General features: G+C 44.1%; 1 protein-coding gene across 1 annotated transcript; it reads left to right on the plus strand.

Moving 5' to 3' along the window:
* Window positions 1-30,075: 30,075 nt before the first annotated feature.
* Window positions 30,076-59,946, plus strand: LOC147979461 (uncharacterized). The gene is made up of 2 exons (XM_087515215.1): window positions 30,076-30,241; window positions 59,483-59,946. Exons 1-2 carry the CDS (start codon window positions 30,076-30,078, stop codon window positions 59,944-59,946), a joined length of 630 nt encoding a protein of 209 aa, XP_087371341.1.
* Window positions 59,947-69,591: the final 9,645 nt, after the last annotated feature.

The raw sequence follows: 69,591 nt of genomic DNA on the forward strand, positions 1-69,591 counted from the left end.
AGCAAGGCACACATCAGGTCTGGTACACAGCATTGCATACATGATAGAGCCTATGGCTGAAGCATAGGGAACATATTTCATTTTCTCTCTATCTTCTGCAGTGGTCGGGCATTGGGTCTGACTCAACTTCACACCTTGTAACACAGGCAAGAACCCTTTCTTTGCTTGATCCATTTTGAACTTCTTCAAAATCTTGTCAAGGTATGTGCTTTGTGAAAGTCCAATTAAGCGTCTTGATCTATCTCTATAGATCTTTATGCCTAATATGTAAGCAGCTTCACCGAGGTCTTTCATTGAAAAAATCTTATTCAAGTATCCCTTTATGCTATCCAGAAATTCTATATCATTTCCAATCAGCAATATGTCATCCACATATAATATCAGAAATGCTACAGAGCTCCCACTCACTTTCTTGTAAATACAGGCTTCTCCGAAAGTCTGTATAAAACCAAATGCTTTGATCACACTAGCAAAGCATTTATTCCAACTCCGAGAGGCTTGCACCAGTCCATAAATGGATCACTGGAGCTTGCACACTTTGTTAGATCCCTTTGGATCGACAAAACCTTCTGGTTGCATCATATACAACTCTTCTTGCAGAAATCCATTCAGGAATGCAGTTTTGACATCCATCTGCCAAATTTCATAATCATAAAATGCGGCAATTGCTAACATGATTCTGACAGACTTAAGCATCGCTACGGGTGAGAAGGTCTCATCGTAGTCAACCCCTTGAACTTGTCGAAAACCTTTTGCGACAAGTCGAGCTTTGTAGACAGTAACATTACCATCAGTGTCAGTCTTCTTCTTGAAGATCCATTTATTCTCAATTGCTTGCCGATCATCGGGCAAGTCAACCAAAGTCCATACTCTGTTCTCATACATGGATCCCATCTCATATTTCATGGCTTCAAGCCACTTTGCGGAATCTGGGCTCACCATCGCTTCTTCATAGTTCGTAGGTTCATCATGATCTAGTAGCATGATTTCCAGAACTGGATTACTGTACCACTCTGGTGCGGATCTTACTCTGGTTGATCTACGAGGTTCAGTAGTATCTTGTTCTGAAGTTTCATGATCATGATCATTAACTTCCTCACTTATTGGTGTAGGTGTCGCAGAAACAGTTTTCTGTGATGTACTACTTTCCAACAAGGGAGCAGGTACAGTTACCTCGTCAAGTTCTACTTTCCTCCCACTCACTTCTTTCGAGAGAAACTCCTTCTCTAGAAAGGATCCATTCTTAGCAACGAATGTCTTGCCTTCGGATCTGTGATAGAAGGTGTACCCAACAGTCTCCTTTGGGTATCCTATGAAGACACATTTCTCCGATTTGGGTTCGAGCTTATCAGGTTGAAGCTTTTTCACATAAGCATCGCAGCCCCAAACTTTAAGAAACGACAACTTTGGTTTCTTGCCAAACCACAGTTCATAAGGCGTCATCTCAACGGATTTTTATGGTGCCCTATTTAACGTGAATGCGGCCGTCTCTAGAGCGTATCCCCAAAACGATAGCGATAAATCAGTAAGAGACATCATAGATCGCACCATATCTAGTAAAGTACGATTATGACGTTCGGACACACCATTACGCTGTGGTGTTCCGGGTGGCGTGAGTTGCGAAACTATTCCACAATTTTTCAAATGTACACCAAACTCGTAACTCAAATATTCTCCTCCACGATCAGATCGTAGAAACTTTATTTTCTTGTTATGATGATTTTCAACTTCACTCTGAAATTCTTTGAACTTTTCAAATGTTTCAGACTTGTGTTTCATTAAGTAGATATACCCATATCTGCTTAAGTCATCTGTGAAGGTGAGAAAATAACGATATCCGCCACGAGCCTCAATATTCATCGGACCACATACATCGGTATGTATGATATCCAACAAATCTGTTTCTCTCTCCATAGTACCGGAGAACGGTGTTTTAGTCATCTTGCCCATGAGGCACGGTTCGCAAGTACCAAGTGATTCATAATCAAGTGGTTCCAAAAGTCCATCAGTATGGAGTTTCTTCATGCGCTTTATACCGATATGACCTAAACGACAGTGCCACAAATAAGTTGCACTTTCATTATCAACTCTGCATCTTTTGGCTTCAACATTATGAATATGTGTATCACTACTATCGAGATTCATCAAAAATAGACCACTCTTCAAAGGTGCATGACCATAAAAGATATTACTCATATAAATAGAACAACCATTATTCTCTGATTTAAATGAATAACCGTCTCGCATCAAACAAGATCCAGATATAATGTTCATGCTCAACGCTGGCACCAAATAACAATTATTTAGGTCTAATATTAATCCCGAAGGTAGATGTAGAGGTAGCGTGCCGACCGCGATCACATCGACTTTGGAACCGTTTCCCACGCGCATCGTCACCTCGTCCTTTGCCAGTGTCCGCTTATTCCGTAGTCCCTGTTTCAAGTTGCAAATATTAGCAACGGAACCAGTATCAAATACCCACGTGCTACTGTGAGCTCTAGTAAGGTACACATCAATAACATGTATATCACATATACCTTTGTTCACCTTGCCATCCTTCTTATCCGCCAAATACTTGGGGAAGTTCCGCTTCCAGTGACGAGTCTGCTTGCAGTAGAAGCACTCAGTTTCAGGCTTAGGTCCAGACTTGGGTTTCTTCTCCTGAGCAGCAACTTGCTTGCTGTTCTTCTTGAAGTTCCCCTTCTTCTTCCCTTTGCCCTTTTTCTTGAAACTAGCGGTCTTGTTAACCATCAACACTTGATGCTCCTTTTTGATTTCTACCTCCGCAGCTTTTAGCATTGCGGAGAGCTCGGGAATAGTCTTGTTCATCCCTTGCATATTATAGTTCATCACGAAGCTCTTGTAGCTTGGTGGCAGTGATTGTAGAATTCTGTCAATGACGCAATCATCTGGAAGATTAACTCCCATCTGAATCAAGTGATTGTTATACCCAGACATTTTGAGTATATGCTCACTGACAGAACTATTCTCCTCCATCTTGCAGCTATAGAACTTATTGGAGACTTCATATCTCTCAATTCGGGCATTTGCTTGAAATATTAACTTCAACTCCTGGAACATCTCATATGCTCCATGACGTTCAAAATGTCGTTGAAGTCTCGATTCTAAGCCGTAAAGTATGGCACACTGAACTATCGAGTAGTCATCAGCTTTGCTCTGCCAGACGTTCATAACATCTGGTGTTGCTCCAGCAGCAGGCCTGGCACCCAGCGGTGCTTCCAGGACGTAATTCTTCTGAGCAGCAATGAGGATAATCCTCAAGTTACGGACCCAGTCCGTGTAATTGCTACCATCGTCTTTCAACTTTGCTTTCTCAAGGAACGCATTAAAATTCAACGGAACAACAACACGAGCCATCTATCTACAATCAACATAAACAAGCAAGATACTATCAGGTACTAAGTTCATGATAAGTTTAAGTTCAGTTAATCAAATTACTTAAGAACTCCCACTTAGATAGACATCCCTCTAATCTTCTAAGTGATCACGTGATCCAAATCAACTAAACCATAACCGATCATCACGTGAGATGGAGTAGTTTTCAATGGTGAACATCGTTATGTTGATCATATCTACTATATGATTCATGCTCGACCTTTCGGTCTCCGTGTTCCGAGGCCATATCTGCATATGCTAGGCTTGTCAAGTTTAACCTGAGTATTCTGCGTGTGCAAAACTGGCTTGCACCCGTTGTAGATGGACGTAGAGCTTATCACACCCGATCATCACGTGGTGTCTGGGCACGACGAACTTTGGCAACGGTGCATACTTAGGGAGAACACTTCTTGATAATTTAGTGAGAGATCATCTTATAATTCTACCGTCAATCAAAGCAAGATAAGATGCATAAAAAGATAAACATTGCATGCAATCAATATAAGTGATATGATATGGCCATCATCATCTTGTGCTTGTGATCTCCATCTCCGAAGCACCGTCATGATCACCATCGTCACCGGCGTGACACCTTGATCTCCATCGTAGCATCGTTGTCGTCTCGCCAATCTTATGCTTCCACGACTATAACTACCGCTTAGTAATAAAGTAAAGCATTACATCGCGATTGCATTGCATACAATAAAGCGACAACCATATGGCTCTTGCTAGTTGCCGGTAACTCGGTTACAAAACATGATCATCTTATACAATAAAATTTAGCATCATGCCTTAACCATATCACATCACAACATGCCCTGCAAAAACAAGTTAGACGTCTTCTACTTTGTTGTTGCAAGTTTTACGTGGCTGCTACGGGCTTAAGCAAGAACCAATCTCACCTACGCATCAAAACCACAACGATAGTTTGTCAAATAGACTCCGTTTTAACCTTCGCAAGGACCGGGCGTAGCCATACTTGGTTCAACTAAAGTTGGAGAGACAGTCGCCCGCAAGCCACCTGTGTGCAAAGCACGTCGGGGGAACCGGTCTCGTGTAAGCGTACGCGTAATGTTGGTCCGGGTCGTCTCATCCAACAATACCGCCGAACCAAAGTATGACATGCTGGTAGGCAGTATGACTTATATCGCCCACAACTCACTTGTGTTCTACTCATGCAAATAACATCAAACCATAAAACCTAGGCTCGGATGCCACTGTTGGGGAACGTAGTAATTTCAAAAAAATTCCTACGCACACGCAAGATCATGGTGATGCATAGCAACGAGAGGGGAGAGTGTTGTCTACGTACCAACGCAGACCGACTGCGGAAGCGATCACACAACGTAGAGGAAGTAGTCGTACGTCTTCCCGATGCGACCGATCCAAGCACCGTTACTCCGGCACCTCTGAGTTCTTAGCACACGTACAGCTCGATGACGATTCCCGGGCTCCGATCCAGCAAAGCGCCGGGGAAGAGTTCCGTCAGCACGACGGCGTGGTGACGATCTTGATGTTCTACCGACGCAGGGCTTCGCCTAAGCACTACAACGATATGATTGAGGTGGATTATGGTGGCAGGGGGCACCGCACACAGCTAAGGAACGATCTCAAGGATCAACTTGTGTGTCTAGAGGTGCCCCCTGCCCCCGTATATAGAGGATCCAAGGGGGAGGGCTGGCCAGCCAAGGAGGAGGGCGCAGGAGGAGTCCTACTCCTACCGGGAGTAGGACTCCCCCCCCAAATCCTAGTTGGAATAGGAATCCTCAAGTGGGGGGAGAGAGAAGGGGGGCCGGCCACCTCTCCTAGTCCTAATAGGACTAGGGGAAGGGGGGAGGCGCGCAGCCACCTTGGGCTGCCCCTTTCACCTTTCCACTAAGGCCCACTAAGGCCCATATGGTTCCCGGGGGGTTCCGTAACCTCCCTGTACTCCGGTAAAATCCCGATTTCACCCGGAACACTTCCGATGTCCAAACATAGGCTTCCAATATATCAATCTTTATGTCTCGACCATTTTGAGACTCCTCGTCATGTCTGTGATCACATCCGGGACTCTGAACAACCTTCGGTACATCAAAATGCATATACTCATAATAACTGTCATCGTAACGTTAAGCGTGCGGACCCTACGGTTCGAGAACAATGTAGACATGACTGAGACACATCTCCGGTCAATAACCAATAGCGGGACCTGGATGCCCATATTGGCTCCTACATATTCTATGAAGATCTTTATCGGTCAGACCGCATAACAACAGACGTTGTTCCCTTTGTCATCGGTATGTTACTTGCCCGAGATTCAATCGTCGGTATCCAATACCTAGTTCAATCTCGTTACTGGCAAGTCTCTTTACTCGTTCTGTAATACATCATCCCGCAACTAACTCATCCGTTGCAATGCTTGCAAGGCTTTATGTGATGTGCATTACCGAGAGGGCCCAGAGATACCTCTCCGACAATCGGAGTGACAAATCCTAATCTCGAAATACGCCAACCCAACATCTACCTTTGGAGACACCTGTAGTACTCCTTTATAATCACCAAGTTACGTTGTGACGTTTGGTAGTACCCAAAGTGTTCCTCCGGCAAACGGGAGTTGCATAATCTCATAGTCATAGGAACATGTATAAGTTATGAAGAAAGCAATAGCAACATACTAAACGATCGGGTACTAAGCTAATGGAATGGGTCATGTCAATCAGATCATTCAACTAATGATGTGACCTTGTTAATCAAATAACAACACCTTGTTCATGGTTAGGAAGCATAACCATCTTTGATTAACGAGCTAGTCAAGTAGAGGCATACTAGTGACACTAAGTTTATCTATGTATTCACACATGTATTATGTTTCCGGTTAATACAATTCTAGGATGAATAATAAAACTTTATCATGATATAAGGAAATAAATAATAACTTTATTATTGCCTCTAGGGCATATTTCCTTCAATTTTTATTAGGTTCGTTCATTTAGATCTGTTAGTGAACGCTTTCGTTCGTTTGATTTTTCTTTTTAGTTTTATTTTCAGCCAGGGACCTATCCATGATTAGTTTTCTTATAGATTAATCCCTGATCTTTAAACCCTCACAACTTTTTGCTCGCTTATCCAAATCCAACGAAACCAACGCCAATTTCTTCGTTTTGTTACCCTCTGTTCAGATAACCAACTTAAACATGTTTTTGAAAATTTAAATCTTGTTTCAAGTAGATTTGAATTTGAATTTATTTTGGTCGTAGTTTGAGTTTCCTAGATCCGATTCGACTGATTCTATTTGCAAATCGAAGCTCTTCACTTGATCTTTATGTTTTGATCTTTTACTTGGGTTTTACCCTTGCATATTATGCTTGAGTGCTTATGTATGCTATTATTTGTTTACGGTAGAGTTTCCGGAGTGCGAGGCTTGCTACTACGAACGTCTAGGGTTTTCCGATCGTTAGCAAGGCAAGTAACACTTTGATCATATTCCTTTATTACCCAGTTTTATGCATTAGCCTCAACCCTAAAACATTGCATGAGTAGGATTGGTAACATGTGGGCGTGGTTAAGTAGTATGAGGTAGGAACCTATTGTCTTTTAAGTATCAACCTCGGGTATTATATGTTATGCTCATACTGCTTTGCTATGCTCGTAGACGTGGTTTCGGTATGTGAGATTCATGAAAGCTGCGATAGTAATATTAACAAAGGGAAACTAAAGGTGGCTACTTTAATACACATCTGGGTGGAATGGTTGTGGGCACCTGGAGAATCCAGTGTTGTCCTAGGAGATCCTGGGGTACCTGTGTGATCATCCATGCTAGAAACTTCCATGTGCAGCCACATGCTATTATGGGCTCTGGCATAGTTGAGTAAGTTGTGGGAATCCTTTCCATGATGGGCTAGCAGATGTAGGGGATTGTAGGTGTACCGGCCTATCTATCGGTTAAGGGGACCTCTTCGGAAAGACTGTGTCTCGATCATCTGTTTCTCAAACATCATGCAATGCGAGAAATTCAACGGAGGAGATCGAGTCTTGTGGGGAAAAGTGTGCAAACCTCTGCAGAGTGTACAAACTAACCATGATTAGCTGTGTCCCTGGTTATGGACATCTTGAGTATCTGGTACTTGAATTATTGATTTGATGTCATCACTTACTTAATGAAATTGTTGGGTTAATAATACTCTTTTGGGATTGAGTTGGGGTTACCTTGTCATTAATGACATAAATTTGGTAGTTAAATAAAATCTATTCCTTTTCTTGTAGGGAAAAATTAGCTTTATGCAAAAGATAAACTTAGAGCTTCCACCAGCCAAATATGCATGTAGTGATAGCTGTTATTTGTTCATTGCTCTATAGTGTTATCTTGCCAGCATATTCCATGTGCTTACCTACATGGCTGCAACGTATCATATTGCATAATTTTCAGGCGAAGAGTAAGGTGTGATAGGTCCTTGTCGTGCACTCAGTTTTGCTGTGGAGTTGGATGGACTCATTATTTCTTTGATGCTTCCGTAGTTATCTTATTTAGATAGCCTTCAGCCATATTATTGTAATAAGTAGTCTCTTTGAGACATTTCAATGTAATAAGTGTGTGATGAACTCTGCTATAATTCCTCAAGTACTGTGTGTGCTGGAAATACCGATCTAGGGATGACACTTAAGCACGGAGACTTCTATCCATTCGGGTCGGGTCTGTTGGAAATATGTCCTAGAGGCAATAATAAATTGGTTATTATTATATTTCCTTGTTCATGATAATCGTTTATTATCCATGCTAGAATTGTATTGATAGGAAACTCAGATACATGTGTGGATACATAGACAACACCATGTCCCTAGTAAGCCTCTAGTTGACTAGCTCGTTGATCAATAGATGGTTACGGTTTCCTGACCATGGACATTGGATGTCATTGATAACGGGATCAAATCATTAGGAGAATGATGTTATGGACAAGACCCGATCCTAAGCCTAGCACAAAGATCGTGTAGTTCATATGCTAAAGCTTTTCTAATATGTCAAGTATCATTTCCTTAGACCATGAGATTGTGCAACTCCCGGATACCGTAGGAGTGCTTTGGGTGTGCCAAACATCACAACGTAACTGGGTGGCTATAGAGGTACACTACAGGTATCTCCGAAAGTGTCTATTGGGTTGCCACGAATCGAGACTGGGATTTGTCACTTCGTGTATACGGAGAGGTATCTCTGGGCCCACTCGGTAGGACATCATCATAATGTGCACAATGTGATCAAGGAGTTGATCATGGGATGATGTGTTACGGAACGAGTAAAGAGACTTGCCGATAACGAGATTGAACAAGGTATCGGGATACCGACGATCGAATCTCGGGCAAGTATCGTACCGATAGACAAAGGGAATTGTATACGGGATTGATTAAGTCCTTGACATCGTGGTTCATCCGATGAGATCATCATGGAACATGTGGGAGCCAACATGGGTATCCAGATCCCGCTGTTGGTTATTGATCGGAGAGTTATCCGGTCATGTCTGCATGGTTCCCGAACCCGTAGGGTCTACACACTTAAGGTTCGATGACGCTAGGGTTATAGGGAATAGATATACGTGGTTACCGAATGTTGTTCGGAGTCCCGGATGAGATCCCGGACGTCACGAGGAGTTCCGGAATGGTTCGGAGGTAAATATTTATATATGGGAAGTCCTGTTTTGGTCGCCGAAAAAGTTTCGGGTTTTATCGGTAATGTACCGGGACCACCAGGAGGGTCCCAGTGGTCCACCAAGTGGGGCCACCAGCCCCGGAGGGCTCCATGGGCCATGTGTGGGAGGGGACCAGCCCCAGGTGGGCTGATGCGCCCCCCACCAAGGCCCAAGGCGCAAGGGAGAGTGGAAGGGGGCAAACCCTAGGCTCAGATGGGCCTAAGGCCCACCTAGTGGTGCGCCCCCTCTCTCCCCCCTTGGCCGCCCCCCCTAGATGGGATCTAGGGCTGGCCGCCACCCCTAGGGGTGGAAACCTAGGTGGGGGCGCAGCCCCTCCCCTCCCCCTATATATACTTGAGGTTTTGGGCTGCCAGAGACATGATTCAATCTCCTTCTTGGCGCAGCCCTACCCCTCTCCATCCTCGTCTCTTGCGGTGCTTGGCGAAGCCCTGCTGGAGTACCACGCTCCTCCACCACCACCACGCCGTCGTGCTGCTGCTGGATGGAGTCTTCCCCAACCTCTCCTTCTCCCCTTGCTGGATCAAGGCGTAGGAGACGTCACCGGGCTGTACGTGTGTTGAACACAGAGGTGTCGTCCGTTCGGCACTAGGATCATCGGTGATTTGGATCACGACGAGTACGACTCCATCAACCCCGTTCACTTGAACGCTTCCGCTTAGCAATCTACAAGGGTATGTAGATGCACTCTCCTTCCCCTCGTTGCTAGATTATTCCATAGATTGATCTTGGTGATGCGTAGAAAATTTTGAATTTCTGCTACGTTCCCCAACAGTGGCATCATGAGCTAGGTCTATGGGTAGTTACTATGCATGAGTAGAACACAAAGTAGTTGTGGGCGTCGATATTGTCAATTATCTTGCTGTTACTAGTCTTATCTTGATTCGGCGGCATCGTGGGATGAAGCGGCCCGCACCAACCTTACATGTACGCTTACGTGAGACCGGTTCCACCGACTGACATGCACTAGTTGCATAAGGTGGCTAGCGGGTGTCTGTCTCTCCCACTTTAGTCGGATCAGATTCGATGAAAAGGGTCCTTATGAAGGGTAAATAGAAATTGGCATATCACGTTGTGGTTTTCGCGTAGGTAAGAAACGTTCTTGCTAGAAACCTATAGCAGCCACGTAAAAACTTGCAACAACAATTAGAGGACGTCTAACTTGTTTTTGCAGCAAGTCTTTTGTGATGTGATATGGCCAAAGGATGTGATGAATGATATATGTGATGTATGAGATGATCATGTTCTTGTAATAGGAATCACGACTTGCATGTTGATGAGTATGACAACCGGCAGGAGCCATAGGAGTTGTCTTAATTTATTTATGACCTGCATGTCAACATAAACGTCATGTAATTACTTTACTGTATTGCTAAAGCGTTAGCCATAGTAGTAGAAGTAATAGATGACGAGACAACTTCAAGAAGACACGATGATGGAGATCATGGTGTCATGCCGGTGACAACGATGATCATGGAGCCCCGAAGATGGAGATCAAAAGGAGCAAAATGATATTGGCCATATCACGTCACTTTTTGATTGCATGTGATGTTTATCATGTTTTTGCATCTTATTTTCTTAGAATGACGGTAGTAAATAAGATGATCCCTCATTAAAATTTCAAGAAAGTGTTCCCCCTAACTTTGCACCGTTGCAAAGGTTCGTTGTTTCGAAGCACCACGTGATGATCGGGTGTGATAGATTCTAACGTTCGAATACAACGGGTGTTGAAGAGCCTAGCATGTACAGACATGGCCTCGGGACACATGCGAAACACTTAGGTTGACTTGACGAGCCTAGCATGTACAGACATGGCCTCGGAACACGGAAGACCGAAAGGTTGAACATGAGTCGTATAGAAGATACGATCAACATGAAGATGTTCACCGATGATGACTAGTCCGTCTCACGTGATGATTGGACATGGCCTAGTTGACTCGGATCATGTAATCACTTAGATGACTAGAGGGATGTCTATCTGAGTGGGAGTTCATAAGATGAACTTAATTATCCTGAACATAGTCAAAAGGTCTTCGCAAATTATGTCGTGGCTCGCGCTTCAGTTCTACTGTTTAGATATGTTCCTAGAGAAAATTTAGTTGAAAGTTGATAGTAGCAATTATGCGGACTAGGTCCGAAACTGAGGATTGTCCTCATTGCATCATAGAAGGCTTATGTCCTTAATGCACCGCTCAGTGTGCTGAACCTCGAACGTCATCTGTGGATGTTGCGAACATCTGACATACAAATTTTGATAACTACGTGATAGTTCAGTTAAACGGTTTAGAGTTGAGGCACCGAAGACGTTTTGAAACGTCGCGAAACATATGAGATGTTTCGAGGGATGAAATTGGGATTTCAGGCTCGTGCCCACGTCAAGAGGTATAAGACCTCCGACGATTTTCTTAGCCTGCAAACGAAGGGAGAAAAGCTCAATTGTGGAGCTTGTGCTCAGATTGTCTGAGTACAACAATCATTTGAATCGAGTGGGAGTTGATCTTCCAGATGAGATAGTGATGTTTCTCCAAAGTCATTACCACCAAGCTGCTAGAGCTTCGTGATGAACTATAACATATCAGGGACATATATGATGATCCTTGAGATATTCGCGATGTTTGACACCACAAAAGTAGAAATCAAGAAGGAGCATCAATTGTTGATGGTTGGTGAAACCACTAGTTTCAAGAAGGGCAAGGGCAAGGGCAAGAAGGGATACATCATGAAACGGCAATTTAGCTGCTGCTCTAGTGAAGAAACCCAAGGTTGAACCCAAACCCGAGACTAAGTGCTTCTGTAATAAGAGGAACAACCACTGAAGCAGAATTACCCTAGATACTTGGTAGATGAGAAGGCTGGCAAGGTCGACAGAAGTATATTGGATATACATTGTGTTAATGTGTACTTTACTAGTACTCCTAGTAGCACCATGGTATTAGATACCGGTTCGGTTGCTAAGTGTTAGTAAACTCGAAATAAAAGGCTGCGGAGTAAACGGAGACTAGCTAAAGGTGAGCTGGCGATATGTGTTGGAAGTTTTTCCAAGCTTGATGTGATCAAGCATCGCACGCTCCCTCTACCATCGAGATTGGTGTTTGCGTTGAGCATATACATGATTGGATTATGTCTATCGCAATACGGTTATTCATTTAAGGAGAATAATGGTTACTCTGTTTATTTGAATAATACCTTCAATGGTATTGCACCTAAAATGAATGGTTTATTGAATCTCGATCGTAGTGATACACATGTTCATGCCAAAATATATAAGATAGTAATGATAGTACCACCTACTTGTGGCACTGCCACGTAAGTCATATCGGTATAAAATGCAAGAAGAAGCTCCATGTTTATGGATCTTTGGGCTCACTCGTTTTTGAAAAGTTTGAGACATGCGAACCATGTCTATTGGTGTATATGCATGAAGAAAATCCATGCAAATGGACCGTTTGGACTCACTTGATTTTGAATCACTTGAGACATGCAAATCATACCACATGGGCAAGATGACTGAAAGCCTCGTTTTCAGTAAAATGGAACTAGAAAGCAACTTGTTGGAAGTAATACATTTTGATGTGTGCAGTCCAATGAGTGCTGAGGCGTGTAGTGGATATCGTTATGTTCTTACTTCACAGATGATTTGAGTAGATGTTGAGTACATTTACTTGATGAATCATGAGTCTGAATTATTGAAAGGTTCAAGTAATTTCAGGGTGAAGTTGAAAGATCGTCGTGACAAGAGGATAAAATATCTATGATATGATCATAGAAATGAATATCTGAATTACGAGTTTGGCACAGAATTAAGACATTGTGGAAATTGTTTCACAACTAATACAACCTGGAACACCATTGTGTGATGGTGTGTCCGAACATCATAACTGCACCCTATTGGATATGATGCATACCATGATGTCTCTTATCGAATTACCACGATAGTTTATGGGTTAGGCATTAGAGACAACCACATTCACTTTAAATAGGGCACCACGTAATTCCGATGAGATGACACCGTATGAACTATGGTTTAGAGAAACCTAAGCTGTCATTTCCTAAAAGTTTGGGGCTGCGACGCTTATGTGAAAAAGTTTCAGGCTGATAAGCTCGAACCCAAAGCGGATAAATGCATCTTCATAGGACACCCAAAACAACTGGGTATACCTCCTGTCTCAGATCCGAAAGCAATAAGGGATTGTTTCTAGAATCGGGTCCTTTCTCGAGGAAAAGTTTCTCTCGAAAGAATTGAGTGGGAGGATGGTGGAGACTTGATGAGGTTATTGAACCGTCTCTTCAACTAGTGTGTGGCAGGGCACAGGGAGTTGTTCCTGTGGCACCTACACCAATTGAAGTGGAAGCTTATGATAGTGATCATGAAACTTCAGATCAAGTCACTACCAAACCTCGTGGGATGACAAGGATGCATACTACTTCAGAGTGGTACGTAATCCTGTCTTGGAAGTCATGTTGCTAGACAACAATGAACCTACGAGCTATGGAGAAGCGATGGTGGGCCTGGATTCCAAAATGGCTCGAGGCCATATAATCCGAGAGAGGATCCATATATGAAAACAAAGTGTAGACTTTGGAAGAACTACTTGATGGTCATAAGGCTGTTAGGTACATATGGATCTTTAAAAGGAAGACGGCCAATGATGGTATGTATCACCATTAAGAAAGCTCGACTTGTTGTTAAGATGTTTTCCGACAAGTTCAAGGAGTTGACTACGATGAGACTTTCTCACTCGTAGTGATGCTAAGAGTCTGTTGGAATTATATTAGCAATTACTGCATTATTTATGAAATCTTGCAGATAGGATGTCAAAGCATTGTTTCCTCAACGATTTTCTTGAGGAAAGGTTGTATGTGATACAACCGGAAGTTTTTGTCAATCCTGAAAGATGCTAACAAGTATGCAAAGCTCCAGCAATCCTTCTAAGGACTTGAGCAAGCATCTCGGAGTTGGAATGTATGCTTTGATGAGATGATCAAAGATTTTGGGTGTATACAAAGTTTATGAGAAACTTGTATTTCCAAAGAAGTGAGTGGGAGCACTATAGAATTTCTGATGAATATATGTTGTTGACATATTGTTGATCAGAAATGACGTAGAATTTCTGGAAAGCATATAGGGTTATTTGGAAAGTGTTTTTCAATGGAAAGCCTGGATTAAGCTACTTGAACATTGAGCATCAAGATCTATAAGGATAGATCAAAACGCTTAATGGTACTTTCAAATGAGCACATACCTTGACATGATCTTGAAGGTGTTCAAGATGGATCAGTCAAAGAAGGAGTTCTTGCCTGAGTTGTAATGTATGAAGTTAAGACTTAAAGCTCGACCATGGCAGAAGAAGGAGGAAGGACGAAGGTCATCCCCTATGTTTTTGTCATAGGCTCTATACGGTGTGCCATGCTGAGTACCGCACCTGATGTGTGCCTTGCCACATATCTGGCAAGAGGGTACAAAGGTAATCTAGGAGTATATCACCAGATAGCGGTCTAAATTATCCTTAGAGGAATAAGGATATGTTTCTCGGTTCTGGAGGTGATAAAGAGTTTGACGTAAAGAGTTACGTCGATGCAAGCTTAACACCTATCCGGATAGCTCTGAGTAGAGATACCGGATATGTATAATGGAGCAACAATTTAGAATAGCTCCAAGTAGAACAATTATTTGAAATGGCTCCAAATGTAGCGTAGTAGTTGCATCTACAAGATGACATATAAATTTGCGAAGTACATACGGATCTGAATGTTGCAGACCCGTTGACTGAAACCTCTCTCACAAGCATAACATGATCAAATCCAGAACTCTTGGATGTTGGTCACATGGCGATGTGATCTGTGAGTGTTAATCACATGGCGATGTGAACTAGATTATTGACTCTAGTGCAAGTGGGAGACTGTTGGAAATATGCCCTAGAGGTAATAATAAATTGGTTATTATTATATTTCCTTGTTCATGATAATCGTTTATTATCCATGCTAGAATTTTATTGATAGGAAACTCAGATACATGTGTGGATACATAGACAACACCATGTCCCTAGTAAGCCTCTAGTTGACTAGCTCGTTGATTAATAGATGGTTACAGTTTCCTGACCATGGACATTGGACGTCATTGATAACGGGATCACATCATTAGGAGAATGATGTGATGGACAAGACCCAATCCTAAGCCTAGCACAAAGATCGTGTAGTTCATATGCTAAAGCTTTTCTAATGTCAAGTATCATTTCCTTAGACCATGAGATTGTGCAACTCCCGGATACCGTAGGAGTGCTTTGGGTGTGCCAAATGTCACAACGTAACTAGATGACTATAAAGGTACACTACAGGTATCTCCGAAAGTGTCTGTTGGGTTGTCACGAATCGAGACTGGGATTTGTCACTTCGTGTATACGGAGAGGTATCTCTGCGCCCACTCGGTAGGACATCATCATAATGTGCACAATGTGATCAAGGAGTTGATCACGGGATGATGTGTTACGGAACGAGTAAAGAGACTTGCCGATAACGAGATTGAACAAGGTATCAGGATACCGACGATCGAATCTCGGGCAAGTATCGTACCGATAGACAAAGGGAATTGTATACGGGATTGATTAAGTCCTTGACATCGTGGTTCATCCGATGAGATCATCGTGGAACATGTGGGAGCCAACATGGGTATCCAGATCCCGCTGTTGGTTATTGACCGGAGAGTTATCTCGGTCATGTCTGCATGGTTCCCGAACCCGTAGGGTCTACACACTTATGGTTCGATGACACTAGGGTTATAGGGAATAGATATACATGGTTACCGAATGTTGTTCGGAGTCCCGGATGAGATCCCGGATGTCACGAGGAGTTCCGGAATGGTCCGGAGGTAAAGATTTATATATGGGAAGTCCTGTTTTGGTCGCCGGAAAAGTTTCGGGTTTTATCGGTAATGTACCGGGACGACCGGGAGGGTCCCGGTGGTCCACCAAGTGGGGCCACCAGCCCCGGAGGGCTGCATGGGCCAAGTGTGGGAGGGGACCAGCCCCAGGTGGGCTGGTGCGCACCCCTACCAAGGCCCAAGGCGCAAGGGAGAGTGGAAGGGGGCAAACCTTACGCTCAGATGGGCCTAAGGCCCACCTAGTGGTGCGCCCCCCTCTCTCCCCCCTTGGCCGCCCCCCTAGATGGGATCTAGGGCTGGCCGCGACCCCTAGGGGTGGAAACCTAGGTGGGGGCGCAGCCCCTCCCCCCCCCCCCCCCGATATATACTTGAGGTTTTGGGCTGCCAAAGACACGATTCAATCTCCTTCTTGGCGCAGCCCTACCCCTCTCCCTCCTCGTCTCTTGCGGTGCTTGGCGAAGCCCTGCTGGAGTACCACGCTCCTCCACCACCACCACGCCGTCGTGCTGCTGCTGGATGGAGTCTTCCCCAACCTCTCCTTCTCCCCTTGCTGGATCAAGGCGTAGGAGACGTCACCGGGCTGTACGTGTGTTGAACACAGAGGTGCCGTCCGTTCGGCACTAGGATCATCGGTGATTTGGATCACGACGAGTACGACTCCATCAACCCCGTTCACTTGAACGCTTCCGCTTAGCAATCTACAAGGGTATGTAGATGCACTCTCCTTCCCCTTGTTGCTAGATTATTCCATAGATTGATCTTGGTGATGCGTAGAAAATTTTGAATTTCTGCTACGTTCCCCAACAGGGTCGCTACAAGATGGTATGAGAGCACACGTTGAATGTAGGACGCGACCACGAGGAAAAGCCACATGGTACTCTACTCTACATATTTCTAACTCTTGTCCATTTCTACTCTATAGATGGCGGACCCAAGGAACATGTTCACGCAACCGGATGACGACACCCCTTTCGGACGACACTTGAAGGAAGTCACCAGGTGTAATGCCCTCGATGCGGCTATATCTCCTACGTGTCGAAGCACGACTTAGAGGCATAACCGCATTGAAAGCAATGTCGCAAGTAAGGTAATCTTCACAACAACCCATGTAAATATATAAATGGGGAAAGGATACATAGTTGGCTTACACTCGCCATGTCACACAAATACATGAATAACATTACAATCATCCAATACACTCATGGTCCGACTATGGTACCAAAATAAAGATCAACCCCAACATGCGACACGGTCCCTGATCACCCCAACTAGGCACCACTACTGATCATCTGGGAAAGACACATAGTAACGACGAGAGTCTTCATCGAACTCCCACTTGAGCTCAAGCGCATCGTCTGGAACGGTATCATCGGTCCCTGCATCTGGTTTTGGAAGTAAACTGTGAGTCACGGGGACTCAGCAATCTCGCACCCTCGCGATCAAGACTATTTAAGCTTATAGGTAAGGCAAGGTAATATGTGGAGCTGCAGTAAGCGACTAGCATATATGGTGGCTAACCTGTTCGCAAAAGAGAGCGAGAAGAGAAGGCAAAAGCACGGTTGAACAACTATGATCAAGAAGTGATCCTAGAACAACCTACGTCAAGCATTACTCCAACACCGTGTTCACTTCCCGGACTCCGCCGAGAAGAGACCATCACGGTTACACACGCGGTTGATTCATTTTAATTAAGTTAAGTTTCATGTTATCTACAACCGGACTTTAACAAATTCCCATCTGCCCATAACCGTGGGCACGGCTTTCGAAAGTTCAAATCCCTGCAGGGGTGTCCCAACTTAGCCCATCACAAGCTCTCACGGTCAACGAAGGATATTTCTTCTCCCGAGACATTCCGATCAGACTCGGCATCTCAGTTTTACAAGACATCCTCGACAATGGTAAAACAAGTCTAGCAACACCGCCCGAATGTGCCGACAAATCCCGATAGGAGCTGCACATATCTCGTTCTCAGGGCACACTCAGATGAGACATCCTATGATTAAAACCAACCCTCAAGTTGCCCCAAGGTGGCCCCGCAGTCTACTTGGTCGGACCAACACTCAGAGGAGCACTGACCTAGGGGGGTTTAAATAAAGATGACCCTTGGGCTCCGGAAACCCAAGGGAAAAAGAGGCTAGGTGGAAAATGGTAAAGCCATGGTTGAGCATTGCTAGAGGAGTTTTATTCAAGGCGAACTGTCAAGGGGTTCCCATTATAACCCAACCGCGTAAGGAACGCAAAATCCGGGAACATAACACCGATATGACGGAAACTAGGGCGGCAAGAGTGGAACAAAACACTAGGCAAAAGGCCGAGCCTTCCAACCTTTACCAATTATATAGATGCATTAAGATAAACAAGATAATATTGTGATATCCCAACATTAAACAATGTTCCAACAAGGAACGATCTCCAATCTTCACCTGCAACTAGCAACGCTATAAGAGGGGCTGAGCAAAGCGGTAACATAGCCAAAACAACGGTTTGCTAGGACATGGTGGGTTAGAGGTTTGACATGGCAATATGGGAGGCATGGTATGCAAGTGGTAGGTATCGTAGCATAGGCGTTGCAAAAGATCGAGCATCTAGCAAGCAAAGATAGAAGTGATTTCGAGGGTATGGTCATCTTGCCTGCAAAGTTGTCAGAGTTGACTTGATCCTTGTAAGCAAACTCAACAGGCTCCTCATTCGCGAACTCGTCTCCCGGCTCTACCCAAACAAGAACAACAAGCAAATGGAACACAATCAACCACGTGCAATGCTCAAACAACATGATGCAAACATGGTATGATATGCGGGATGCGGTATGTGATGCATATGCAAGATTTGACAAGGAATGATTGAACCTGGTATCAACTTGAAAATCCAAGAGTACCACTAGAAAGGTGGGGTGATTTCGGTTGAAATCGATATAAAGATCACCGGAATCGGATGCAAGGTTTGGAAAAGGCAAGCAAAACAAATATGGCACCAGTCTGCGATAATCAGCAAGTAGCCATATAAATGCATCAAGATAATTATGCTACAGCACTCAAACATGACAACAAAATACATGGCAGGGATCCACTCATGATGCTTGAAAAAATATGAACAATGAGCTACGGCTAGTTCATCCATTAACAGGTTCAATCAATCATAGCAAAAGTGCAAACGATAACAGGTTTCAGACTTTGTGAAATTAACACAAGTCTGGATTTTTTCATCAGGAATCACACTTTAGAGCATGAAAACTACATGCTATAGGAACTTAACATGGCAAAGCAAGGCATTGCATGAAGATACTCAAAGCACTTAACAAACGTCCCTTAGTGACCTTGAGCCAAAAGGGATCAGAAAATACAATCGGAAGCATGTGAACATGGCAAAAACATAAATAGATCTCAGACTTTGTGAAAAACTTGAGCATGCAAATTAGTTAACGAGTAGGCATGTTTACGAGCTCGATGCACTCACTACAGAGCATTGCATGATAAACTAAGCATACACCCATCAAGAATACATGGCATAGAAGCTAGACATGGCAAGAACAACAACATAGCATGCACGGATCAATAGCAACATCCTTGGCAAAATCGCTAACAAGTCAACAATCTGCCAGGATTCACGATATAGCAAAAGTAGAGCTCGATTGACTCAAGTTAGGGTGCTCCATAAATGCAAAAAAATACATGTATAGATATAGCACCACAATGTTAGCAAATGATCTTTACTTATCATCCTCAAAAGAGGCACGAATCACTAGGAAACAACATGAACATATGGCATATCAACAAAATCAGGACAAGGACTTAGTGAAATTCTAAGTCCCTGAAATCAGCATTACCGATTACGCTACTTTGCAAGCTTGTGCTAGTCACCACAAATATCACAAAAATATATGGTAAGCACCTCTGTAAAGATGGCATGGCATATAACAAAACACATGTAGAGCTCAGGTCATATCATGCACACATTAATCATGGCAAAAATGACAAATAGCTATTTGATGAAACAGATCTGATAAATTCACCACATAGCCCTCTTCCGACAGCATTTCGGGCATCAAGATGAGCTCAAATGAAAATTACACACTGAGATGAAATGATATGATGAAGATTACACGTTGAGGCGAACATTTTGATATGCTACACGCGCAAATCGGAGCTACGGATGCAAAGATACGATATGATGAAGATTGCAAAAAAATAAGAGGAGAGGGGAAAGTCAACCCAGATCTACGGTTCAGACACTGTAGCAGCGGATCGGGCACTGTAGCAGATCGAACTTCGCCGAAGAAGGGGCAACGGTGGCTGGACTTGGGGATCGCCGGAGTTAGCTGTGGTGGCCGGAGACGCGGTGCACACGGTGGCCGGAGATGGTAGGGGTCGTCGGACTTGACGCGGACGTCGAGGGGCGGCGAGGGGGCGACCTGCAGCGTCGGCGGTGGTGGCGCGCGGCAAGCTCGAAGGCGACCGCGGCGGTCGGCAATGGTGGCGGCGGTGGTCGGCGCCGGGGCCTGCGATGGTCGGCGGCGCCGGCGTCGGGGAATGCCGCGGCGGAGAGACGATGCGGCGGCGGGCGCCGATGGGCCGGGGAGGGCCGGAGACGGGCCCCGCGGGCCGCGGTAGGTGCGGACGGCAATGTGGGGCTCAGGCGCCATGTGGCGCTTCAGGAGTGGACGCGGTGAGGGCGGAGATGTCCGGCCGAGCGGATCTCGTCCGGCGGCGTGAGGAGGGGATTTTTTCTAGGGTTAGGGTGGATTTTGCCCGAAATTTCGGAGGGGGAGTCCTATTTATACATAGAAGGAGCTAGGAGGCTCCAAATGGAGTGCGGTTTTCGGCCACGCGATCGTGATCGAACGCTCTAGACGATAGAAGGGGTTTAGGTGGGTTTTCGGCCAAATTGGAAGGGTGTTGGTCTGCAACACAAACGAAGCCTTCTCGGTCCCTCGGTTAACCGTTGGAGTATCGAACGAAGTCCAAATGGCACGAAACTTGACTGCCGGTCTACCGGTAGTAAACCAAGGCCGCATGTCAAGTCTCGGTCGAATCTGGAAATGTTTAACCCCCACACACGAAAAGAGGTAGAAAGGGGCACCGGAGGAGATAGGAGCGCCGGAATGCAAAGCAGACAACGGGGAAAATGCTCGAATGCATGAGACGAACACGTATGCAAATGCAATGCACATGATGACATGATATGAGATGCATGACAAAGGCAACAACACATGGAGACAAAAACCCAAACCCGAGGTAAATAAAATAACTTAGGGCCGGAAACGGCAAGAGTTGGGATACATATAAGGTAAAATACATCCGGGGTGTTACAACACTCCACCACTACGAAAGGATCTCATCCCGAGATCGAGGACTGGAAAAACGCTGGGTACTCAGAACGGAGGTGATCCTCGCGTTCCCAGGTGGCTTCACGGTCGGAATGATGTGACCACTTGACTTTGAGGAATTTGATTGACTTGTTGCGAGTCTTGCGCTCAGTTTCTTCAAGAATAGGAACTAGGTGCTCATGATAAGAAAGGTCTTCTTGGAGGTCAATGTCTTCGAAGTTGACGGTGCGGTCAGGGGTCTTGAAGCACTTGCGGATTTGAGAGACATGGAACACGTCGTGCACATTTGCAAAGTTGGAGGGAAGCTCGAGTTGATAGGCGAGATCGCCTCTCTTGCTGATGATCTTGAAAGGGCCCACGTATCTAGGGGCAAGCTTCCCTTTGATACCGAAGCGACGAGTACCTTTCATTGGAGAGACGCGGAGGTAAACATGGTCTCCGATCTCGAAAGCCAAATCACGATGCTTACTATCATAGTAGATCTTCTGGCGCAATTGCGCTGCTTTGAGGTTATCACAAATGACTTTGCACACCTCTTCTGCCTCTGTGATCAAGTCATTTCCGAGAAGTTGAAATTCACCAGTCTCTGACCAGTTAAGAGGAGTACGACACTTCCTGCCATAGAGAATTTCAAATGGGCCTTGCCCGAACTTGCTTGGAAGCTGTTGTTGTAGGAGAACTCAGCATATGGAAGACAATCTTCCCACTTCATACCAAAAGAGATAACGCAAGCCGTGAGCATATCTTCGAGAATCTGATTGACACGCTCGACTTGGCCGCTAGTTTGAGGATGAAAAGCTGTGCTGAAACGGATGTTGGTGCCCATGGCCTTCTGAAAAGAATCCCGAAACTTCGAGGTGAAGATGCTGCCACGATCTGAAGAAATCAACTGCGGAATGCCGTGCAGAGAGACAATCCGAGAGGTATAAAGCTCTGCCAATTGAGCTGCTGTGGTAGAATCTTTGATAGGCAGAAAATGATCCACTTTAGTGAGTTTGCCGATGACAACGAATATAGCATCATTGCCATGCTTGGACTTTGGAAATCCCGTCATGAAGTCCATCTCAATGTGGTCAAACTTCCATTCTGGAATGACAAGAGGTTGGAGGAGACCAGCTGGTCGTTGGTGTTCTGCCTTCACTTTTCTGCAGACATCACATTCATTCACGAACTGAGCAATCTCACGCTTCATTCGAGTCCACCAATACGCCTGCTTGAGGTCATGGTACATCTTTGTACTCCCAGGGTGGATGGAGAAGAGTGAATTGTGAGCCTCGTTCATAATGACTTTACGAAGGTCACCTTTAGGCACAACAATGCGATCCTCGAAGAAGAGAGTATCCTTGTCATCAAGGCGATAGCACTTGTACTTGGGTTGACTCTTGGCAATCCCAATCTTCACCTTCTTCACCATAGCATCAAGAAGTTGAGCCTCGCGAATCTGATATTCCAAAGTAGGAGAGACTTGAAGGTTGGCGAGGAAACCTTGAGGAACAACTTGCAGGTTGAGTTTGCGGAAAGCTTCACAAAGCTTGGGTTGGTAAGGCTTGAGAATCAGACTGTTGCAGTAAGCCTTCCTGCTCAATGCATCAGCAATTACATTGGCCTTGCCTGGAGTATATTCGATACTCGGATTATACTCTTGAATCATTTCGACCCAACGAGTCTACCTGCGGTTGAGATTAGGCTGAGTGAAGATGTACTTGAGACTCTTGTGGTCAGTGAAGATGTCCACTTTTCTTCCCAATAAGAGATGTCTCCAAGTCAAAAGAGCATGCACAACTGCCGCTAACTCAAGGTCGTGAGTGGGGTAGTTCTTCTCGTTGGGCTTCAACTGGCGAGAAGTATAGGCCATAACTTTCTTCTCTTGCATCAACACTGCACCAAGACCTTGAAGAGAGGCATCACAGAAGACCTCGAACGGTCTGGATTCATCAGGAGGAGTCAGAACTGGAGCAGTGACTAATTTCTCTTTCAAGGTGTTGAAAGTGATGTCACATTCAGGAGACCAATCGTACTTGACGTGCTTCTGGAGAAGGTTGGAAAGCGGCTTTGCGATCTTTGAAAAGTTCTCAACGAACCTTCGACAATAGCTTGCGAGCCCAAGGAAGCTGCAGAGTTGCTTTACGTTCTGAGGTGGTTCCCAATTCACAATTGCAGACACCTTCTTAGGATTCACCGCTATGCCCTTGGCAGAGATGATATGCCCAAGATAGAGAACCTCATTGAGCCAAAACTCGCACTTTGAGAACTTGGCGTAGAACTGATGTTCTCTGAGATTATCGAGCACCAAACGCAAGTGCTTGGCATGATCTTCCTTGTTCTTGGAAAAGACCAAAATGTCATCTAGGTAGACCAAGACGAAGTCATTTGTGTAGGGGTTGAAGATGAAGTTCATCATGCGAGAGAAAGTCGGAGGAGCGTTGACGAGGCCAAAAGACATGTCAGTGTATTCATATGAACCATAGCTTGTTCTGAAAGCCGTCTTGGGAATATCTTGCTCACGAATTCGAATCTGGTGATAGCCCATACGGAGATCAAGCTTGGAGAATACTTGAGCACCTTTGAGTTGTTCAAACAACTCGTTGATGTTGGGAAGTGGGTACTTGTTCTTTATAGTCTTCTTGTTCAATGGACGGTAGTCAACACAGAGTCGGTCCGTTCCATCCTTCTTCACAAAAAGAACTCCACAACCCCACGGAGAAGAATTAGGTCGGATGAGACCCATTCGCTCTTGAATATCGAGTTGCTTCTTCAGCTCCTTCAACTCTTCAGGTCCAAGCTTGTAAGGACGTTTGCAAACAGGTTCCGTGCCAGGCTCAAGATCGATGACAAATTCAACTGGCCGGTGCGGAGGCATTCCTGGAAGCTCTTCTGGAAAGACGTCTTGATATTCGCAAAGGACTGGAATTTGAGAGATGGCATCTAGTTCACCCTTCTCATTTAAAGAAAAAAGACGGATGGTATCATCACGAGCGGCAAAGACAATTACATCCTCAGACAAATGAGTCAATTGAATATGCCTGACTGCACAATCAAGATGAGTCTTGTGCTTAGAAAGCCAATCCATTCCGAGAATAAGATCAATATCTGAGTTACCAAGAACCACTGGAGAGGACAGAAACTTGTAGTTGCCCAACGTGATAGAGACATCGGGGGCAACCAAACTAGAAGTCAAAAGCTTGCCGGGAGAAACAACTTGCATGACTTTGGGCATAACCTCAGTATCAACATTGTGCTTCGATGCAAATGGGAATGACAAGAAAGAATGCGATGCACCAGTGTCAAAAATACTTCTGCAGGAACATCGTTAACAGGAAGGTTACCCATGATGACATCTGACGAGTCCTCTGCCTGAGCTGCATTCATCAAGTTGACCTTGACGTGCTTGGGGTTATGCTTGACCACAACTGTACTTGCCGATCTCACAGGAGGAGGGGGAGGGAGACGCCTCTGATTGAAGCATTTGTTGGCATAGTGACCCTTCTGTTGGCACTTGTTGCACGTGACCTCCGAGAGCGGACGGTGATACGGAGCACTTGATCTTGGAGCTTGAGACGAAGTCTTGTTCTGAAAGCCAGGGTTGGGTGGGTGGAAGATCCACTGCCACCTTTGCTCTTCTGCTGATAAGGCTGACGGAACGGAGGAGGAGGAAGCCAAAACTTTCGCTGCTTAGCCACTTGAGTTGAGGAAGAAGGAGTAGCATCTCTGATTCGCTTCTTGGAAGCATCGCACTTCAGTTGAGCAGTCTCTTGCTTCAATGCCATGTTGTAAAACTCATCGTACTTCTTGGGCTCAAAGAGGACGAGAGCTAGCTGGAGTTCTTCTCTAAGACCACCCCTGAACTGATATATCATGCTCTTCTCATCAGGGACGTCTTGCTTAGCAAAACGGGCGAGCTTCTGAAACATGATGTTGTACTGGTAAACAGACATAGTGCCTTGCTTCAGGTTGCGGAATTCCTCACGCTTTCTTTCAGCAACGCTCTGAGGAATATGATGAGCTTTGAAGTCTTGACGGAATTCATCCCAGGTAATCACACGGCCTCCTCTGGAATCTTTGTACTGCTGAAACCATTCTGCAGCTTGGTCTTTGAGTTGGAAGGAAGCGAACTTGACAAAGTCCTCAGGCCTGACGTTACTGCACTCGAAATGCTTGCATATGTCCACGAGCCAATCATCAGCATCTGTTGCCTCAACACAATTGCTGAAGGTCTTGGGATGGTTAGCAAGGAACTGGTTGAGTGTAGCAAACTGATTCTGATTGTTGCCATGACCCTGGTTCCCTTGGTTGCGCTCTTGAAGAAGTTGCATGATCAGCTGCGTGTTTGCATTGGTAGTGGCCATCACAGCTTGCCATGCCTCTGGAGGTGGAGGTGGTGGTGGCGGATCAGGATTCGGAGTCGTGCGTGTTGGAGGAGCCATCCTGAAGAGGTTGACATCCGTTAGCACATTGACATACAAATATTGAAGCTGAATCAAACGGGTTGAAATTGCAACATATAGTCTTCACATCCGAACAAAATGAACGAATGCATTCCAAATAAAATGGTCACATATCCATAAATTGAGAAGCCACTTAGAATTGAGGTAGAAGAAAAACAACAAGGTACGGAACAAGAACAAATACTTGGTGAGGATTACCCAATCCCAAACCAAATATCCACGGAAGAAGAACTAGAGCTACAAGAATTCCCACCTATGAAACTCCCGAACCTTTCCGGTTATGCAATCAGGTGTTGGGGATACAGGGGAAGCATAATATCTCACCCAAATCTAGCAAATCCTACATCCAGCTGTATCCATCCTTCAACACATAACCGAGAAACCTTCGGAAATCATCTACCTCAACCTTCGAAAAACATCCGTTATACGAGTTATGGCAATACTCCCGAACTCCCGCCCCAGTACTGGGTGGCGTCGAGGTTATCTCACCAACAACTGCATAAAAGAGATTTTTGATGCCGGCGAAACTCAGGTATTCTAGAATCTCAACAATAAAATTGTGACCACAACACCTCGGAGCTCAACTCCCCGGGACACTGCCACAACCCCTAAATGACAGGAGGCACCACGAACAATGTTCTCGTCACAAATCGATCAGAACGATTCCAAGATACCCGCGTGATCCTAAATTTTTTTAGTGAAATTTGAGAAGAGAAGAGCCAAAACTCTACGTCAGGATGCCTTACCAGAGCGATGAAGGGACTGGGGAGTAAAAAGAATTCCTAAACTCTCCGATATATATAATCCTAAATGACTCAAAACATTTTTCTAGACTCAACAATGCCAACGATTCGATCAAGCAGGGGGCCCCTAAGGTCGGGGAAAGCTCTGATTACCAACTTGTAACGCCCTCGATGCGGCTATATCTCCTACATGTCGAAGCACGACTTAGAGGCATAACCACATTGAAAGCAATGTCGCAAGTAAGATAATCTTCACAACAACCCATGTAAATATATAAAAGGGGAAAGGATACATAGTTGGCTTACACTCGCCACGTCACACAAATACATGAATAACATTACAATCATCCAATACACTCATGGTCCGACTACGGTACCAAAATAAAGATCAACCCCAACATGCGACACGGTCCCCGATCGCCCCAACTGGGCACCACTACTGATCATCTGGGAAAGACACATGGTAACGGCGAGAGTCTTCATCGAACTCCCACTTGAGCTCAAGCGCATCGTCTGGAACGGTATCATCGTCCCTGCATCTGGTTTTGGAAGTAAACTGTGAGTCACAGGGACTCAGCAATCTCGCACCCTCGCGATCAAGACTATTTAAGCTTATAGGTAAGGCAAGGTAATATGTGGAGCTACAGCAAGCGACTAGCATATATGGTGGCTAACCTGTTCGCAAAAGAGAGCGAGAAGAGAAGGCAAAAGCACGGTCGAACAACTATGATCAAGAAGTGATCCTAGAACAACCTACGTCAAGAATTACTCCAACACCGTGTTCACTTCCCGGACTCCGCCGAGAAGAGACCATCACGGTTACACACGCGGTTGATTCATTTTAATTAAGTTAAGTTTCATGTTATCTACAACCGGACATTAACAAATTCCCATCTGCCCATAACCACGGGCACGACTTTCAAAAGTTCAAATCCCTGCAGGGGTGTCCCAACTTAGCCCATCACAAGATCTTACGGTCAACGAAGGATATTCCTTCTCCTGAGACATTCCGATCAGACTCGGCATCTCGGTTTTACAAGACATCCTCGACAATGGTAAAACATGTCCAGCAACACTGCCCGAATGTGCCGACAAATCCCGATAGGAGCTTCACATATCTCGTTCTCAGGGCACACTCAGATGAGACATCTTACGAGTAAAACCAACCCTCAAGTTGCCCCGAGGTGACCCCGCAGTCTACTCGGTCGGACCAACACTCAGAGGAGCACTGGCCAGGGGGTTTAAATAAAGATGACCCTTGGGCTCCGGAAACCAAAGGGAAAAAGAGGCTAAGTGGCAAATGGTAAAACCAAGGTTGGGCATTGTTGGAGGATTTTTATTCAAGGTGAACTGTCAAGGGGTTTCCATTATGACCCAACCGCGTAAGGAACGCAAAATCCGGGAACATAACACCGATATGACGGAAACTAGGGCGGCAAGAGTGGAACAAAACACTAGGCAAAAGGCCGAGCCTTCCACCCTTTACCAAGTATATATATGCATTAAGATAAACAAGGTAATATCGTGATATCCCAACATTAAACAATATTCCAACAAGGAACGATCTCCAATCTTCACCTGCAACTAGCAACGCTATAAGAGGGGTTGAGCAAAGCGGTAACATAGCCAAAACAACGGTTTGCTAGGACATGGTGGGTTAGAGGTTTGACATGGCAATATGGGAGGCATGGTAAGCCAGTGGTAGGTATCGTAGCATAGGCATACCAAAAGAGCGACCATCTAGCAAGCAAAGATAGAAGTGATTTCGAGGGTATGGTCATCTTGCCTGCAAAGTTTTCAAAGTTGACTTGATCCTCGTAAGAAAACTCAACAGGCTCCTGGTTCGTGAACTCGTCTCCCGGCTCTACCCAAACAAGAACAATAAGCAAACGGAACACAATTAACCACGTGCAATGCTCAAACAAGATGATGCAAACATGGTATGATATGCGGGATGCGGTATGTGATGCATATGCAAGATTTGACAAGGAATGATTGAACCTGGCCTCAACCTAGAAATCTAAGAGTTCCACTGGAAAGGTGGGGTGATTTCGTTTGAAATCGATATAAAGATCTCCAGAATCGGATGCACGGTTTGGAAAAGGCAAGCAAAACAAATATGGCACCGGTCTGCGATAATCAGCAACTAGCCATCTAAATGCATCAAGATAATTATGCTAAAGCACTCAAACATGACAAAAAAATACATGGAAGGGATCCAATCATGATGATTGACAAAAGATGAACACTGAGCTACGGCTAGTTCATCCATTAAGAGGTCCAAACAATCATGGCAAAAGTGCAAACGATAACAGGTTTCAGACTTAGTGAAATTAACACAAGTCTGGAATTTATCATCAGGAAGCACACTTTAGAGCATGAAAACTACATGCTACAGGAAATTAACATGGCAAATCAAGGCATGGCATGAAGCTAGTCAAAGCACTTAACAAAAGTCCCTTAGTGACCTTGAGCCAAAAAGGATCAGAAAATACGATTGCAAGCATGTGAACATGGCAAAAACATAAACAGATCTCAGACTTAGTGAAAAACTGGAGCATGCAAATCAGTTAACGAGTAAGCATGTTCACGAGCTCGATGCACTCACTACAGAGCATGGCATGACAAACTAAGCATACAACCATCAAGAATACATGGCATAGAAGCTAGACATGTCAAGAACAACAACATAGCATGCACGAATCAATAGCAACATCCTCGGCAAAATCGCTAACAAGTCAACAATCTGCCAGGATTCACGATATAACAAAATTAGAGCTCGATTGACTCAAGCTAGGTTGCTCCAAAAATGCAAAAAAAAGACATGGATGGATAGAGCAGCATAATGTTAACAAATCATTCTTACTGATCATCCTCAAAAGAGGCACGAATCACTAGGAAACAACATGAACATATGGCATATCAACAAAATCAGGACAAGGACTTAGTGAAATTCTAAGTCCCTGAAATCAGCATTACCGATTACGCTACTTTGCAAGCTTGTGCTACTCACCACAAATATCACAAAAATACATGGTAAGCACCTCTGTAAAGATGGCATGGCATATAACAAAACACATGTAGAGCTCAAGATCATATCATGCACACATTAATCATGGCAAAAATGACAAATAGCTATTTGATGAAACAGATCTGACAAATTCACCACATAGCCCTCTTCCAACAGCATTTCGGGCATCAAGATGAGCTCAAATGAAAATGACGCAATGAGATGAAATGATGCACTCGTTGAGGCGGACATTTTGATATGCTACACGCGCAAATCGGAGCTATGGATGCGGAGATACGATATGATGAAGATTGCAAAAAAATAAGAGGAGAGGGGAAAGTCAACCTAGATCTAGGGTTCGGACACTGTAGCAGCGGATCGGGCACTGTAGCAAATCGAACTTCGCCGGAGAAGGGGCGACGGTGGCCGGACTTGGGGATCGCCGGAGTTAGCTGCGGTGGCCGGAGACGCGGTGCACGCGGTGGCCGGAGAAGGTAGGGCTCGTCGGACTTGACGCAGACGTCGAGGGGCGGCGAGGCGGCGACCTGCAGCGTCGACAGTGGTGGCGCGCGGCGAGCTTGAAGGCGGCCGCGGCGGTCGGCAATGGTGGCGGCGGTGTTCGGCGGCGGCGCCAGCGTCGGGAAGGCGGCGGCGGAGAGACGATGCGCTGATGGGCCGGGGAGGGCCGGAGACGGGCCCTGCGGGCCGCGGCGGGTGCGGACGGTGATGTGGGGCTCAGGCGCCACATGGCGCTTCAGGAGTGGACGCGGTGAGGGCGGATATGTCCGGCCGAGCGGATCTCGTCCGGCGGCGTGAGGAGGGGATTTTTTCTAGGGTTAGGGTGGATTTTGCCCGAAATTTCGGAGGGGGAGTCCTATTTATACATAGAAGGAGCTAGGAGGCTCCAAATGGAGTGCGGTTTTCGGCCACGCGATCGTGATCGAACGCTCTAGACGATAGAAGGGGTTTAGGTGGGTTTTGGGCCAAATTGGAAGGGTGTTGGGCTGCAACACAAACGAAGCCTTCTCGGTCCCACGGTTAGCCGTTGGATTATCGAACGAAGTCCAAATGGCACGAAACTTGACAGGCGGTCTACCGGTAGTAAACCAAGGCCACATGGCAAGTCTCGGTCCAATCCGGAAATGTTTAACCCCCACACACGAAAAGAGGTAGAAAGGGGCACCGGAGGAGATAGGAGCGCCGGAATGCAAAACGGACAACGGGGAAAATGCTCGGATGCATGAGACGAACATGTATGCAAATGCAATGCACGTGATGACATGATATGAGATGCATGACAAAGGCAACAACACACGGAGACAAAAACCCGAACCCGAGGTAAATAAAATAACTTAGGGCCGGAAACGGCAAGAGTTGGGATACATATAAGGTAAAATACATCCGGGGTGTTACACTAGGTACCTGAACATTGGCATACCAAGCTTCACCGGAACCTTCACCACCACTTTACCAGAAGAGGAGCGCTGGACGATTCAAGTTCATGTTCCAGGAAGAACTTTTGCACCAATTACCGAGCCCATCGATTTTTCCTCTGATGCACCAACCTGGAGTTTAGGAAAGAGCATGGCTGCCCACATCGCCATTGGACGCATAGGAGAGGTCTACAACAAGGATCTTAAGGACACCACCTACCAGATATGTGGACGTCGAGATGAGTAATGGGAGATGATTCACACCAGAATGGATAAATCCATTGCAGCTTAGATACAAGAGTTGAACTAGCACATTCGACGCTATGAGAACTAGATGTGCGCCAACATGATAGACACGAAGAAGGTGATGACCCGAAACATTTAGCTAGAAGAGGAACTCAAGGCTACATAGGATGGATATGAAGAGGAAATTGATGTACTACTAGAGCAGAATGAAGACCTGAAGAGGAAGCTAGGAATATTCATGGGGGATCCTCAACCTGGAGTGGACATTCGTTCAGAAGACTACATCATACTAGACGACCCCGACTCCGACCCCGACACTGATGATGATTACGAAGATGAAGCTGGAGCAGATATTATGGAGTCTTCCACCGATCAAAATTTCTAGTCGACCACCATATTACCATTAGAGTTCTTCCATGTATATAGTAATTCGTTCGTGAGATTTTGTAACGGTAGCTTAGATCTATTTTATGAATCTTGTTTGATATTGAATGGTGCGGAATGAATATGTTTGTCGCATGTGCATATGGGTAGTGAACTATCGCTTTAGACTTCAGTCTATTCTATTCTCACCCTCCAAACCTATTAGATGCCTCCGAGACATGACTCCACATTCTCCTTCCCACCGGAGCTCACTCAGTTGATCGAATAGAAGAATTCTTTGATGGAGCTACTTGTCTAGAACGAAGGCAACAACAACAACAACCCACCGCCACCACCCCCAGTTGACAACTTAGCCCGATTCTTAAGGTTGAACCCGCCGGTGTTCTCTGGTAGCACCGAGCCGATTGTTGCTGATGACTGGCTCCACAAGATTAGAAGGGAGCAGACCACCACAGGTTGCACAGATGCTGAGAAGGTGCGCTTTGCCGCACATCAACTAGATGGACCCGTAGCCTCATGGTGGGAGAACTACACTGCCACTTTCTCATGGCCAATGTGACTTGTGATTAATTTTAGCAGGCATTCCACACCGCACATGTCTCAGCTGGAGCTATGAGTATGAAGAAGCGTGAGTTCCGCAACTTACGCTAGGGAAATTGTACTATGGCGCAGTACGTGGATGAATTCAGCAAGTTAGCGTTTTATGCCCCAGATGATGTGGTCATAGATGCCGCGAAACAGGAGAAGTTTAGCGAGGGGCTGGATGACGGGCTGATGATGCGAAGCATCCTACGATCATCCCCATGTTCACTTCGACCACTCCCCATGACCCAAGGATACAAAAGATGAGACCTCAACTACACGCCATTGGACGCAAGGTGAACTCGTTCCTCTGCGAACCGTCACTTTCCACATGTGAGACATGGCTACTACCTCAAACATATGTGATGTGCATGACCAGGAACCAAGAGGGAGACCATGGACAAGATGGCGAGTACACCAAGCACGAGGAACAAGAGGAATAGCTGCAAGAAGAACTACAACCATCGGACGACCGCTCCAAACCGGACGTCCGGTCCTAAAGGCCACACCAGAACACCCGCGGCAACTGAAGTCTACAGCGGCCGGACGACCGCCAGACGCCGGACGTCCGACACTCGTCAGCCACCAGACGACTGACGCCAACTGGAAATCCAGTGCCACCTATCCCGAGCCAAAACGCTGGATGTCCGACAAGTACTGGACGACCAGACCCTTGCGAGCCACCGGATGTCCGGTACCCGTCGGACGACCGGCGCCTGTCTGTGTGCAGAGTATCGGGCCGAGGCCAATGTATCCCCCACTTACCCCTTCGTGGCCCTAGACTATATATACTCCTCCCACTCCTCCAATTAGGGTTAGCATTGGTTTAGCTCATACTTGAGATAGAGCTTTGCTCATCTATAAAGATCTACTCTTTGAGAGAGACCGCGACCCCTCTTCGGAGAAGATCCACGTTGGATTCAAGACCTCCTCACAAAGAAAACCCCCATCAAGACCTCCTTGCGGAGAAGAACCAGTTACCCTTTGTATCATCCCTTGTTGACTTTGGATTGTGTGATCTCTATGTGTACTTGGATCTAGCATATGTGTGATCATTTTTATTGGTTTGAGTGATTCTCTCGTGTTTCCCTTCGTGTTTACTCTTGGGTTTCCCCTCATGTTCTTCGTGTTCTTCGCGGGATCCGCTCCTTTCGTGAAATATCGGCCGTATAGGGTTCCACCCTACACCATCTTGGATTAGAGCAAGGTTGATCACGAATTTGGAGCCTCTACCTCTTCGTTTTCTAGCTTGATTTTATTGTGTTCTTCCCCAATTTCGAAAATTCCCACCAAAAATAGCCCTAATTTTTTTGTGATTTGTTGGTTTGATGATGTTTTGTTGATTTTGATCCATGAATTTGCTTGGTTTCAAGTGGATCTAGCATTTCCCCAAGTTTTCCCATCTTTCATCCTCAAAATCTGCTCAATTTTGACCCTAAAATCCCCAATTTCCGCCCAAAATCGCGTCCAGAATCTCGGATCTCGAGTTGACCCCGACCCACCGGACGACCGACGTTTTGACGGACGTCCGGAGCCCTTTGAGCCACCGGAATTCCGACACTCACCGGACGACCGGAACCCCTAACCCGAGCTAACATTAGCAGATTTCCGACCCGATCGGATGTCCGATGACCGGACATCCGTCCATTTCCGGACGTCCGCTACATGTAGATATCAACTTCGGCTCATTTTTGTTTCGGCCATAACTAATTCATCCGAACTCCTATTTTGACGTTCTTTAGCTCGTTTTGAAGCTCTTGACATCCCCCTTCCCAAAAAATACTACCAACATCATTTGACTCCATCAAATTTTTGGAACTTTGGCATCTTTGCGTAGGGCTTCCAGCACATCATCCGCTATACCACCACCGACTTCCGCACCCTAACCCATCTTGATCCCCATTGCTTATGTGGTTGTTTGAGTTGTGATTCGAGTCTCCTAAGGTGTTTCAGCTACTTCGGGACGGTTGCTTCTTCATAAACCACCACCACCACTTCTGCATAGGCTTGGCCTCCATACACTTCCGCCACCCCAACTTAACCCAATTTTGTTTGAGTTGTGAGTTGTGTCTCCTAAGGTGTTTCGGCTACTTAGGGACAGTGACCTTCAACTCCGACTCATGTAACCCAACACAACCTCCACTTCCGCAAAAGCACCTCTGCTTTCCCGCTACCACCATTTTGACATTTGCCTTTGAGATTTTGAGTTCATGGTTTTTCCGTTTCCTAAGGTGTTTCGGCTACTTTGGGACACGTCTCCATCATCTTGGTATCTACATCAAGAACACCACCACTCATCATCGCCAAGGACGGTAACCTGGACGACACCATTTATATTCCCCTTGCAATTGCATTGATAACCCCTAGCCCATTTTACGTCACTTGCCTGTCGATACTAGCCATTTGAATATTGCCAACAATGTTACTTGTGCACATTAGTGATCTACACCATCCATTGCATACATACCATATCATATTGGTATCATATCATCTCGTGTGCCTCAAGTTTGTTCCCGCATATACCCAATCGCTATCTTTGTTTGTGCATTCCGCAAAGTGGCCATACACAAAAAAGAATAAGCTTTTAAGCAAAAGAGAAAGAGCAAAGAAGCTTGTAAGCAAGAGCCATAGCATCATACCACATTGCATATAAGATTGTCATATCCGATCATCTTGGATCATCTTGAGAGAAACACCGGGAACCATACATACATAGCATACTTGGGATAGAAAGCTCATACATTTTGCATCTTATAGGTTGTGCACAAGTGTCGTATCCACCTATTGAGCAATAATGCTAGAGTCTCTCTTGAGTTGTGCAACACGAGCGTTTTCCGTGGATTCCACATTTTGTGCTCATTCCCGTGTTGCACGACCCCATTTATCTATCCGTCTGTGTGTTTCCGAGTGTCATTCATTGCTATTGGTCTACTTGTTACACTTGCGAATATGTGAATGTTTTTCAACATTATTGACTCTTGCTAATATTTTGCATCAAATTTTTGTGCCACTATCCTCACCGAGCTCCACCATAAGCCTTACTTGTGTAGGTGTGATAATTGATGAGATCGGTACCAATTGTTCTATTTCCTTGTTACATCATTGATCCATCTTCAACATCGGTCAAGGTACATTTGTATAGTTCTTCTCTTTCTCCCACTCATATTTGCTTGAGTCTTGTGATGGATAGGAAAGGCATTTCATCTCCGGTCTTCGGCAACAACGACGGCGTGAACAACTCCAACACCAACACTCCCCACTTCGGACTACAACGAGCAATGAAAGTCATTGACAACATCACCATCGACTTACGACATTCCGAAGCTAGGAGAAGGGACTACTTCGACAACAAGTTTTCCGCACAAAAGGAGGAGCAAGATGCAAGGATGGAGGAGATTCAGACTCTGTTGGCCAAACGTTATTCCCCTTCATCATCCTCAAGGCGACGGCGAGCAAGTCAATCATATTCGGAGCGCCCAAGCGATGTAAGCGCAACTCGTTCATGTCCACATCTCCATGGAGACCATCATCACATTCGTGATCCACATCGTCATGAAGGGCAAGTCACCTCCAAGCAACATGTGCATGACGACGACGAATGACATCTACTACGAGCTCAAGTGCGATAACGACACCATCATCATGAAGATGCTCGCCAAGCGCAAACGTATACGTCCCAACAAGCTCTACTTCACGCCAAGGCCAAGCCTCAAGAGCATAAGAGAAGACTGCAAGACGAGCACCACCAAGACAAAACTATGACTACCACCACCACTTCGGCATCTTCGCCAAGTGCTATCAAGGCATCTTCGGCTTTGGACATGCGACATCTTCGCCTACTTCCCATGAGTTCGCCTACATCGACATCTTCAACAACGAGGCGACCACCTACGAGCGAGGGCGACACTTCCATCTTCGGAAGCCCCTCAAGGAAGATGGCCGAGCATGGGAAATTCCCTTCGGTCATGGAGACGAGCTATGAGGCGCCACATCATATGGGCCTCCAACAACAAGACGGTGACAAGAAGGTCGAGCTAGGGCCATCCCCTTCGACTACGGCGATGAGCATGAACCTCTTCAACAACATGAAGATGGCGCCCATATTGGAGTCATACTCCGAGTCAAGCTATGAGACCGCACATGAGACATTATCTTTGGTCTTGGAGGAGAGTGATGTTTTTCCACATCCTACGACATTCATCTTTGGAGGCGTTATGTATGAGGAGGTTGAGCATGGGACTATCCCTTCAACCATGGTGGCAATAGGAGTTGAGCATGGAGACGTTTGCACCTACACCTCTCCGACACCCACATATGTGCCCCAATTCCCATGTGAGCAGAGCCACCACCACATGAGTGACATGAGTGACTCCACCATATGTGACATTGAGTGCATTTCCTATGAGAGGATGAGTGTGACCACCACTAGCCCCACACATGAGAGCATGACACACATCCTATGTGAGGTCGAGAGCCATTTGAGTGACTCCAGCAACCATACGAGTGAGAGCATCCAAGAGGGAGTGAGTGAGCCACAACACTTAGTGAGTGAGGTAGTTGACATGACACGTGAGGCCACTATGATTTCTAATGACTTACCCTCTACTCGAAGTGTATTTTCTTCTTTGGTGCTAGGTCTCTTACATGACGACATGCCTATCCTCGACGAGTCCGTACCTCCAACGACAACGATGGCCATGGTGAATGATGATGCACCCCACAAGGTTCCATCAAGATGAAGATGACCACGACTTGGTTTTCAACACCTCACGTACAACACACGAGCGGTGCTCCAAAGGTAACATAGGTGATGGTGCTTCTCTTGTCCCACTAGTGGACTATCTTGAAAATGATTGCTTGCATGATGATGATCACCTTATGGATTCATCGCATACTATGTCATGTTTCGATATGCCACCCATTTATGATGAATATGATGATGAGCATGTTGAATTTCCTAGTTGTGATGCTAAGCTCCATAGGATACCACGTGAAAATTCTATCGGTCACGTCATGTTTGATAATCCATTAAACTTGTCATATGCTATGAGTGAGATCTCCCATATTGCATCATTTCAATCTCAACATATTACCTATGCATGCCCCATTAAAATAAATCCCATTTTCACTTATGGCATAGATGACGAGATGATGGTCATTGGATTTTGTTTTTCTTGTGATGATATTGCTAAGCTTCCTTTACATGATTTGTGCACTTCATCTACTATTCCATGCCATGAACACATTGCTTCGGATATGCTTTGTTTTGTATGTTGTCAATATTCTCCATGTGATGTTTCCATTAATGCTCATGAGGGGACCCCCATAGTTTCCTCATACATATTAGGAGATTTTGATTTTGATGCATTCCATACTTTGCATGATTCCCATGATAGTGTACACCGTATGCATTCCATGAATAACAATTCTCTACATATTTCTTGTGATGCATTACACAATTTGAGTCTCCATTATGCTATGCATAATAAAAAACCTCTCATGATGGATGTCATGTTTCTGTATCACGCATCTCATTTATTTGAGCATGGGCTGTTTTGTGCTAACCAACACATGCACGTGCGCATCATGATGGATGATGTGTACATATACCATGCACACACTATTTTCCATTTTCCTTTGTTTTGTGTAGGTATTCACGTATACTTGTCAACATCTCAATCCCAAGATTTGACGAAACGAGATCTTGAGAGCAACGATGATTTGGGATCCCGTGGACTACCATTACCACCGTTCTATTCGCGCAAGAACTATGCGCATCTCTTCTACTTGGCTCTCACACGACTATGGGCTATATATCACTTGTTACTTTATGCCCATTATATCATGTTCACTTTGCATGTTATGCCTCTTTCCATGCCTTTACCATGCAATTGTAACCCTTGCTTGCACTTACATATGATTCACCACTCTCCTACTCCTCTATGTATTTGCATGCTCGGTGGAGATCCTTGTTACCATTACCATGTTTTCCTTGTGCCAGATGCTATTGATGCTTGTTGTGTTGGGAGAGTCATGATGTTCCATTGCTATTTACATAGGACTTCTTGCCAACACCATGGACCTACTTTGCTCATATCTTCCTTCCATGCTTGTGCTATGTCATGTGAATTATTCATGCACACTATTTCCACCCATGACATGCTTGCCATGATCCCTTCTAGTACGTTGCATCTTCACACTACTAGCATGCTTGACTTGATCACTATGATTGCTTGCTTTGTTGCATTACCCATGTTCCACTATTACTCGCTTTCTTGGGTTGATGACTTATATGTTCGTGCCTCTCACATGATACATCTTGTTCATTGTTGCTTGCCTCCAATTGTTGCATCTATGCTTATTGATCATGGAGACTTGGACATATTACTTGTGAGGCACGCTTGTTTGATTGAGCCTATTGTATTTGGTTATTCTCGCATCATATGCCTTCGTACTATGAAATGCTCCCTTGTCCTTTCTTATGATGAGCATGATGTATACACTTGTTGGGTATCTTACTACACGAATGATAGGTTTTGCAATTCCTCTAAAATCATTTGTTTCTCTGGGTGTTTGTCATGTTCTTTAGTTTTGAAGGATTCACAAGGTGGTACCATCACAAGACAACTTGGTCATGTGAAGGCGTGCATGATGCGCGACACCAACATTTTTGACATTCTCATAAAGGTGAACTCCTTCTCCTTGAGCCATCCTCAAATACGCATATTGGATGGGTCACTCTTTCATTGTTGTTTCCTTCTTGTTGTCTACATGATACATCTCATGAACGGAGGAGCGACATTGGAGATTGGCTCTATGGACCTTCAAATTGAGGAGCGCTCGGACTTATTGGATGCACCTTCGAACCTCCACTCATGCCACGACATCGACATTAGTACACCAACACCTCCTTATTTGTTGATTGTGCTCACACATGTCATGCTCGATGGACATATCATACACATGACAAATTTGCATCTTATGCATGGATTGACTCACATTATGATTGCCTTGTTGCATCTTGTATTACCATGTCATCCATGATATATGAGCTTGTGCACTTTCTTAGCAAATTTGTTGTGATCTTTCTTGATGGCATCTTCATACATCATGATCATATTGTCCACCATCAATTGGATGATAACGTAATCATATTGAGCATCCATTGCCATATTCATGCTATTGATAAACCGTCTCACTATGACATCATTTTGCACCATGGTTGCATTGATCATATTCACGACACATTTGTGTGCACGATGATTGCATTTGCTCCCATGAATGCTTTGCATACCATTCTAGATCATCTTGATAAGCTTCATGTGCTTTGTCACGAACAATCTTGCTTAACGGACTCATTCTTCTATGACGGACACTATGTGTGAGCTAACCATTGTATTTCCGAGTGTTGTTTGTGTTTTCTCTTCTTGCATCTATACCACTCCGGTGAAACCTTGCAGTACTTGGATTGCGCAATGTCTTCAACTCCGTCCAACTACAAGTCCGTCCACAACAACCGTTTCCATGGTGATGAGGATCACAATCCGAGGTCAGATCTTTCCCAAGGGGGAGGGGGGAGATGATGCGGAGCATCCTACGATCGTCCCCATGTTCACTTCGACCACTCCCCATGACCCAAGGATACATAAGATGACACCTCGACTACACGCCATTGGACGCAAGGTGAACTCGCTCCTCTCCGAACCGTCACTTTCCACATGTGAGACATGGATACTAACTCAAACATATGTGCTGTGCATGACCAGGAACCAAGAGGGAGACCATGGACAAGACGTCGAGTACACCAAGCATGAGGAACAAGAAGAAGAGCTGCAAGAAGAACTACAACCACCGGACGATCGCTCCAGACCGGACGTCCAGTCCCTGAAGGCCACACCAGAACACCCGTGGCTACTGAAGTCTACAGTGGCTGGACGAACGGAGACGCCGGACGTCCGACACTCGTCAGCCACCGGACGACCGACGCCAACCAGAAATTCGGTGTCACCTATCCCGAGCCAAAACGCGGGACGTCCGACAAGTACCGGACGACCGGACCCTTGCGAGCCACCGGACGTCCGGTACCCGTCGGACGACCGACGCCTGTTTGTGTGCAGAGTATCAGGCCGAGGCCCATGTATCCCCCGCTTACCCCTTTGTGGCCCTAGACTATATATACTCCAAAACCTCCTCCTAGTTAGGGTTAGCATTGGCTTAGCTCATACTTGAGATAGAGCTTTTCTCATATATACGGATCTACTCCTTGAGATAGACCGCGGCCCCTCTTCGGAGAAGATCCACATTGGATTCAAGACCTCCTCACGGAGAAGAATCCCATCAAGAGCTCCTTTTGGAGAAGAACCGGTTTCCCTTTGTATCGTCCCTTGTTAACTTTGGATCGTGTGATCTCTATGTTTACTTGGATCTAGCATATGTGTGATCGTTCTTGTTGGTTTGAGTGATTCTCTCGTGTTTCCCCTCGTGTTTACTCTCGTGTTTCCCCTCGTGTTCTTTGTATTCTTCACAGGATCCGCTCCTTTCGTGAAAGATTGGCCGTATAGGGTTCCACCCTAAATCGGCTGAATATGCAGTTGATGGTGGCAACATTCACCAACTATCAAGAGCTGGTAGACAGGGCCCTCATGATTGAAGGCAAGCATCAGCAGATAGAGAGCCACAAACGGAAGTATGGACAGGGGAAGTACAACTCTGGAGCTCATCAGAAGCCATGTTTTACCCCATACTCGGGAGGACACACCCATCATAACCATGGAGGCCTTTCTCATAATGGAGGAAGTTCACACAACCACAGTGGCCCCAAGAATGGAAATGGGAATGGAAGTAACATCAGTTAGAGCCGTTCCAACCCCGTGACAACCACCAAGAAGGAATCTGAGTCACGTTAGTTGTTTCAAGTACGGGAAGACTGGACACTATGCCAATGATTATTCTAAGGCAAAGAATGGTAATGGCAATGGAAGCTCGGGAAAGAAACCAAATCCTTTCACCAGAGGTCGGGTGAACCACGTCAACGTGGAGGAAGTTGAAGAGCAGCCTAACACAGTTATTGGTAAGTTTTTGATTAAGTCATTTACATCCATTGTCCTTTTTGACACGGGTGCATCGCATTCATACATATCAAGGGGATTTGTGGATAAGTTTAAGTTTCCCACTGTAGCCCTTAATACACCTATGTTAGTAAGCTCACCAGGAGCGGAGTATATGGCTAGCCAAGGATGTTTTCAGTTGCCATTGACCATAGGTAGGCATGTTTTCCCCTCCAACCTCATTATTCTTGAATCACAAGGATTGGATGTGATACTAGGCATGGATTGGCTATCGATGTATGGGGGAAACATCAATTGCGCTAGTAAGTCAATTCTTCTCACCACCCCAGAAGGGAAAAGTATGTGTCTAGGCATGAGCCAAGGAGGACTCATGTAAATTCACTCTCGGGAATTGTATAGGAGGAAGTGCCCGTTGTGAAGGATTATCCAGATGTATTCCCGGAGGAATTACCTGGCATGCCACCAGATCGAGACATAGAGTTTTTGATTGGGTTGTTGCCAGGCACCGGACCAATATCGAAGAGACCGTATTGGATGCCCGCAAATGGTCTGGAGGAAATTAAGAAGTAGATTAAGGAGTTATTGGAGAAAGGTTATATGCGACCAAGTTCATCACCGTGGGGAGCCCCAGTGCTTTTAGTTGAGAAGAAGGATGGATCTTTGAGAATGGTTGTTGATTATCATGCTATGAACGAGGTGACGATCAAGAACAAATACCCTCTACCGATGATCAATGATCTGTTTGACCAATTGCAGGGAGCTAAAGTATTCTCCAAGATCGATCTACGATCAGGATATCTCCAATTGAAGATCCAAGAACAATATATACCTAAGACAACTTTTACCACAAGGTATGGGCTATATGAGTACATGGTCATGTCTTTTGGTTTGACTAACGGCTCTGCCTACTTTATGAGTATGATGAATAAGGTGTTCATGGAGTTCTTGGATAAGTTTGTTGTGGTGTTCATTGATGATATATTGCTGTACTCGAGGAATTAAAAAGAACACAAGGAACATTTGCGATTGGTTCTCGAGAAGCTCATGGAACATCAGTTATATGTCAACTTCAGCAAATTTGAGTTTTGGTTGAAGGAAGCTAGATTTATCGGACATGTTATATAAGGAGAAGGTATAGTAGTAGACCCTTCCAAGGTTAAATCTGTCACCGAATGGTTGGCACCCACCTCAGTTGGAGAGATACGCAGTTTCCTTGGACTCATAGGACATTATCAGAGATTCATTGAGAATTTTTCCAAGATCGTGAAGCCTATGATAGAGTTATTGAAGAAGGACACCAAGTTTAAATGGACCAAGGAATGGGAGGCCAGTTTTCAGGAGTTGAAGAAACATTTAGTTACAGCCCCAGTGCTAATTCTTCTGGATATATGCAAGGATTTCCATGTATATTGCGATGCTTCTCGCCAGGGACTTGGAGCCGTACTTATGCAAGACGGAAGAGTTGTTTCATATGCCTCACGTTAGCTTCGACCTCATGAGTTGAATTATGCCACGCATGATTCAGAGTTAGTGGCCGTAGTGCATGCGCTCAAGACCTGGAGACATTTTCTCATTGGAAACCGTTGGGATGTATACACGGATCATAAGAGTTTGAAGTACATCTTCACCCAGAAGGAATTGAATCTCAGGCAGAGGTGATGGCTGGAGCTCATAAAAGATTATGACACGAAACTGCATTATCATCCAGGAAAGGCAAATGTTGTACCAGACGCCTTGAGCCGTAAGAGTTATGTTAATACTCCTGTAACCGGAGGATTACCTTAGGAGTTAGCCGATGATCTCAGAGAACTTCGCATGGAGATAGTTCCGAGAGGTTTTGTTGCATCGTTGGAAGTTTATTCCACGTTGTTGGCAAAGACTCTAGAATCTCAGAAGACTGATAAGGAGATTGCGGAGGTAAAGGAGAAGATGAGTAAAGGAAAGGCCAAAGGTTTTCATGAGGATGAACACGAAAATTTATGGTTTGAGGATCGTATCTATGTGCCCGATGACCCAGAGATCAGGAAGTTAATTCTTCAGGAGGCTCATGATTTGCTATACTCGATTCACCCAGGAAACACCAAGATGTATTTGGATTTGAAGGAATGTTTCTGGTGGACAGGTATAAAGAAGGATATTGCCAAGTATGTAGAAGTATGTGACGTATGTCAGAGAGTTAAGGTAGAGCATGAGAAGCTAGCAGGATTACTTCAGCCTTTGCTGATACCCGAATGGAAGTGGGATAAGCTTGGCATGGATTTCATCACTGGATTACCCAGGACACGTTCAGGATATGATTCCATCTGGGTAGTAGTGGATCGTTTGACCAAAGTGGCCCACTTTATCCCTATGAAAACCACTTATACGAGCACGAAGTTGGCCAAGATCTATATGACCAGGATCGTATGTCTGCATGGAGTTCCGAGGACCATCGTATCAGATAGAGGAACACAGTTTACCTCAAAGTTTTGGAATCAGTTACACTAGACTTTTGGTACCAGGCTAGAATTCAGTACAACCTTTCATCCGTAGACAGATGGACAGACCGAGAGAGTCAATTAGATTCTGGAGGACATGTTGAGAGCTTTTGCACTAGATTATGGATCTAGTTGGGATGATAATTTGCCTTACGCAGAGTTCTCGTACAACAACAACTGTCAAGCCAGTTTGAAGATGGCCCCTTTTGAAGCCTTGTATGGAAGGAGGTGCAGGACACCATTGATGTGGGATGAAGTAGGAGATCGACAATTGTTTGGACCAGACCTAATCAGAGAGTCTAAGCATAAGCTCAAGTTGATTCGTGATAGACTCAAAGTAGCTCAGTCCAGACAGAAGAGTTATGCTGATAGTAAACGCAAGGGGGTAACATACGAGGTAGGAGACAGAGCATATCTTCATGTGTCACCACTTCGAGGAGTCAAACAATTTGGAGTCAAAGGAAAGTTAGCACCAAGATTTGTAGGACCATACCGAGTTTTGGAACGTATGGGAGAAGTTGCCTACAAGTTGGAATTACTCGAAGGATTGTCATGAGTTCATGATGTGTTTCACGTTTCCCAGTTGAAGAAGTGCCATGTAGAGATGGCCGATATTCCTCTGAGAGATACAGTGCCCCTGGAAGAAATTCAGTTGGAGAGTGACCTGACTTATGAGGAGAAACCCATCAAGATTTTAGAGTTCGCCAAACGAGTCACACGCAGCAAGGTCATCAAGTTTTGCAAAGTTCAGTGGAGTCACCATACCGAGGAAGAAGCCACCTGGGAGCAAGAAGAAGACCTCCGGAAAGACCACCACACCTTTTTGCTAGCCAACCCGAATCACGAGGGTGAGATTCATCTTAAGGGGGGGGGGGTAGGTTTGTCACATCCCAATTTTCAATTTGGATGTTAATCATTAGGTCATCATATGGATCCATGATTTGTGCATTTTGAATTTATTTTATATGGAAGTTTTGATCCTAGAAACCTTAAGAAACTCAAGGACCAATCGAGAGAGTTGGAGGTTTTCACAAAAATCCATTTTTGAATTTTTCAAATTTGGTAATTGGATCAAAGTGGTTTTATTCAAATTTTTTTTCCAATTATTTCAATTTAAATAAATGAGAGAAGATAATATGACTTCTTCGAAAACAGCTGAGAAATAATGGAAATTTAATTTTGAATAAAATATATTTTATTTGATTTTTATTTGAAATTTTATTCGGTTAAATTAGGGAAAATATGCATTTTTAAAAATTGCATTTAGCCCAGAAAAATATTCACTTTCTCCTAAATATTAGGAGAGGACGGTGAAAATAACTTCTGCAATTTTAGGATTTTAATTTTTTTATTTGGATTTTTCTTCGCGGGAAATTTTTTAAAAAAGTTTTAGGACCGAACTGGGCCGAAGGCCCAGCCGGCCCGTCGCGCCGCCGCCTTTCCTGACCGTGTGGGAGCCGGACTTGCTGGATTCCATGACCGAGCCGTCGCTGCGTTCCCCGACCCCCTCCCCAAGTCGGACGCCGCCCCCCTCCTTATAAGCCGCCGCCCCGCCACCCCGTCCCCCTCATCAGCCGCCGCCGCTGCCCGCGCCGCAGCAGCAGCTCGCCGCCGCGCCGCCAAGCCGAGCCGCCGCCGACGCCGCTCGCGCCGCCGCCTCGCCTCGCTGCCCGCGATGCCGCCCCGCGCCACACCGCCGCGCCGCCCCGGATTCCCGATGCCACCGCCCGATCCATGCCGCCGCCAGTTTTTCTTCGCGAACCGGTATAACCACCGACAAAACTACAGCGGTTTTTTTAGTTTTCGGTTTTTCTTTTAGAAAAGTTTATTTTTATTAGGTTAGTTTAATTAGTGAATGTTCGTTCGTTTAGATTTGTTAGTGAACGCTTTCGTTCGCTAGTTTCTGTTAGCGAACGTTCGTTCATTAGATTTTTCTTTTAGTTTTATTTTCGGCCAAGGACCTATCTGCGATTAGTTTTCTTACAGACTAGTCCCCGATCTTTAAACCCTCACAACTTTTTGCTCGCTTATCCAAATCCAACGAAACTAATGCAAATTTCTTCATTACGTTACCCTCACATAACCAACTTAAACATGTTTTTGAAAACTTAAAGTCTAGTTTCAAGCATATTTGAATTTGAACTTCTTTTGGTCATAGTTTGAGTTTCGTAGCTCCGATTTGAGTGATTCTTTTTGCAAATCGAAGCTCTTCACTTGATCTTTCTATTTAGATCTTTTAATTGGGTTTTACCCTTGAATATTAAACTTGAGTGCTTATGTATGCTATTATTTGTTTACGATAGAGTTTTCGGAGTGCGAGGCTTGCTACTACGAATCTCTAGGGTTTTTCGACCGTGCAAGGCAAGTAACACTTTGATCATATTCCTTTATTACCCAGTTTTTATGCATTCGTCTCAACCATAAAACATTTCATGAGTAGTAATGGTAACATGTGGGTGTGGTTAAGTAGTTGATGAGGTAGGAACCTATTATCTTTTATCAACCCCGGGTATTATACGTTATGCTCATACTGCTTTGCTATGCTCGTAGATGTGGTTTGGGTATGTGAGATTCATGAAAGCTGCGAGAGTAATATTAACTAAGGGAAACTGAAGGTGTCTACTTTAATACACATCTGGGTAGAATGGTTGTGGGCACCCGGGGAATCCTGTGTTGTCCTAGGAGATCACGGGGTACCCGTGTGATCATCCTATGGAATGCCACCCAGGCTCAAAGGGATCATAAGATTGTTCATGCTAGAAACTTCTATATGCAGTCACATGCCATTATGGGCTCTGGCATAGTTGAGTAAGTTGTGGGAATCCTTTCCATGATCGGCTAGCAGATGTAGGGGATTGTAGGTGTACCGACCTATCTATTGGTTAAGGGGACCTCTTCGGAAAGACCATGTCTCGATCATCTGTTTCTCAAACATCATGTAGTGTGAGAAATTCAACGGAGGAGATCGAGTCTTGTGGGGAAAAGTGTGCAAACCTCTGTAGAGTGTACAAACTACTCATGATTAGCCGTGTCCCCGGTTATGGACATCTTGAGTATCTGGTACTTGAATTATTGATTTGATCTCATCACTTTACTTAAGGAAATTGTTGGGTTAATAATATTCTTTTGGGGTTGAGTTGGGGTTACCTTCTCATTAATGACATAAATTGGTAGTTAAATAAAATCTATTCCTTTTGTTGTAGGAAAAAATTAGCTTTATGCAAAAGTAAACCTAGAGCCTCCACCAGCCAAATATGCATGTAGTGATAGCTGTTATTTGTTCATTGCTCAATAGTGTTATCTTGCCAGCATATTCCATGTGCTGACCTACACGGCTGCAACGTATCATGTTGCAGAATTTTCAGACGAAGAGTAAGGTGCGATAGGTCCTTGTCGTGCACTCAATTTTGCCGTGGAGTTGGATGGACTCATTATTTCTTCGATGCTTCCACAATTATCTTATTTAGATGACCTTCAGCCATATTATTGTAATAAGTACTCTCTTTGAGACATTTCGATGTAATAAGTGTGTGATTGAACTCTGCTATAATTCCTCGAGTACTGTGTGTGTTAGCAATATCGATACAGGGATGACACTTAAGCACAGAGACTTCGATCCATTCGGGTTGGGTCACTACAATAAATTACTGTCGAGCAATTCATAGAAAAGCGCAAAGTATGACGATATCCAAGGCAATGATTATGTAATATAGGCATCACGTCCATGTCAAGTTGACAGACTCCTGTCTGCATCTACTACTATTACTCCACACATCGACTGCTATCTAGCATGCATCTAGAGTATTAAGTTCATAAAGAATGGAGTAATGCCTTAAGTAAGATGACATGATGTAGAGGAATAAACTCATGCAATATGATGTAAACGCCATCTTTTTATTTTCAATGGCAACAATTCAATATCTGTCTCGCTACCCCTAGTTTGTCACTAGGTGAAATCACGCAAGATTGAACCCAAAGCTAAGCACCTCTCCCATTGCAAGAAAAACCAATCTAGTTGGCCAAACCAAACCGATAATTCGAAGAGAAATACAAAGATACCAAATCATGCATAAAAGAATTCAGAGAAGATTCAAATAATATTCATAGATAAGCTAATCATAAATCCACAATTCATTGGATCTCGACAAACGCACAGCAAAAGAAGATTACATCAGATAGATCTCCAAGAACATCGAGGAGAACATGGTATTGAGAATCAAAGAGAGAGAAGAAGCCATCTAGGTACTAGCTATAGACTCGTAGGTCTGTGGTAAACTACTCACGCTTCATCGAAAGGGAAATAGGGTTGATGTAGATGCCCTCAGTGATCGAATCCCCCTCCAACATCATGCCGGAAAGGCCCCAAGATGGGATCTCACGGGAAGAGAAGGTTGGGGCGATGGAAAAATGTTTTCATGGATGCCTCTGGTGGTTTGGGAATATATGTGAATATATAGGAGGAAGAACTAGGTCAGGGAGGGTCATGAGGGGCCCACAAGCCATGGGGCGCCCCCTAGGGTGCACCCTCCACCGTTGCCGCTGCCTCACGGCTCTTCTGACTTGAACTCCAAGTCTCCAGGGTGTCTTCTGGTCCAAGAAAAATCATCGCAAAAGTTTTATTCCGTTTGGACTCTGTTTGGTATTCCTTTTCTGCGAAGCTTAAAAAGAAGGATAAAATAGAAACTGGCATTGGGCTCTAGGTTAATAAGTTAGTCCCAAAAATAATATAAATAGCATATTAATGCATATGAAACATCCAAAATAGATAATGTAATAGCATGGAACAAAAAAAAATTATAGGTACATTGAAGACGTATCAAGCATCCCCAACCTTAATTCCTGCTCGTCCTCTAGTAGGTAAATGATAAAAACAGAATTTTTGATGTGGAATGCTACCTAACATATTTATCCATGTGATTTTATTCATTGTGGCATGAACGTTCAAATCCGTAAGATTCAAAACAAAAGTTTAATATTGACATAAAAACAATAATACTTCAAGCATACTAACAAGGCAATTATATCTTCTCAAAATAACATGGCCAAAGAAAGCTATCCCTACAAAATCATATAGTCTGGCTATGCTCCATCTTCATCACACAAAATATCCAAATCATGCACAACCCAGATGACAAGCCAAGCAATTGTTTCATACTTTGGATCTTCTCAAACCTTTTCAACTTCCTCGCATTACATGAGCATGAGCCATGAAGATAGCACTATATGTGGAATAGAATATGGTGGTTGTGGAGAAAAAAAGGGGAGATAGTCTCACATCAAATTGGCTTATCAACGGGCTATGGAGATGCCCATCAATAGATATCAATGTGAGTGAGTAGGGATTGCCATGCAATGGATGCACTAGAGCTAAAAGTTTATGAAAGCTCAAAAGGAAACTAAGTGGGTGTGCATCCAACTTGCTTGCTCACGAAGACCTAGGGCAAGTGAGGAATCCCATCATTGGAATATACAAGCCAAGTTCTATAATGAAAAATTCCCACTAGTATATGAAAGTGACAACATAGGAGACTCCTGTTGGGTAACGTAGTAATTTCAAAATTTTCCTACGCACACGCAAGATCATGGTGATGCACAGCAACGAGAGGGGAGAGTGTTGTCTACGTACCCACGCAGACCGACTGCGGAAGCGATCACACAACGTAGAGGAAGTAGTCGTACGTCTTCCCGATCCGACCGATCCAAGCACCGTTACTCCGGCACCTCCGAGTTCTTAGCACACGTTCAGCTCGATGACGATCCCCGGGCTCCGATCCAGCAAAGCGTCGGGGAAGAGTTCCGTCAGCACGACGGCGTGGTGACGGTCTTGATGTTCTACCGACGCAGGGCTTCGCCTAAGCACTACAACGATATGATCGAGGTGGAATATGGTGGCAGGGGGCACCGCACACGGCTAAGGAACGATCTCAAGGATCAACTTGTGTGTCTAGAGGTGCCCCCTGCCTCCGTTTATAAAGGAGCCAAGGGGGAGGGCTGGCCAGCCAAGGAGGAGGGCGCAGGAGGAGTCCTACTCCTACCGGGAGTAGGACTCCCCCCCAATCCTAGTGCTAATAGGATTCCCCGAGGGGGAGAGAGAGAGGGGGGCCGGCCACCTCTCCTAGTCCTAATAGGACTAGGGGAGGGGGGAGGCGCGCAACCCACCTTGGGCTGCCCCTTTCACCTTTCCACTAAAGCCCATGAAGGCCCATATGGCTCCCGGGGGTTTCCGGTAACCTCCCGGTACTCCGGTAAAATCCCGATTTCACCCGGAACACTTCCGATATCCAAACATAGGCTTTCAATATATCAATCTTTATGTCTCGATCATTTTGAGACTCCTCGTCATGTCCGTGATCATATCCGGGACTCCGAACTACCTCCGGTACAACAAAATGCATAAACTCATAACAACTATCATCGTAACGTTAAGCGTGCGGACCCTACGGTTCGAGAACAATGTAGACATGACTGAGACACATCTCCGGTCAATAACCAATAGTGGGACCTGGATGCCCATATTGGCTCCTACATATTCTATGAAGATCTTTATCGGTCAGACCGCATAACAACATACGTTGTTCCCTTTGTCATCGGTATGTTACTTGCCCGAGATTCGATCGTCGGTATCCAATACCTAGTTCAATCTCGTTAACGGCAAGTCTCTTTACTCGTTCCTAATACATCATCTCACAACTAACATATTAGTTGCAGTGCTTGCAAGGCTTATGTGATGTGCATTACCGAGAGGGCCCAGAGATACCTCTCCGACAATCGGAGTGACAAATCCTAATCTCGAAATACGCCAACCCAACATCTACCTTTGGAGACACCTGTAGTACTCCTTTATAATCACCCAGTTACGTTGTGACATTTGGTAGCACCCAAAGTGTTCCTCCGGCAGACGGGAGTTGCATAATCTCATAGTTATAGGAACATGTATAAGTCATGAATAAAGCAATAGCAACATACTAAACGATCGGGTGCTAAGCTAATGGAATGGGTCATGTCAATCAGATCATTCAACTAGTGATGTGACCTTTTTAATCAAATAACAACTCTTTGTTCATGGTCAGGAAACATAACCATCTTTGATTAACGAGCTAGTCAAGTAGAGGCATACTAGTGACACTCTGTTTGTCTATGTATTCACACATGTATTATGTTTCCGGTTAATACAATTCTAGCATGAATAATAAACATTTATCATGATATAGGGAAATAAATAATAACTTTATTATTGCCTCTAGGGCATATTTCCTTCAGTCTCCCACTTGCACTAGAGTCAATAATCTAGATTACACAGTAATGATTCTTACACCCATGGAGTCTTGGTGCTGATCATGTTTTGCTCGTGGAAGAGGCTTAGTCAACGGGTCTGCAACATTCAGATCCGTATGTATCTTGCAAATCTCTATGTCTCCCACCTGGACTAGATCCTGGATGGAATTGAAGCGTCTCTTGATGTGTTTGGTCCTTTTGTGAAATCTGGATTCCTTTGCCAAGGCAATTGCACCAGTATTGTCACAAAAGATTTTCATTGGACCCGATGCACTAGGTATGACACCTAGATCGGATATGAACTCCTTCATCTAGACTCCTTCATTTGCTGCTTCCGAAGCAGCTATGTACTCCGCTTCACATGTAGATCCCGCTACGACGCTTTATTTCGAACTGCACCAACTGACAGCTCCACCGTTTAATGTAAACACGTATCCGGTTTGCGATTTAGAATCGTCCGGATCAGTGTCAAAGCTTGCATCAACGTAACCTTTTACGATGAGCTCTTTGTCACCTCCATATATGAGAAACATATCCTTGGTCCTTTTCAGGTATTTCAGGATGTTCTTGACCGCTGTCCAGTGATCCACTCCTGGATTACTTTGGTACCTCCCTGCCAGACTTATAGCAAGGCACACATCTGGTCTGGTACACAGCATTGCATACATGATAGAGCCTATGGCTGAAGCATAGGGAACATCTTTCATTTTCTCTCTATCTTCTGCAGTAGTCGGGCTTTGAGTCTTACTCAATCTCACACCTTGTAACACAGGCAAGAACCCTTTCTTTGCTTGATTCATTTTGAACCTTTTCAAAACTTTGTCAAGGTATGTGCTTTGTGAAAGTCCAATTAAGCGTCTCGATTTATCTCTATAGATCTTAATGCCCAATATGTAAGCAGCTTCACCGAGGTCTTTCATTGAAAAACTCTTATTCAAGTATCCCTTTATGCTATCCAGAAATTCTATATTATTTCCAATCAATAATATGTCATCCACATATAATATCAGAAATGCTACAGAGCTCCCACTCACTTTCTTGGAAATACAGGCTTCTCCAAAAGTCTGTATAAAACCAAATGCTTTGATCACACTATCAAAGCGTTTATTCCAACTCCGAGAGGCTTGCACCAGTCCATAAATGGATCGCTGGAGCTTGCACACTTTGTTAGTTCCCTTTGGATCAACAAAACCTTCTGGTTGCATCATATACAACTCTTCTTCCAGAAATCCATTCAGGAATGCAGTTTTGACATCCATCTGCCAAATTTCATAATCATAAAATGCGGCAATTGCTAACATGATTCTGACAGACTTAAGCATCGCTACGGGTGAGAAGGTCTCATCGTAGTCAACCCCTTGAACTTGTCGAAAACCTTTTGCGACAAGTCGAGCTTTGTAGACAGTAATATTACCATCAGCGTCAGTCTTCTTCTTGAAGATCCATTTATTCTCAATTGCTTGTCGATCATTGGGCAAGTCAACCAAAGTCCATACTTTGTTCTCATACATGGATCCCATCTCAGATTTCATGGCTTCAAGCCATTTTGCGGAATCTGGGCTCACCATCGCTTCTTCATAGTTCGTAGGTTCATCATGATCTAGTAGCATGACCTCCAGAACAGGATTACCGTACCACTCTGGTGCGGATCTCACTCTGGTTGATCTACGAGGTTCACTAGTATCTTGATCTAAAGTTTCATGATCATCATCATTAGCTTCCTCACTTATTGGTGTAGGTGTCGCAGAAACAGTTTTCTGTGATGTACTACTTTCCAATAAAGGAGTAGGTACAGTTACCTCGTCAAGTTCTACTTTCCTCCCACTCACTTCTTTCGAGAGAAACTCCTTCTCCAGAAAGTTTCCGAACTTAGCAACAAAAGTCTTGCCTTCGGATCTGTGATAGAAGGTGTATCCAATAGTTTCCTTTGAATATCCTATGAAGATACATTTCTCCGATTTGGGTTCGAGCTTATCAGGTTGAAGCTTTTTCACATAAGCATCGCAGCCCCAAACTTTCAAAAATGATAACTTTGGTTTCTTGCCAAACCACAGTTCATAAGGCGTCGTGTCAACGGATTTTGATGGTGCCCTATTTAACGTGAATGCGGCCGTCTCTAGAGCGTATCCCCAAAATGATAGCGGTAAATCAGTAAGAGACATCATAGATCGCACCATATCTAGTAAAGTACGATTACGACGTTCGGACACACCATTACGCTGTGGTGTTCCGGGTGGCGTGAGTTGCGAAACTATTCCACAATTTTTCAAATGTACACCAAACTCGTAACTCAAATATTCTCCTCCACGATCAGATCGTAGAAACTTTATTTTCTTGTTACGATGATTTTCCACTTCACTCTGAAATTCTTTGAACTTTTCAAATGTTTCAGACTTATGTTTCATTAAGTAGATATACCCATATCTACTTAAATCATCTGTGAAGGTGAGAAAATAACGATATCCGCCACGAGCCTCAATATTCATTGGACCACATACATCTGTATGTATGATTTCCAACAAATCTGTTGCTCTCTCCATAGTACCGGAGAATGGTGTTTTAGTCATCTTGCCCATGAGGCATGGTTCACAAGTACCAAGTGATTCATAATCAAGTGGTTCCAAAAGTCCGTCAACATGGAGTTTCTTCATGCGCTTTACACCGATATGACCTAAACTGTAGTGCCACAAATAAGTTGCACCATCATTATCAACTCTGCATCTTTTGGCTTCAACATTATGAATATGTGTATCATTACTCTCGAGATTCAATAAGAATAGACCAATCTTCAAGGGTGCGTGACCATAAAAGATATTACTCATATAAATAGAACAACCATTATTCTCTGATTTAAATGAATAACCGTCTCGCATCAAACAAGATCCAGATATAATGTTCATGCTCAACGCTAGCACCAAATAACAATTATTTAGGTCTAATATTAATCCCGAAGGTAGATGTAGAGGTAGCGTGCCGACCGCGATCACATCGACTTTGGAACCGTTTCCCACGCGCATCGTCACCTCGTCCTTAGCTAATCTTCGCTTAATCCGTAGTCCCTGTTTCGAGTTGCAAATATTAGCAACAAAACCGGTATCAAATACCCAGGTGCTACTGCGAGCATTAGTAAGGTACACATCAATAACATGTATATCACATATACCTTTGTTCACCTTGCCATCCTTCTTATCCGCCAAATACTTGGGGCAGTTCCGCTTCCAGTGTCCAGTCTGCTTGCAGTAGAAGCACTCAGTTTCAGGCTTAGGTCCAGATTTGGGTTTCTTCTCTTGAGTAGCAACTTGCTTGCCGTTCTTCTTGAAGTTCCCCTTCTTCTTCCCTTTGCCCTTTTTCTTGAAACTAGTGGTCTTGTTGACCATCAACACTTGATGCTCCTTCATGATTTCTACCTCCGCAGCTTTCAGCATTGCGAAGAGCTCGGGAATTGTCTTGTTCATCCCTTGCATATTATAGTTCATCACAAAGCTCTTGTAGCTTGGTGGCAGTGATTGGAGAATTCTGTCAATGACGCAATCATCTGGAAGATTAACTCCCAATTGAATCAAGTGATTATTATACCCAGACATTTTGAGTATATGCTCACTGTCAGAACTATTCTCCTCCATCTTACAGCTATAGAACTTATTGGAGACTTCATATCTCTCAATCCGGGCATTTGCTTGAAATATTAACTTCAACTCCTGGAACATCTCATATGCTCCATGACGTTCAAAATGTCGTTGAAGTCCCGATTCTAAGCCGTAAAGCATGGCACACTGAACTATCGAGTAGTCATCAGCTTTGCTCTGCCAGATGTTCATAACATCTGGCGTTGCTCCAGCAGCAGGCCTGGCACCCAGCGGTGCTTCCAGGACGTAATTCTTCTGTGCAGCAATGAGGATAATCCTCAAGTTACGGACCCAGTCCGTGTAATTGCTACCATCATCTTTCAACTTTGCTTTCTCAAGGAACGCATTAAAATTCAACGGAACAACAGCATGAGCCATCTATCTACAATCAACATAAACAAGCAAGATACTATCAGGTACTAAGTTCATGATAAATTTAAGTTCAATTAATCATATTACTTAAGAACTCCCACTTAGATAGACATCCCTCTAATCCTCTTAAGTGATTACGTGATCCAAATCAACTAAACCATGTCCGATCATCACGTGAGATGGAGTAGTTTCATCGGTGAACATCATTATGTTGATCATATCTACTATATGATTCACGCTCGACCTTTCGGTCTCCGTGTTCCGAGGCCATATCTATATATGCTTGGCTCGTCAAGTATAACCTGAGTATTCCGTGTCTGCAACTGTTTTGCACCCGTTGTATTTGAACGTAGAGCCTATCACACCCGATCATCACGTGGTGTCTCAGCACGAAGAACTTTCGCAACGGTGCATACTCAGGGAGAACACTTCTTGATAATTTAGTGAGAGATCATCTTATAATGCTACCGTCAATCAAAGCAATATAAGATGCATAAAAAAGATAAACATCACATGCAATCAATATAAGTGATATGATACGGCCATCATCATCTTGTGCTTGTGATCTCCATCTCCGAAGCACCGTTGTGATCACCATCGTCACCGGCGCGACACCTTGATCTCCATCGTAGCATCGTTGTCGTCTCGCCAATCTTATGCTTCCACGACTATCACTACCGCTTAGTAATAAAGTAAAGCATTACATCGCGATTGCATTGCATACAATAAAGCGACAACCATATGGCTCCTGCCAGTTGCCGATAACTCGGTTACAAAACATGATCATCTCATACAATAAAATCAGCATCATGCCTTGACCATATCACATCACAACATGCCCTACAAAAACAAGTTAGACGTCCTCTACTTTGTTGTTGCAAGTTTTACGTGGCTGCTACGGGCTTAAGCAAGAACCAATCTCACCTATGCATCAAAACCACAACGATAGTTTGTCAAATAGACTCCGTTTTAACCTTCGCAAGGACCGGGCGTAGCCATACTTGGTTCAACTAAAGTTGGAGAGACAGTCGCCCGCAAGCCACCTGTGTGCAAAGCACGTCGGGGGAACCGGTCTCGTGTAAGCGTACGCGTAATGTTGGTCCGGGTCGTCTCGTCCAACAATAATGCCGAACCAAAGTATGACATGCTGGTAGGCAGTATGACTTATATCGTCCACAACTCACTTGTGTTCTACCCGTGCAAATAACATCAAACCATAAAACCTAGGCTCTGATACCACTGTTGGGTAACATAGTAATTTCAAAATTTTCCTACGCACACGCAAGATCATGGTGATGCACATCAACGAGAGGGGAGAGTGTTGTCTACGTACCCACGCAGACCGACTGCGGAAGCGATCACACAACGTAGAGGAAGTAGTCGTACGTCTTCCCGATCCGACCGATCCAAGCACCGTTACTCCGGCACCTCCGAGTTCTTAGCACACGTTCAGCTCGATGACGATCCCCGGGCTCCGATCCAGCAAAGCGTCGGGGAAGAGTTCCGTCAGCACGACGGCATGGTGACGATCTTGATGTTCTACCGACGCAGGGCTTCGCCTAAGCACTACAACGATATGATCGAGGTGGAATATGGTGGCAGGGGGCACCGCACACGGCTAAGGAACGATCTCAAGGATCAACTTGTGTGTCTAGAGGTGCCCCCTGCCTCCGTATATAAAGGAGCCAAGGGGGAGGGCTGGCCGGCCAAGGAGGAGGGCGTAGGAGGAGTCCTACTCCTACCGGGAGTAGGACTCCCCCCCCCCAAATCCTAGTCCTAATAGGATTCCCCGAGGGGGAGAGAGAGAGAGGGGGGCCGACCACCTCTCCTAGTCCTAATAGGACTAGGGGAGGGGGGAGGCGAGCAGGCCACCTTGGGCTGCCCCTTTCACCTTTCCACTAAAGCCCATGAAGGCCCATATGGCTCCCGGGGGGTTCTGGTAACCTCCCGGTACTCCGGTAAAATCCCGATTTCACCCGGAACACTTCCGATATCCAAACATAGGCTTCCAATATATCAATATTTATGTCTCGATCATTTCGAGACTCCTCGTCATGTCCGTGATCATATCCGAGACTCCGAACTACCTTCGGTACAACAAAATGCATAAACTCATAACAACTGTCATCGTAACGTTAAGCGTGCGGACCCTACGGTTCGAGAACAATGTAGACATGACCGAGACACATCTACGGTCAATAACCAATAGTGGGACCTGGATGCCCATATTGGCTCCTACATATTCTATGAAGATCTTTATCGGTCAGACCGCATAACAACATACGTTGTTCCCTTTGTCATCGGTATGTTACTTGCCCGAGATTCGATCGTCGGTATCCAATACCTAGTTCAATCTCGTTAACGGCAAGTCTCTTTACTCGTTCCGTAATACATCATCTCACAACTAACATATTAGTTGCAATGCTTGCAAGGCTTATGTGATGTGCATTACCGAGAGGGCCCAGAGATACCTCTCCGACAATCGGAGTGACAAATCCTAATCTCGAAATACGCCAACCCAACATCTACCTTTGGAGACACCTGTAGTACTCCTTTATAATCACCCAGTTACGTTGTGACGTTTGGTAGCACCCAAAGTGTTCCTCCGGCAGACGGGAGTTGCATAATCTCATAGTTATAGGAACATGTATAAGTCATGAAGAAAGCAATAGCAACATACTAAACGATCGGGTGCTAAGCTAATGGAATGGGTCATGTCAATCAGATCATTCAACTAATGATGTGACCTTGTTAATCAAATAACAACTCTTTGTTCATGGTTAGGAAACATAACCATCTTTGATTAACGAGCTAGTCAAGTAGAGGCATACTAGTGACACTCTGTTTGTCTATGTATTCACACATGTATTATGTTTCCGATTAATACAATTCTAGCATGAATAATAAACATTTATCATGATATAAGGAAATAAATAATAACTTTATTATTGCCTCTAGGGCATATTTCCTTCAACTCTCTATCATGAAGATCATGGTCCTACTTTGAAGCAAAAGTGTGAAAAAGGGATAGTAACATTGCCCCTTCTCTCTTTTCTCTCATTTTCCCTTTTTCTATTTGGCGGGCTTCTTGGCCTCTTTTATTTTTTTGTAAAGTCTGGAGACTCATCCCAACTTGTGAGGGAATCATAGCTTCCTTGATCCTTTCCTCACATGGGACAATGCTCTAATAATGATGATCATCACACTTTTATTTACTTACAACTCAAGAATTAGAACTCCATACTTAGAACAAAATATGACTCTATATGAATGCCTCCGGCGATGTACCGGGATGTGCAATGACTCAAGAGCGACATGTATGAAAAAATTACGAAAGGTGGCTTTGCCACAAATACGATGTTAACTACATGATCATGCAAATCAATATGACAATGATGGTATGTGTCATTATAAAATGGAACCGTGGAAGTTGCATGGCAATATATCTCGGAATGGATATGGAAATGCTATAATAGGTAGGTATGGTGGCCGTTTTGAGGAAGATAATAGATGGGTGTATGGCACCGGTGAAAGTTGCGCGGTACGAGAGAGGCTAGCAATGGTGGAAAGGTGAGAGTGTGTATAATGCATGGACTCAACATTAGTCATAAAGAACTCACATACTTATTGCAAAAATTTATTATTCATTGAAACAAAGTACTACACGCATGCTCCTAGGGGGATAGATTGGTAGGAAAAGACCACCGCTCGTCCCCTACCGCCACTCATAAGGAAGACAATCAATAAATAAATCATGCTTCGACTTCATCACATAACGGTTCACCATACGTGCATGCTACAGGAATCACAAACTTTTAACACAAGTATTTCTCCAATTCACAATTACTCATTAGCATGACTCTAATATCACCATCTTTATATCTCAAAACAACCATAAGGAATCAAACTTCTCATAGTATTCAATGCACTTTATATGAAAGTTTTTATTATATCCCTCTTGGATGCCTATCATATTAGGACTAAATTCATAACCAAAGAAAATTACCACGCTGTATAGAGATACTCTCAAAATGATATAAGTGAAGCATGAGAGTTCAATAATTTCTTCAAAGTAACGCCACCGACGTGCTCTAAAGAGATATAAGTGAAGCACTAGAGCAAAATTGCCTAGCTCAAAAGATATAAGTGAAGCACATAGAGTATTCTAATAAATCACGATTCATGCGTGTCCCTCTCAAAATGTGTGTACAACAAGGATGATTGTGGCAAACTAAAAAGTAAAGACTCATATCAAGATACTCCAAGAAAAACACATACCATGTGGTGAATAAAAATATATCCTCAAGTAAAGTTACCGATAGATGAAGACGAAAGAGGGGATGCCATCCGGGGTGTTGAGCGTGACATATCTGTAATGATCTCCAATTGATCTTCCTATGATCTCTAGCCTTCTATAGCTTGACTCCTAGAGATATGGTAGGGTTAGTTGGCTTATCATGTACCGCTCCAAGGACAACCTCTCCAACACCAACTCCTTTGCCGCCCTGCCTTCACCTCCGACCATCTCAATGACCTCATCATCAAAGATTACGTGCCCATCATCCTCGACCTCGACTCACAGTCCAACAACTCCTGGCGCACCTACTTCGTGCTCCTGATTCGCCCCTCCCATCTCGTTGAGCACGTTGACGGGAGCGTTGACATCCGTGATATGAAGGACAATGATGAGTGGCTGGCCGTTGATGCTTGCATCATCAAGTGGATCTTCCTCACGGTCTCGCGGGGCATCTTCAACATGGTCAATACCCGTGACCCCTCGGCACACACCTTCTGGACATGGGTGTGCGACCTCTTCCTCGACAACCAAATCCAGCGTCGCGTCTTCCTCCAAGGCGAGTTCTTCATGCTGCAACAGAATGATCTCTCAATCGATGACTACTGTACGCGGCTGATGGTGCTTGCCGATGAGCTTCGTGATGTCGGGATGACCATTGACGACTCCGTCCTCGTCACCAATCTCCTTCATGGCCTGCACCCTAACCTCGGCTAGTCCGCCGCCAACCTCTCCCTCATCACGCCGACATACGCCAAGGCGGTCACCTACCGTCGGATGGAGGAGAAGCGCCTCCGCCACTCCGCGTGGCAGGCGACCCATACGACACTTCACGTCGGCCACACCGGTGGCTCCGGTGCGACTCCACCAGTTCTCCAGGCCCCTGCCCCGGTTCTGCCACCCGCACCCACACACGCGCCTACTAGCGGGCGGAAGCAGAAGTGTCGGGGGGTCGCGATGGCCGGGCTCGCTCCACCAACACCACACTGTGCCCCCTGCCAACTCTGCCGCGACGCCCACGCCGCCCAGGCTATCGGAGTATAACCCCTGGACAAGTGTGGTGCATGCATATTCCATGCCCATCCCGCGTCCTCCTGCTCCGGGTCTGCTTGGTCCCCGACCGGCACCTCACTAGGCACTTCTGACCGCGCCCGCCCCCGTCTCCTCGGCATATGGGGGTGCTCCAGCGTATGTTGGACCCTCGACATATGGCGCTCCCTACGGCGGCCCCTCTTCGTCCGGTGGTACTGCTGGCACGTGGGACCCCGCGCTCCTCGCCGCTCTACATGCCGCACCTTCCCCGAGCAACTATAATGGCGGTGGTGACTGGTACATGGACACCGGTGCTAGCTCTCACATGGCTTCAAATCCTGGTATCCTCTCCTGTGCCTCTCCCTACCCTTTCTTTTCTCGCACCGTCGTCGGTGATGGCACCACTCTTCCCATCACTCACCACGGTGCATCTTCCCTCCCTCTTTATTCTTCATCATTACCTCCTCATAATGTGCCTGTTTCTCCATCCTTAATCAAAAACTTATGATCTGTTTGTGCTCTTACTCGTGAACATCCAGTCACTATTGAGTTTGACGCTCTTGGTTTCTATGTTAAGGATGCCCACTCCCGGAAGGTTCTTGATACGTCTCCAACATATCTATAATTTTTGATTGCTCCATGCTATATTATCTACTGTTTTGGACTATATTGGGCTTTATTTTCCACTTTTATATTATTTTTGGGACTAACCTATTAACCGGAGGCCCAGCCCAGAATTGCTGTTTTTTTGCCTATTTCAGTGTTTCGAAGAAAAGTAATACAAAACGGAGTCCAAACGTAATAAAATCTTCGGGAGCGTGATTTTCTCACCAAACGTGATCCAGGAGACTTGGACCCTACTCCAAGGAACAAAAGAGGCGGTCACGAGGGTGGGGGCGCGCCCCCCTAGGGCGCACCCCTGCCTCGTGGGCCCCTCGGAGCTCCACCGACGTACTTCTTCCTCCTATATATATCCACGTACCCCCAAATGATCAGAACAGGAGCCAAAAACATAATTCAACCGCCACAACTTTCTGTATCCATGAGATCCCATCTTGGGGCCTGTTCCGAGCTCCGCCGGAAGAGGTTCGTCATCACGGAGGGCTTCTACATCATCATAGCCTCTCCGATGAAGTGTGAGTAGTTTACCTCAGACCTTCGGGTCCATAGTTAGTAGCTAGATGGCTTCTTCTCTCTCTTTGGATCTCAATACAAAGTTCTCCCCTGTCTTGTGGAGATCTATTCGATGTAATCTTCTTTTTGCAGTGTGTTTGTTGAGACCGATGAATTGTAGGTTTATGATCAAGTCTATCTACGAATAATATTTGAATCTTCTCTGAATTCTTTTATGTATGATTAGTTATCTTTGCAAGTCTCTTCGAATTATCCGTTTGGTTTGGCCAACTAGATTGGTAGTTCTTGCCATGGGAGAAGTGCTTAGCTTTGGGTTCGATCTTGTGGTGTCCTTTCCCAGTGACAGAAGGGGCAGCAAGGCACGTATTGCATCGTTGCCATCGAGGATAACAAGATGGGGTTTATTTCATATTGCATGATTTATCTCTCTACATCATGTCATCATGCTTAAAGCGTTACTCTGTTTTTAACTTAATACTCTAGATGCATGCTGGATAGCGGTCGATGAGTGGAGTAATAGTAGTAGATGCAGAATCGTTTTGGTCTACTTGTCACGGACGTGATGCCTATATACATGATCGTGCCTAGATATTCTCATAACTATGCTCAATTCTGTCAATTGCTCAACAGTAATTTGTTCACCCACCGTAGAATACTTATGCTCTTGAGAGAAGCCACTACTGAAACCTATGGCCCCCGGGTCTATTCTCATCATATTAATCTTCATCACTTTAATCTTGCTTTGATTTTTTACTTTGCCTTTTAATTTTACTTTGGATCTTTATACCAAAAATACCAAAAATATTATATCTATCAGATCTCACTCTCGTATGTGACCGTGAAGGGATTGACAACCCCTAATCGCGTTGGTTGCGAGTAGCTAGCATTTTGTGCAGGTACGAGGGACTTGAGCGTGGCCTCCTACTGGATTGATACCTTGGTTCACAAAAACTGAGGGAAATACTTACGCTACTCTTCTGCATCATCCCTTCCTCTTCGGGGAAAACCAACGCAAGCTCAAGACGTAGCAAGAAGGATTTCTGGCGCCGTTGCCGGGGAGTCTACGCAAAAAGTCAACATACCAAGTACCCATCACAATCCCTATCTCTCGCATTATATTATTTGCCATTTGTCTCTCGTTTTCCTCCCCCCCACTTCACCCTTGCCGTTTTATTCACCCTCCTCTCTCTGTCTCTATTCTCCCTCTCTATTTGCCTCTTTTGCCCGTTTGCTCTTGTTTGCTCGTGTGCTAGATTGCTTGTTTGTCGCGATGGCTCAAGATACTACCAAATTGTGTGACTTCACCAATACCAATAATAATGATTTCCTTAGCACTCCGATTGCTCCTCTTGCTAATACTGAATCTTGTGAAATCAATACTGATTTGTTGAATCTTGTTATGAAAGATCAATTCACCGGCCTTCCTAGTGAAGATGTCGCTACTCATCTGAATAGCTTCGTTGATCTATGTGATATGCAAAAGAAAAGAGATGTCGATAATGATGTTGTTAAATTGAAGCTATTTCCTTTTTCGCTTAGAGATCGTGCTAAAGCTTGGTTTTCGTCTTTGCCTAAAAACAGTATTGATTCATGGAACAAGTGCAAAGATGCTTTTATCTCTAAGTATTTCCCTCCTGCTAAGATCATCTCTCTTAGAAACGATATTATGAATTTTAAACAACTTGATCATGAACATGTTGCACAAGCTTGGGAGAGAGTGAAATTAATGATACGTAATTGCCCTACTCATGGTTTGAATCTGTGGATGATTATACAAATTTTTTATGCCAGATTGAATTTTGCTTCGAGAAATCTTTTAGATTCGGCCGCGGGAGGCACTTTTATGGAAATCACTTTAGGAGATGCTACTAAACTCCTAGATAATATTATGGTTAATTATTCTCAATGGCATACTGAAAGAACTTCTAATAAAAAAGTGCATGCGATAGAAGAAATTAATGTGTTGAGTGGAAAGATGGAGGAACTTATGATATTATTTGCTACTAAGAGTGTTTCTTCTGATCCTAATGATATGCCTTTGTCTACTTTGATTGAGAATAACAATGAATCTATGGATGTGAATTTTTTTGGTAGGAATAATTTTGGTAACAACGCTTACAAAGGGAATTTTAATCCTAGGCCATATCCTAGTAATCCTTCTAATAATTATGGGAATTCCTACAATAACTCTTATGGAAATTATAATAAGATGACCTCTGATTTTGAATCTAATATTAAAGAATTTATTTCTTCGCAAAAGAATTTTAATGCTATGATTGAAGAAGAATTGCTTAAGATTGATGATTTGGCTAGGAACGTTGATAGAATTGCTCTTGATGTTGATTCTTTGAAACTTAGATCTATTCCACATAAGCATGATATCAATGAGTCTCTCAAAGCCATGAGAATTTCAATTGATGAGTGTAAGGAAAGAACCGCTAGGATGCGTGCTTCCAAAGATGCCTTTATTAAAGCGTGTTCTTCCAATTCCTATGAAAATCAAGATGAAGATCTAAAAGTTATTGATGTGTCTCCTATTAAATCTTTGTTTTGCAATATGAATCTTTATGAAACTGAATATTATCTTCCTTTACCTAGAAGGCGTTCTAAAAATTCGGAGTATTTAGATCGTTATGATGAAATTGATGATAGTGGGATTGAAAGAAATAAAAATCTAGATGTTGCTAAACACACTATATTGGATTTTAAGGAATTTAATTATGAAAGTATATCTTTAATTGATTGTATTTCCTTGTTGCAATCCGTGCTAAATTCTCCACATGCTTATAGTCAAAATAAAGCCTTCACCGAACATATTGTTGATGCCTTGATGCAATCTTATGAAGAAAAACTTGAGTTGAAAGTTTCTATCCCTAGAAAAATCTATGATGAGTGGGAACCAAGTATTAAAATGAAAATTAAAGATCATGAGTTTTATGCTTTGTGTGATTTGGGTGCTAGTGTCTCCACTATCCCCAAAACTTTGTGTGATTTACTAGATTTCCGTGATTTTGATGATTGCTCTCTAAACTTGCATCTTGCGGATTCTACTATTAAGAAACCTACGGGAAGGATTAATGATGTTCTTATTGTTGAAAATAGGAATTATGTGCCCATAGATTTCATTGTTCTTGATATAGATTGCAATCCTTCTTGCCCTATTATTCTTGGTAGACCTTTCCTTAGAACGGTTGGTGCGATTATTGATATGAAGGAAGGGAATATTAGATTTCAATTTCCATTAAAAAAGGGCATGGATCACTTTCCAAGAAAGAAAATAAAATTTCCATATGAAACTATCATGAGAGCCACTTATGGATTGCCTACCAAAGATGGCAATACCTAGATCTATTCTTGCTTGTTGTGCCTAGCTAGGGGCGTTAAATGATAGTGCTTGTTGGGAGGCAACCCAATTTTATTTTTATTACATTCTTTTTGCTCCTGTTTAGTAATAAATAAATTATCTAGCCTCTGTTATGATTGTGTTTTTTGTGTTTAATTAGTGTTTGTGCCAAGTAGAACCGTTGGGAAGACTTGGGGAAAGTCTTGTTGAACTTGCTGTAAAAAACAGAAACTTTAGCGCTCACGAGAACTGCTGTCATTTTTATTTGAAGAGCGCTATTTAGTTAATTATTTTTGCATGCGATTAATAGATAAATTCCTCACATCCAGCAATTTATTTTAGAATTTTTGGGGTTCCAGATCTTGCGCTAGCTACAGATTACTACAGACTGTTCTGTTTTTGACAGATTCTGTTTTTGTGTGTTGTTTGCTTATTTGATGAATCTATGGCTAGTAAAATAGTTTATAATCCATAGAGCAGTTGGAATACAGTAGGTTTAACACTAATATAAATAAAGAATGAGTTCATTACAGTAACTTAAAGTGGTGTTTTGTTTTCTTTCGCTAACGGAGCTCATGAGTTTTCTGCTTTAAGTTTGGTGTTGTGAAGTTTTCAAGTTTTGGGTAAGGATTTGATGGATTATGGAACAAGGAGTGGCAAGAGCCTAAGCTTGGGGATGCCCATGGCACCCCCAAGATAATCTAAGGACACCTAAAAGCCAAAGCTTGGGGATGCCCCGGAAGGCATCCCCTCTTTCGTCTATTTCTATCGGTAACTTTACTTGGAGCTATATTTTTATTCACCAACATGATATGTGTTTTGCTTGGAGCGTCTTGTATTATTTGTGTCTTTGTTTGTTAGTGTGCCACAATAATCCTTGCTGTACACACCTTTTGAGAGAGCCATACATGAATTAAAATTTGATAGAATACTCAATATGCCTCACTTATATCTTTTTGAGCAAAGTAGTTTTGCTCTATGTGCTTCACTTATATCTTTTGAGCTATGTAGTTTGCTCTATGTGCTTCACTTATATCTTTTAAGCTAAGTAGTTTTTCTCTATATGATTCACTTAGATCTTTTAGAGCACGGTGGTGGATTTGTTTTAAAGAAACTATTGATCTCTCATGCTTCACTTAAATTATTTTGAGAGTCTCTTAATAGCATGGTAACTTGCTTAATAATAATATGCTTGGTATTCAAGATTTGTGAAACTTTGTTTTGAGTGTGTTGAATACTAAGAAAAGATTGAAGCATGATAATTGTTTTGAGATATGGAGGTGATAATATTAAAGTCATGCTAGTTAAGTAGTTGTGAATTTAAAGAATACTTGTGTTGAAGTTTGTGATTCCCGTAGCATGCACGTATGGTGAACCGTTATGTGATGAAGTCGGAGCATGATTTATTTATTGATTGTCTTCCTTATGAGTGGCGGTCGGGGACGAGCGATGGTCTTTTCCTACCAATCTATCCCCCTAGGAGCATGCGCATAATACTTTGCTTTGATAACTTCTAGATTATTGCAATAAGTATATGAGTTCTTTATGACTAATGTTGAGTCCATGGATTATACGCACTCTCACCCTTTCGCCGGTATCATACACCCACCATATACCTTCCTCAAAACAGCCACCATACCTACCTATTATGGCATTTCCATAGCCATTCCGAGATATATTGCCATGCAACTTTCCACCGTTCCGTTTATTATGACACACTCCATCATTGTCATATTGCATATCCCGGTACACCGCCGGAGGCATTCATATAGAGTCATATTTTGTTCTAAGTATCGAGTTGTAATTGTTGAGTTGTAAGAAAAATAAAAGTGTGATGATCATCATTATTAGAGCATTGTCCCAGTGAGGAAAGAATGATGGAGACTATGGTTCCCCCACAAGTCGGGATGAGACTCCGGACGAAAAAAGAGCGGCCAAAGAAGCCCAAAAAAAAGAGGCCATAAAAAGAAAGAGAAAAGGCCCAAATAAAAAATGAGAGAAAAAGAGAGAAGGGACAATGTTACTATCCTTTTACCACACTTGTGCTTCAAAGTAGCACCATGATCTTCATAGTAGAGAGTCTCTCATGTTATCACTTTCATATACTAGTGGGAATCTTTCATTATAGAACTTGGCTTGTATATTCCAATGATGGGCTTCCTCAAATTGCCCTAGGTCTTCATGAGCAAGCAAGTTGGATGCACACCCACTTAGTTTCTTTTTGAGCTTTCATATACTTATAGCTCTAGTGCATCCGTTGCATGGCAATCCCTACTCACTCACATTGATATCTATTGACGGGCATCTCCATAGCCCGTTGATACGCCTAGTTGATGTGAGACTATCTTCTCCCTTTTTGTCTTCTCCACAACCACCATTCTATTCCACCTATAGTGCTATGTCCATGGCTCACGCTCATGTATTGTGTGAAGATTGAAAAAGTTTTGAAAAAGTTAAAGTATGAAACAATTGCTTGGCTTGTCACCGGGGTTGTGCATGATTTAAATATTTTGTGTGGTGAAGATAGAGCATAGCCAGACTATATGATTTTGTAGGGATAACTTTCTTTGGCCATGTTAATTTGAGAAGACATAATTGCTTTGTTAGTATGCTTGAAGTATTATTATTTTTATGTCAATAAACTTTTGTCTTGAATTTTTCTAATCTGAATATTCATATCATAATTAAGAAGATTTGCATTGAAATTATGCCAATAGCACTCCACATCAAAAATTATCTTTTTATCATTTACCTACTCGAGGACGAGCAGGAATTAAGCTTGGGGATGCCTGATACGTCTCCAACGTATCTATAATTTTTGATTGCTCCATGCTATATTATCTACTGTTTTGGACTATATTGTGCTTTATTTTCCACTTTTATATTATTTTTTGGGACTAACCTATTAACCGGAGGCCCAGCCCAGAATTGCTGTTTTTTGCCTATTTCAGTGTTTCGAAGAAACGGAATATCAAACGGAGTCCAAACGGAATAAAACCTTCGGGAACGTGATTTTCTCACCGAACGTGATCCAGGAGACTTGGACCCTGCTCCAAGGAACAAAAGAGGCGGTCACGAGGGTGGGGGGCGCGCCCCCCTGCCTCGTGGGCCCCTCGGAGCTCCACCAATGTACTTCTTCCTCCTATATATATACACGTACACCCAAACGATCAGAACAGGAGCCAAAAACCTAATTCCACCGCTGCAACTTTCTGTATCCACGAGATCCCATCTGGGGGCCTATTCCAGAGCTCCGCTGGAAGAGGACCGTCATCATGGAGGGCTTCTACATCATCATAGCCTCTCCGATGAAGTGTGAGTAGTTTACCTCAGACCTTCGGGTCCATAGTTAGTATCTAGATGGCTTCTTCTCTCTTTGGATCTCAATACAAAGTTCTCCCCCTCTCTTGTGGAGATCTATTCGATGTAATCTTCTTTTTGCGGTGTGTTTGTTGAGACCGATGAATTGTGGGTTTATGATCAAGTCTATCTATGAATAATATTTGAATCTTCTCTGAATTATTTTATGTATGATTAGTTATCTTTGCAAGTCTCTTCGAATTATCCGTTTGGTTTGGCCAACTAGATTGGTAGTTCTTGCCATGGGAGAAGTGCTTAGCTTTGGGTTCGATCTTGTGGTGTCCTTTCCCAGTGACAAAAGGGGCAGCAAGGCACGTATTGCATCGTTGCCATCGAGGATAACAAGATGGGGTTTATTTCATATTGCATGAATTTATCTCTCTACATCATGTCATCATGCTTAAAGCGTTACTCTGCTTTTAACTTAATACTCTAGATGCATGCTGGATAGCGGTCGATGAGTGGAGTAATAGTAGTAGATGCAGAATCGTTTCGGTCTACTTGTCATGGACGTGATGCCTATATACATGATCATGCCTAGATATTCTCATAACTATGCTCAATTCTGTCAATTGCTCAACAGTAATTTGTTCACCCACCGTAGAATACTTATGCTCTTGAGAGAAGCCACTAGTGAAACCTATGGCCCTCGGGTCTATTCTCATCATATTAATCTTCATCACTTTAATCTTGCTTTGCTTTTTTACTTTTCCTTTTACTTTTACTTTGCATCTTTATACCAAAAATACCAAAAATATTATATCTATCAGATCTCACTCTCGTAAGTGACCGTGAAGGGATTGACAACCCCTAATCGCGTTGGTTGCGAGTAGCTATCGTTTTGTGCAGGTACGAGGGACTTGAGCGTGGCCTCCTACTGGATTGATACCTTGGTTCTCAAGAACTGAGGGAAATACTTACGCTACTCTGCTACATCATCCCTTCCTCTTCGGGGAAAACCAACGCAAGCTCAAGACGTAGCAGTTCTGCACCGACATGATACCCCCGTCGACCTCTACTCGTGTGTTCCATCCACAAGCAGCGGCCCGGTTGCTCTCCACACTGGTGTTTCTCTCTCACACACTCGTCATGGTCACCCCGGCGCTGATGCTCTTCACAAAATTTTGCGCACTTTTCCCCTTTCTTGTAATAAATCAGAGGCTCATACTTGTCATGCCCGCCGCATAGGAAAACATGTTCGTTTGTTGTTTACATCTTCCTCCTCAATGACCACTTTTCCCTTTGATGTTATTCACTGTGATGTTTGGGCCTCTCCGGTGCCTAGCAATTCGGGTTTATCATATTATCTCGTGATTTTAGATGATTTTTCTCATTTCACTTAGACTTTTTCGTTACGCCGCAAATCCGATGTAGCTTCGACTCTCCATTCCTTTTATGCTTACGTTGCTACACACTTTCATCGTACCATTGCTCACCTCCAAACGGACAACAGAAAATAATTTGATAATCTCGCCATTCACAAACTTTTATCC

This window comes from Triticum urartu, chromosome 3A (assembly GCF_056163025.1).
Source record: "Triticum urartu cultivar PI428250 chromosome 3A, HENAU_Tu73, whole genome shotgun sequence".
In the NCBI taxonomy this organism is placed as follows: domain Eukaryota; kingdom Viridiplantae; phylum Streptophyta; class Magnoliopsida; order Poales; family Poaceae; genus Triticum; species Triticum urartu.

Excerpts from the sequence above, each read along its gene's own strand:
- LOC147979461 (XM_087515215.1), top strand. The coding sequence starts at position 30,076 with ATGGTGGCGGCGGTGTTCGGCGGCGGCGCCAGCGTCGGGAAGGCGGCG. Across the intron at positions 30,242-59,482 it reads GCGCTTCAGGAGTGGACGCG|ATTACGTGCCCATCATCCTC; the intron begins GTGAGGGCGGAT and ends TCATCATCAAAG.